The 72089-nt window shown below is 40.7% G+C and overlaps 1 protein-coding gene and 1 pseudogene across 1 annotated transcript; both read left to right on the top strand.

The window, feature by feature from the left end:
- The first annotated feature begins 34551 nt into the window (after window positions 1-34551).
- On the top strand, window positions 34552-35070 carry LOC112814797 (large ribosomal subunit protein P1 pseudogene; annotated as a pseudogene).
- Window positions 35071-44668: 9598 nt separating this feature from the next.
- MPHOSPH6 (M-phase phosphoprotein 6) lies at window positions 44669-66318 on the top strand. The gene is made up of 5 exons (XM_025860509.2): window positions 44669-44826; window positions 50123-50235; window positions 62265-62355; window positions 65104-65198; window positions 65619-66318. Exons 1-5 carry the CDS (start codon window positions 44776-44778, stop codon window positions 65752-65754), a joined length of 486 nt encoding a protein of 161 aa, XP_025716294.1. The 5' UTR covers window positions 44669-44775; the 3' UTR covers window positions 65755-66318.
- The last annotated feature ends 5771 nt before the right edge of the window (window positions 66319-72089 follow it).

The raw sequence follows: 72089 nt of genomic DNA, 5'->3' as shown, positions 1-72089 counted from the left end.
CTTCCCGGAGGGTCAGATCTGTTTTCATCTCCTTAATGCTGAGGTCCCTCCCTGCAGAACAAGGGGCCAGAATCAAAAGCCAGATTTGCAAGCTATGAATCTAGCATTAACCTCACCCCAAAGTTGGTCTTTGTGGGAAGCTCCTGGGGAGTAGCTGGGAGAGGTATGGGTGGCCTTGCTAATTAGGCCAGATCCTAGGTGCCTAGAGACTAGTGTAAGCCACTGTGGCTACATGTTAAAGTTAAGGAGCCAGCTCATAGAGTGACAAAGCCGCCCTGTCAGAATGCTGATAGGCAAGGACAGCAATAAACAGGGAGATGGTGACTGTGTCACAGCCGTGCTTCCTAAGCACCACCAGCCAGGGCCCACACTGAAGAGGGCAGGCATCTTGAGACATGAGCTTACTCTAGCTGCACTTGTAAGAGATTATGGAAAACACTGACACAGACAACAGTGAGTGTCTGAAAAGAATGCTTCATCACAAGCTAATGTCTGAGACCTGAATCTGATATAATATCAATTTGATAAAGTCAATTTGAATATTTTAAAGATCCAATTTTGCTTGGTATCTATATTAATTACAAAACGTATTGGCTCAATTCTGGATTGAAGGGACTTAGAATGAGTATCATTTTTAAATACACTGGTTAAGTTTCCAATATAAGGGAAAAAAACATATTTTTTGGTACAGGGACCTACAAATGAGTGTTAATTCTGGCTTTTGACCCATAATTCCTTTTCTATGTGAGACCTGTTGGCTCACCTAAGATAAGCACTTGAATAACTCTTTGGGTCATTTATTTTTGTCCCTTTTTATACTTGTAACAATCCTATGAAAGGCAGAGCAGATAATTATCAATTATTGTCACCTCATTCTATGGTTAAGAAATTCAGATTCAGAGAGCTCAAGAGACTTGCCTAAGATTCCACAGCCATGCAGTGGTGGAGTCAGGACCCCATTTGTGCTGCTCATGGGAAGGCTTTTGAGGAAGAAACACTTTATCAGGGAATTCAACTGCTGGCTGTCAGCAGCACAGACTGGCCTCCCCGCGTCCATTCTTCCACCGGGCAGTGCTTTCTGAGCCCTTCACTACGGACCAATGAGCCTGGGACTCTGCCTGCTTTCACAACTCACTCTCAGTTACTATGACTCATTCTCTTTACTTTCAGCTTCCAGAAAAGATCTTTCTTCCAACCTCAATGGTGCTGGTAACTTCAGTTTCCACTGAAAATAATGAGCTCTGGTGCTTTATGTACAGGGAACAAAACTTTAGATTTTAATTGAATATTCTCTGTGCTGAAATGTTAATATGCTCGTTTATTTGTGATGGGATTGTCTTGTCCTTCTCTCCAGCCCAACCCCTCTCCTTCTCAGGCATGGCACACATTATGCCAGAAGGGGATTCGGTAACATGACTCAGTGTGGAAGAAGAGATAGAAACTCTATTAACATCATGATGAAGAGTGGCCATGTCATGAGGAGATCAACACTGGCAATATAAACAGTCTAACTGTTGGGACCGAAAGCTGCCACCACCGCCACTACCGTCACCACACATTCTAGAGTGGAGCCGAATGGAACTGCATGGTTGGCGAGCTGCTGCAGAGGCCAGGGAGAAGAAATCAGTCCCCGGGAAGAGGAGAAAATGGGGGTGGAGAGGTTAGGAATGGGAGGGAGAAGAGGAGGAAGATACAAAAAGAACACTTTAGGACTGGGTATGTGAGGTACCCCCAAAAGCCAGGTTTGAAGAACCTAAGAGCCCTGAAAATCTGGGAGTTTATAGAAGCTAAAGACAAAAGGGGAGCCATTCCAAAACCTGCTTCTACCATGGCTTCCATTTGTTGACTTAAAGATAAAGGATCATTTTGACTATTCTGGACTCTCTGTGCTCAATTCCCAGGTATTAACTGTTTAATAATAGACTGAACCACCATCCTCTCCCACAAATGGAGTTATAGATCCAGTCATGTTACAAGTATTTACTGAGCATAAACCTTGAACCAGGCACTGTGACAGGAATGTGAAGATGAATAATAATGCATGAGCTCTCCTCAATAAACACAGTCCCAGGGACTCTTTGAAGATAATGACCGTGGACATTTAAATTTTTAAATGAATATATTACTATTCTCTCAGAAGATTTTCAATAAACACTCCAAGGTTTCATCAATTCAGTAGCTATTCATGGCTGCCACAAACAAACCATAAATTAGAAACATAAACATGAAACTTAGCGCAAAGCCTTTGAGAATCATGACCTCTGTTCTGAGCACCGAATAATAACTAATATTTAGATAGCATTTTTCACATACTTCATCTATTTCTTATGTTGTATTCATAATAGTATGAGTACCTATGAAGTAGATAGTACTACTACTCTCCCCATTTCACATAAAAAGCAGAAGGTCAGACAATTTAATAATCTTGAGCTCAATTTGTTTTCTTCTCTTCCCTGAACAACCAACACAACCTACTAGGGCAACATCCTCTTTGGAGACAGCAGGAGCAAACACTAACATATAATGAAATCTTTGTTTTGATCAGTTTAGACAGTCTTATAATGTTCTGGTTTGACATTCAGTTACTGAATTTTAGGCAATAGGCCATTCTAGCTACCAATTAAAATCTGTCCACACCGAATACTTTTCTGTTACTTTAAACCAGCAACAAAATCTCAAATAAAGCACTAGTAATACATAAGTAAACTTCGAGAATTAAATGTCACAGTTGAATTCAGGTATTTCTTGAGAGAAAAATAAACTGAGAACAGGGGATATGAGACTTTACTGAATGCGACATTTTCTTATAATGTCTTAATTTTTTTGTATTCAGGTAAAGATAATTCCAGTAAAACCGTTATTTTTTTTGAATGAAAAGTATTTTTTCTTTCTAAAAAACCTCATAATGATTCCTATTGACATAACTTACTAATTGTTTAAGAATGTTTCCTGTCAGAGCTACTTGGGATATATTCCTAGAACAACTCTGATTTAAAGCACTGTAGTAATTCACATGAGTTTTTCTTCTAAACCTGCTTTCTTTTTTTTTTTTAAGATTTTATTCATTCATTTGAGAGAGAGAATGAGAGAGAGAGAGAGCACGTGAGAGGGGGGAAGGTCAGAGGGAGAAGCAGACTCCCTGCCGAGCAGGGAGCCCGATGCGGGACTCGATCCTGGGACTCCAGGATCATGACCTGAGCCGAAGGCAGTTGCCTAACCAACTGAGCCACCCAGGCGCCCCTAAACCTGCTTTCTAAAAGCATAAAACGCTGAAAAAAAAATTCCATAACTGTGTATAAAAGAGATGACAGGAAAAAGGAAAAAATAGTGGATGTGAAAAGGGAGATAGAATAAAATGGGGAAGGGAAAAGAGAAGGCAGAAATAGTGAGGAAAAGAGAGAAAAGAAGAAAGGGGGAAAGGAGAAAAGAAGAAAAAAAAGGAGGCTCTCACTGTGGCTCTTACCTAATCCTGGCCTTTCCTATCCTCACTGAGGATACACACACACACAACCACACACATACAACACACACGGACAACCACACCCCCACATACACAACCACAAACACAACCACACACACAACAACAACCATATACACACAACCACACATACACATACCCACCACCAAACACACAACCACACACATATAACCACAACTACACACACACACACACACACACACACACCTTCTTTGACAGTTGTCTCAGCCCCACACATCTTACACAGGATGTATAAACAGGCAACATCTTGATGATCTGAGCTATTCCCTTCAAGAATACAAAATTATGGCCATAAATACATCAGTTATTTAAAAATTGTGTTAAAATTAAAATTTAAAAGATTCTTGGAAAGAAACCATTTTCAAAAATAATTCCATGAAAGTTTGAAACTCACATTGCTTTCTACATTCAGTAGTCTACTATATGTCTTTGTGGGTTTCTTCTTTAACAAATGTCCTTGCTGAGTGGATGGATGGATGATGCATGGTTAGACTGGAAATTCTAAATCATTAAACAACATAACTGCCATCGGAATTTGCTCCCTATGCTATCTCCAGCACACCTGCCCACTACCCCTCAATCCTGCCCAGCATCACCTTGGGAATGTAGCTTGGATGGCAAAATTTTATCTTTGAGGGACATTTTCATGGTTCTCAAGGAAAACAGCATAAAATATTTTGGATTGGGGCTCTAGCATACACATACAGGCACATGCATGTACACACATGAATGTGTGCATGCACACACTCAGGCATGCATGTGTACACACACCAATCCCAGGTATGTGGAAGCTATACCTATAATCCCTTGTTTACCAACGTATGAAGGGGAGTTTTGAGATTTGGATTATAGCTTCTTCCTCCTCAAGAGAACCATATTATATTCGGGAATGAGCTGTCAAACATCCTGATAACATTGTTTAAAATTCACAGTTGGGCGTATGTTTCAATTTAAGCTGAAAAATAGGAAGGCCCATTCTGGCCAGTGATATGCTGCTTATCTAGTGTTTTCTCCTCGGCTGTCAATGTTTCTGAAATGCCAGTGCTACAGGCAAAGCACTCTGATGAGGACATCAGCCTGCCTCTGAGCAAACGCCGCCAACTGCCAGCCTGCGTCTGGCAACTGAAGGCCGCTTAGCTCTAGCCCAGGGTTGGGGAGCCAATGAGGAAATCCGGACAGATATCAGAAACATGCTCCCAAAAAGCAGCCCAACCTATTTGGAAATGTGAGCCAGTTTTGAAAGATGCCTTTTGTAAAGGGACATGTTCAGGCACCCCATGATTTCTAAATGCCCATTTTTCATTATACGTAGAAAAGTATTACTTTATATTCTTAACAGTAAAAAAGGAACAAATTAGCAAAATTTTGTCATTTCTTTTCTCATTTGTATTTGTATTACATAATTAACATGGGGATATGTTCATCCTGTGGAAGATTCAAACATCCCAAAGCACATATTTTAGAACATGAGTGACCCCCATCCCATAGTCCTTGTTGGGTGCTCTTCCTATCATTTTTGCATGGATTTACTTAGATATGTGAACGCTTTCTTTACACGAAGGGGATCAGACCATACTACTTATGCTGCAGCTTGTTCTCTTCACCTTAGCAACATCACCCTAGAGACCATCCCATGTCTAAACACACAGCTCTACTTCTTTTTTAGGCTTAACTTTTTTAGAGTATTTTTAGGTTTACACCAAAATTTAGAGATAGGACACAGATTTCTCAAATACCCTCCACCCCCACACATGCATAGTCTCCCCCTTATCAACACCACTCACCAGACTGTTGCATCTTTCACCAAGGATGAACTTACACTGACTGCAGAATCACCCAAAGTCTACAGATTACCTTAGTTCATTTCATGCTACTTCAGGTTTTCAGGGATGACTATAAATTTAACTTTTCTCATATTTCTTATATTTCATGAGACTTTGGATAGGAGAAGAGATGCATGCATATGATCCTTCCCTACTACCCTGATCCAATCTCTTGGAATTTGTAAAACAAAGACACCAAATCACTCATAATCCCTCTACCTTTTACATAGTTTTTGTCTTTTTTCACTCTCTTCTGGTCTTTGTCCACATACATAGTTTCATATTGTTGTATTCAAAATGTACTTGAAATTTTGCATTCTTCTTTTCCACTTAATATGCCTTAGACATTTTTCTGTGTAATCTTTATAATTACCACTTTAATGGCTACATAATTATAGGTTAAGGTGATCTAGTTTCTTCCCTACTCCCCAATTTTCCACTATTATAGGCAAGTAGAAATAAACATTCTGAAACATATACTTTCTTTTCTTCTGATGGATTATTTCCTTAGGAAATACAGCCAGGAACGGAATCACAGGTGAAAAAAAAGGAGTAGTCTTAAGGTTCTAGTTCTATTGTGCCGTATCGAATTTCAAAAGGATTTTACCAATGTACTCTTTTCACTATATTTTATCAGCACTGGGCACCATCATTTTTGCCTCACTAATAAAAATATAAAAAATTACTTTGCTTTAATGATAGTTTAGTTTTCTTTTCTTTAAGGAATAAACAAATTGAATACTTTTTTTTGCTCTTCTATAAATTGTTTTATATCTCATAAATCAAATGAGGTATTAATTTATCCCTTATATTTGAATGAGGTTTTTTAAAGATTGATTGACTCATTCATTCATTTATTTGAGAGACCGAGAGCATGCATGCACCTGATTGGTGGGGAGGGTCAGAGCGAGAAGGAGAAAATCCCAGGCATGCTCCCCGCTGAGTGGGGAGCCCAACCTGAGGCTCGATCCATGATCCTGAGATCATGACCTGAACTGAAACCAAGAGTTGGATGCTCAACCAACTGAGCCACCCAGGCGCCCCTGAATGAGTTTTTTATATGGTGTGGGTATTCTTTAAGAGCTGTCTCATAGTAAATGCAAATATCGCTCTCAATCTGTTGGATTCCCTCCTTTAATGATAATTTTGGCTTTTTCATTACCTGAAAGGTTTATATTTTAATGGTGGTAAATTGCCAACCTTTTGTGACTTTTTTTTCTATTCAAAATTAAGAAAACTATTATCCATACAAATTCTTCTGGTAGATATTTTAACTTTTTAGATCACATGGGGTTGATCTGGGATGGGTCATTAGGTATGGAAAGATGCCCCCACGCCACCCAGACACTTTGGAAATATATCCTCAAATACAGAATTGAACTCAGGCAGAGCCACTCCTCAAAGGGAGAAGAAAATTCTGTGGTGTTGAGTACAGTAGCTACCAGCCATATGCGGCTACTGAGCTCTTGGAACATGGCTAGTCCGAACTGAGTAAAATATACGTCAGATTTTGAAGACTAGTTTTGAAAAAAAAAGGAATGTAAATTATCTCGTTAATCATTTTTATATTGATTACATATATGATGTCAAATAAAATATTAAAACAGCCTCATCAGATTTGTTTTTACTTTTTTAATGTGGCTACTAGAAAATTTAAGTTGTGTATGTGGCTTGCATACATGGCTTGCACTGAGTTTCTACTGGCCAGCACAGCTCTAACAGATGCTCTGTCACAGCTCTTGAGGATAAGAAGCAGAGCTGAGCCAGGACAATGGCAATTACCACAGCTCTCTTAAAGGAGAGAACACTTGCTTTACAGTTTAATGAGCCTGAGCAGAGAGAAAAGTTTCACCATCCACTCTGGCACCTTCTGTGTCACGACTACCCTGGTGCTCATCTTTGAGCAAGATCCTCAAATTGATTCATTGCTAAAAACTCCTTGGGGACCCAGAAGAAGAGGAAAGGTACAACACTAGGACCAGCCCAACTTTTAGAACCATACATTTCCAGCCACTATCCTTGACTAGTTTCTCAGAGCACAAACAGGCCTGGAATCTGCCTTCCTGCTCCCCCCACTTAAATTTTTCCCATTCTTCTCCCTCTAATTGCTCCACTCCTCACTGGCTGCCCCACATCAGAGTTCCTGCACACCTGGCATCTGTAACACAGTTTGGCTACTGTGCTTTTCGCTAATGATTTCAGGTGACACCAGAATCCAAATGGGGCATTTTGAAGCCTGTCATAACTCTAGGACTGGTTTTTCTGGTGATATTTTCAGAATATGTGGCTAATAGTGTCCATTCTATTCTTTGGCCTAAATTATCTAAAAATTTAAGGTAATAATAACTCCAATAATAACTCCAGTATTCTCCCAAAGTATTTTCACACTAATGATCTCATTTAAGCACAAAGCAGAATCCAGGTCTAACTTGCCAATTTTATGCCACTCTGTTCCACAATGTATAATAATCTAGGGACAAAGTGAGGGATACCAATCACTGCCCTTCTATAATGTACACACCACAAAGACTCTTGGCTCAATCACAGAACTGTCCAGAATGAAGCTCTCCCTTTATAGAAGAGAGCTGTCATTATACAATTGCATTTTATGCCATTACTAACTTTTCACCACTTTGCATGGGAATGCATATTTGTATGACAGTAAAAGTGATTAAATAACTAAGTGGACCTTGTAGTAAATGAGTTATTTCTTTGCTGCCATTATGTCTAATTCACCAAACATTATTCAGTCCAAAGGCTTTTTAGAATCATAAGTAGCCAAGATCATTTTTCACCTCATCATTCCATTACCCAAAATGAGAAAATACTTCTAAATGTGAAGACTACTCTTTCCCAAGATCCCTGGTGAACACTCCTATAGACAGTAGTGAAATCTATTAACTATATATTTTTTTCACAGCAGAAAGAAGATGCTAAAGGATGCCCACATAATTCTTCCAGCAACTTCCAAGAGTCAGATTCCTTCCACACTATAAGTGGGCCCTTGGAGATGGTGTTCCTGAGGTGGTGGCTGGCCGCCTCACCACCACTTAATTACGTGAAACATTAATGGGCTTTGGATTCACACCCAAAGTGTTCCAGAAGAAGTTGAGTCTAGATCTAGCATGAAATTTCCTAAGGAATATGAGTAGTTAGTAGATCTAGCTAGACTTAGCTTGATTCCACAGCTCTAATAACTTCTCCATGTGCTTTACTTCTTCCAAATCCATTTAATCAACTACAACCTGAAAGGTATTATTATCCCCATTTTTCAGATGGGGAAAATGAGTTTCAGTGACAACCAATGACTTGCACAAGATCACAGATGCAGTTAACAATAGAGGCAGACCCCATGTCCAGGTTTTCTGAATTTCAGTTGCTGGGGGAAGAGAGAAGTTCAGGGGACAGCTCAAGAGGACAAAATTTCAACATCTCTTTGGCCAGTGGCAATTTTGTGACTTTGGGTAAGTCATCTCACCAAAATGGGTTGGACCAGACAATCACTACAACTCCATATTACCTAAATATTCTAAAAATTCTAGGGATCTAAATTTAATTCCTGCTTTTACATCTGTTCACTCTGGTCCTTGTGCTTGACTCTTGACAGTTTCCAAAGTTAGGTAGGTTCTTTGGGTTTCTGCTCCATTTTCTCCTATGTCCAGTATGATCCCAATACCTCCATTTGCCCCAACATAGGCCAAAATGTCCATTTGCACTTAAGAGTTTCTGACTCTAGGTGGGAAAAGCAGAGGGGGCAGAGCCTTTCCTCTGCTTGGGGGTTCTTAGAACCCTGTGATTAAAAGGTAAAGCCAAATTCATCCTTCCTGAATTCAAAAATTGGATTTGAGGGGCACCTGGGTGGCTCAGTCGGTTGAGCAACTGCCTTCGGCTCAGGTCATGATCCTGGAGTCCCAGGATCAAGTTCCATATCAGGCTTCCTGACTCTGCTTCTCCCTCTGACCCTCTCCCCTCTCACACTCTCTCTCTCACTCACTCTGTCAAATAAATAAAATCTTTTTTTAAAAAATTGGATTTGAAATAGATTGAAAGTTGCTTCAATAATAATCATTATTATAGATTTAATAAATTATAGAGATTTCAGGAAATACTTGCAGAGTGGGAAGCTCTGTCCTCTTTTGGAAAATAAGCTCAGGAACATCACAGTCATGCATCAGATGATATAGGATGGTTACATGAGTACATTCACTTGTGTTGAAAAGTGAATGCTTGGGTCAAGATAGATGTCTGTCCTTGGTTGATTTGAACATGATAAATCTATTTTTTATAGAGTTAAAAATGTCTTTTTCTTCAGTTGTCTCCACAAAACTCTAACCAATAATTCATGAAATTGCTTGCCCCCCAAGAGAGATGCTATATCACCTTAGATACAAACTCATGAAAAATTTAGGTGGTAGATAAAAACCAATCGCAACATTATCCCTCCTCTCTCTCCTTCCTCTCTCTCTCTCTTTCCAAGCTGAAGAGAAATTTTAGTAGCAAGTCTTAAATGCAGTATAAAAAACAAATTGCTTCGTAGTACTTAATCTCCATCTGTTTGTTTTGTTGTCTTTTATTCCATAGCACTGGAGGAGCAAGCAAAAGCCCAAATGTGCTCAGGATTCAGAGTTGAGTTTAGACACCATTCTAGAGACTAGAATTAGCATGAAAAAAAAAATTTAATTGTATCCATAAAAAGGAATGTAACCCAGAACTTGAGGGAAAATTTGTTTTGAATAATCATTTGGTATGGTCCTATGCCTCTAAGCAAAATAGAATTCAATCTTCCTAAAAGAGATGAATATGTCTCATGTACCTAGGGATGGAAAACTGATCTTCCTATTGCTTAACAATGCAAAGTCTAGAAAGGCAATATGCTTATAGAAAGCAAAAAGGGCTTGCATTCCTAAAACACAGGTTCCAAGCTTGGCTACAACTTTTACTAACCTGCTATACTGACCTAGTAAAGTCACTTAACCTCTCTGAGCCTCATTTTCTTTATCTTCATTACAGAATTTTCATTACAGATTTTTTTACTGTAATCTTCATTACAGTTAAAAAAAAAAAAAGGCTTTTTAGGGGCACCTGGGTGGCTCAGTCTTTAAGCGTCTGTCTTTGGCTCAGGTCATGATCCCAGGGTCCTCTCTGCTCAGCGGGAAGCCTGCTTCTCCCTCTCCCACTCCCCCTGCTTGTGTTCCTTCTCTCACTCTGTCAAATAAACAAATAAAATCTTAAAAAAAAAAAAGTCCTAATGAGGGATGTCTGGGTAGTTCAGTTGGTTAAGCATCTGCCTTTGGCTCAGGTCATGATCCCAGGGTCCTGGGATGAAGTTCCCCATTGGGCTCTTTGCTCAGTGGAGAGCCTGCTTCTCTCTCTCCCTCCGTCTGCCACTCCCCCTGCTTGTGCATGTGTGTGCTCGCTCTCTCTCTCTCTCCAACAAATAAATAAATAAAATCTTTAAAAAAATAAAATAAAAGCCTTAGTGAATTAATAAAGGTAGGCACTGAACATCAGCAGCTGGTAAATCACATACACACACACACACACACACACACACACACACACACACACACAAAAAATATCCAGATTATGGATTTTCAAGGAAAAATAAACCTGATTCTAATGAAGCCTCAAAACTGACAAGAAAAACAGTAGACAGGGGACCATATTAAGCCATACCACAGGGATGCAATCAGTAAAATTCAGGCTGTGGGAAACATTATAAGATAGACAACCCAGTATCTTTGACAACAGTAACAGAAAAAAATAGCAAGTGAAAACAAAAAGACAGAAAAAGAGGAAGAAAATATACACCAAAAGAGACTTAAGGGACATACACAAATCTGATTTGGATTCTGACTCAAACAAACAATTTTGAGAAAACACTTGTGGAGCCTCTAGTTTCCACTCAGGGATAAAGAGCTGCATAGAACATAATTCTCACACTTACAACAGCAAATACCAAAAGAAAAAAAAGCCAGACAAACTACAGATTCATGATTTTTTTTCAAACCCATTGGAAAATGAGGTCTCAGGGCAACCAACTGGTCCAAAACACAAGAAGGGGCAGATACCTGTAAGGAGAGAAGAAATGTGGCCATTCATTTATCTGAGGTAAATGCCACTGGATGGACACCCTGTGAGAGAGTTCAGTGAGAATAGGTAATATAATATTAGCAAATCAAATCAAACATTATACAAAAAGAATAGTACCTTTACAACCAAGGAGGGTTTATCCCAGGAATACTGATCTGAAAATCAATCAACATAAATCACAATGGTAACAGAAAAAAATAAAGAAGGAAAAACATCATGCTTAATGGCAAAAAACTGAATGCTTTCCCATTGAGATGAAGCAAGGGATGTCCTCTCTCACCACTCCTATTCAACACCAACTGGATGCATCATACTGGGCACATTCCAGGCAACACAATAAAACAACAAAAGAAAATCAAAGGCTTACAAATTGGAGAAGAAGAAAGAAAATGGTCTCCATTCATATTATGACATGATTGTCTATGTAGAAAATCACAAAATATACACCAAAAAATACCTCCTAGAACTAGCATATGAGTTAAGCACCTTTGCAGGATACAGAGTCAATTCTGCATACTGGCAATGACAAATTAGAATTCAAGTTTTTTTTTTAAATACCATTTATAATAGCCCTCCAAAAATGAAATTTAATTTCATATATGTCATTCATGTTATATATAGAACAGAACATATGCAAGATCTGTATGGTGAAAACTACAAAACACTAAAGAAAAAAAAAAAACAAGGAAGATCCAAATAATCACATTCATAGATGGAAGACACAGTATTATTAAATTGCCAGTTCTTCCCAATATGATCTAAAGATTTAACAGAAAATCACTGGTATACAGTAACCCTCTATACTGCTTTTGAAATTCTTCTGTACGTCTAAAATTATCTCAAAATAAAAGCCTTTAAAATTTGTAATTAAGGAATTACTATTAATTTGCTTTTAGATGAGATGAAGGTATTGGGGTTATGTTTTAAAAATCCCCACCTCTTAGAGACACAGTTTTAAATTTTAAATAATTGGAAACTCTAAATGGCAGCCACCATAGAATTACATGTTTTAGACAAGAATCATGGATGCTAAAATTGGTGAGTGAAAGTATTTTGAGAAACAAGATATTTGTATTGTCTCAAATATCTCCCCACAAGATACTTATTAAATATAAAGAGAATGATAGTAACTTTACAGTGAAGTAACCTGGCAAACATTATCTTAAGAAAGTACCTCCTGATATGATGCACAGAGAAGGACATGGTACCATTACTAAATACTCCTGCCAAAAATGCATAACCTGAATCTTAATCACACAAGAGCATTACATAAACCCATACCGAGGGAGAATCTACAAAATGACTGGCCTATACTCTTTAAAAATGTGGAAATCATGAAATACAGAGACAGACTGAATTACTGCTCCAGATGAAAGGAGACAAATGATATGGGATCCAAATGCAACATCTGATCCTGGGTCAGATTCTGGATCTGAAAAAAATATTCTCTTTGCTGTGAAGGACATTAATAGGGCAAATGGCAACATTTAAATAAGCTCTTAGATTGGCTAATAGTGTTGTGTCATTTTTAATGTCTTGATTTTGATCACTGTATGATGGTTATTTTTTCAAGACTCACACAATGAAGTATTTGGGGAAAAGGGGGACACCATATCTTTAATTTACTCTCAAACAGTTCAAAAAGAAAATTATATATGTATACATAACATATAAACACACAGAGAGTGAAATATTAGAGAATACTTGTATTTATGTAGTTACATGTTTTATATATATATTTATGTAGAAAGAGAAAATGATCAAGCAAATGTGTTACAATGTTATCATTTAGGTAACTTATGTAAAGGGTAAGAATTTTTGCACTATTTTTGCAACTTTTCTAAAAGTCCCAAAATATTATCCCAAAATAAAAGGTTTTAAAAATTAACAAGAGGGGCGCCTGGGTGGCTCAGTTGGTTAAGCGACTGCCTTCGGCTCAGGTCATGGTCCTGGGGTCCCGGGATCGAGCTCGGCACCAGGCTCCCTGCTCGGCTGGAAGCCTTCTTCTCCCTCTCCCACTCCCCCTGCTTGTGTTCCCCCTCACGCTCTCTCTCTCTCTCTCTCTCTCTCTCTGTCAATTAAATAAATAAATAAAATCTTTAAAAAATAAATAAATAAAATAAATGAATAAATAAAAATTAACAAGAGATAATAATAACATCTTGAGTCCATGGCCTCCCCTATTTCCAACTAGCTTCTGTCTGAATCCTTATCCCAGAAGCAAACTGACTCTATGTCTCTCATCCATTAGACCATCTCAGCCACCTGGCTTAAAACAACACAAATAGACTCGGTGGCCACTGCACAGACCAGACTTCGCTAGCTCAGGCACCTCGCTCCACTTCCTCTGCATCCGTGTCTGAAAAACCCAATATGGCTAAGAGTGAGAAATTCAATAAATCAAAACTGAAGAAGACGGAAATGGAAGACAAAAATCCGCTGCCTTCAAAAGAAATGACTGAACAGGGGAAGCAAGCAGGTAATTGTAATGAGGCATGCACCACCACTATGCACTGTACATTCCACAAGCATTGCCTTATTTTACTTCTTTTAGCTGTTTAACTTTATAAGATGCAAAGAGGTTGGACCAAGTTTAAATGACGGCGCGGCCCCTTTTCACATCAAAGAACTACAAAGAGGGCGGCTCCCACCTATCCCATCTGCGGGTCTGGCTGGCAGGGAAGGAAAAGAAATTGCATTCTGGTGAAGGAAGAAGCGAGGTGGGACAACAGTGAAATCTAGAGTAAAAAAAAAAAAAGCTGGCCCAAGGTGCCCTGCAGGCTATAAAATGCAGGTTTAATCAGAGTGCCACTTTTTTGTTAAAATGATCTTAATTATTAGAATGCATGATTTTTTTCAAATGCAAATAAAACATTTTAAAAACCAAAAATTGAAAAAAAAAAAAAAACACAGACTTACTATCTTACAGATCTACAGGTCAGAAATCCAAAATGACTTTTTGTGGGCTACAATCAAGGTGCCAACAGAGCTGGAAACTTCTTTTTTGGAGGCTCTAGGGGAAAATCTGCTTCCTTCCCTTTTCCAGCTTCTAGAGGCTGCCCACATTCCTTGGTTCATAGCCCCTACCTCCATCTTCAAAACCAGCAGCATAGCATCTCCAGATCTTTCTCTGACTTCCTCTTCTGCCTTCCTCTATTTTAAAGAACCCTTATGCTTTAAAATGAGACCCACCAGGATAATCCAGAAAACCTCTGTATCTTAAAGTCAGCTGATTAACAACCTTAATTTCATCTGCAAACTAAATTCTTCCTTGCCATGTAATGAAATATATTCACAGGTTGTAGGAATGAGGACATGGACATCTTTGAGGGGCCATTAATGTGCCTATCACAGCTACCCCCTGCCTGGAATGCCTGGAAAGTGTGCTCTAAACCCTTCTAGCTAATCAGATCCCTAAATCATAATTCCTTCAGAAACATGTCCTTAGCTAGTTGGAAATGTTATGTGATTGCTCCAGATGTAATTTCCTTAACACTCCCATCCCCAATAAACTTAACAATTTTACTTACTCGTTTTTTGTTTGTTTGCTTGCTTGCTTGTTTATTGTACAGCCTTCTTTCTTTGGCTGTTATTATCATTGTCTGACTGAGTCTATAAATTGTAAGGCTGATGCAGACAAGTAAAATAAATGTCACTGATAAGAAAACACTTCCTAATGTCTAACTTAAATTGCCTTTGCAGAAATGTAATCATTTATTCCTGTCCTCACTTTAGAAGTAACAGAAAGCAACTAGTCAATACCCACCATAAAAACCTTTTAGATTTAGAGTCCTTCTAATGCCAAACAAAAAAACCAACATATGTCAACCAAGTGGCCAATCTAGGATAAAGGCCAGTCAAGTTGGTTTTTGAAGTGATGGAGTGATACAGTCAAGCCCTAAGATAAATAGCCATCCACAAACATGACCTATATGATACCTCCAGCTCTTCTTCCTTAGCCAACATACCCTTACTTGCTTATTTCCTGAAGTTCTCATAGTTTAGATTGCCATCCCTTAGCTCTGATTCCTTCCTGACTCCTTTATGTAAGTTGGAACTTGGACCTGAGCTTTTTTTCTTCTCCAAATGGCAAAATCTTATTCATCTTTCAAGACTCTTCTCACATGATCCCTTTCCCCACCAAGAATAATTAGCCGTTCTCTTCTCTGTGTTCCCGCTGGATGTGCCAGGGATCCGTGCCTCTGATATAACAGTTAACTTGGTGGAAATCGAAGTTCTCTCTACATCACCATCGGTTTTGAACTCCAGTCTGGTTACTGGACTGTGAATTTCAAGGAGGCAGCTATTATGTGTCACATTTATTGTTTATTCAATGAGTCAGTCCTCCAAGATTTCTTCCTACCTCTTTGCTTATTCCTTCTCCTATTTTCAGATCAATTCCCCTTTACCCAGGAGAATTCCAACTCAGTGTTGGAACCCTTCAACACTTGGTCCTTGGTCTCTTCTCCTCTCAGTAGGTATTCCTCTCCTAGTTAATTTTATCTATTCCCTCAGGTCCCTGCCATCCATTGTCTTCTGAAGGTCTTAAAGGAAACTCAAACACTTGTTCAGAACAAAACTCAGGAACTTTCTCCCTGAGAATGAGAACTTTTAGTCACCTCAGCACCCATTTTCCCCTTCCTACAGCAGCAACATCCAGATTTACTTCAAGGACTACACCCCTCCCACTCTTGGCCAATCTAGTCTCCATGATAATGACCCCATCCACAACCAGGGGTAAGCAGCAATTAACCTAAACCAGGGCACATATCCCATCCCCCTAAGCAGGGTATCTCTTGGCCTGTGGGCATATAATCCAGTGAGAGCAAATGAGTCACTATGATGCCTTAGCTGGGCCCCTGGAGATAAAAGCCCTCTTCCTATACCCAGTGGTCTGCGAATGTGGTCATTTTGCTTCCCTAAGCAGCCAAAGGTACCCAAGAGAAGTAGAGCTCAGAGACTGATCCTTATCACACTGTTTGGCCCCTAAACAAGTCATGCCTAAAGCCAGTTTAGCCTTTTTTTTTTTCTCATTTCTGTTAGTCGACTAATTCCCCTTTTGTTTAAGCCAGTTTATATTCATGAAGAACCTTAACTGAGACTCCTTCCCCTACACCCGAACTTCCAGAGTCCCCCAACTCAGTGAACAGCATCATCATCCATTCAGCTAAGCAAGTCCGACACCTAGGAGTCATTTCAAATATTTCCTTAACCCTCACTTGCCATAGCCAATCTGTCACCAAGTCCTGTCAATTAGAACCCTAAATATATTTCAAATCTACTTCTCTCCATCTTTATTGCTCCTGCTATGTTTGCCTAGACTACTACAGCCCATGAACTGTTCTATCCTCACCTACCCTTGCCTTCCTCCAATCCATTTTCCACACTGCAGTCAAAATGATCTCTTTGAAGTGCAAAAGTGCTAATTCACCACCCTATTTAAAACAATCATTTTCCATTGCTTTTAAGACAAAGACAAAATTCCAAGCTCCTTAACATGGTATCTCATATCTGGCTTCCCCACAAGCAGCAGAATACAAAAGCTTGCTCGTACTGTTTCATTTGGGAAGTGACCCCAAGGAATAGGAGTCTTGGATTAGGGAAAGTGAGTGAAGCGGGGAGGGAGGAAATGAATGAGCAAGTTGATCATCACTGTGAGCAACTGTATTAATCCAATAAGGACTTCTGAGGGACCGTGGGGAATGCATTTCAGAACCATCCGCCAGAGAAAAAGGGGAGAAGCATTCACCAGTCAACTTTCATCTACCAATAATTGGAAGTTGCCTATGGATACTAACTCCCTGGCACTTCTGAGCGGCTTGCATGTGACTGTCAGTGGTCTCCTATAAGCGCCCCAGGCCTGGGGACCAGAGAAGCCCCAAGCACACTTAGAATGAGGTCAGCACAAATTTGGTGGGAGCTGATGGCACTGTCCATTATAGCCTTGGCTGAAATCAGACTAAGGCCATGAGATAATATAGTACAGGTCTGATACCGTGTACGGTCTGGCCTCTACCTGCCTTTCCCACTTCCTCCTGACCTCTTATTTCATTCCAGTCATGCTAGTCTTGTGGCTCCTGGACTGCACATGTTCCCACCCACCACAGGGCCTTTGAACATGTTGTTTCCTCTGCCTGAAATGCTCTTTCCTTCCTATTTGTCTAGTTCCCTCTACTGTTCATCAGAACCCAACTCAAGCATCACTTTCCCTAATAAGCTTTCCCTGACTGTGAAAGCCACCATAATGGGCACTCTCAGCATCATGTGCTTCTCCTTTGAGGCACATATGAAAGTTGCAGTTGCCTACCTGTGTGATCATTTCACAGATTGTCTGACTCCACCTGGACTATTCGCAACATAAGGAAAACTACAGAATCCCCAGCATTAGCATGGTCTTTGCCACATATCAGGCAATCAATAAAACACACTTGAAAGGATAAACAAATTTATCTTTTTATTCCCACTAGTATCTGGAACAAATAAGTGCTCAAATATTTTTAACACAGTTAAATAATTAATGGGGCTAACACTTTAAGAAGTGTTACTTTCTGATGGAATTTATGTAACTTTCACCAAACTGCATTCTATCCCTTAAAACTGCTATAGTGAGACTCTTCTGTGGGAAGCCAGACATTGTTTTTTTAAGATAGACTTTTTTTTAAGTGTGTGATACCTGTAAAGAGCAACTGGATTCCCCCAGAAAGAACAGTTGAGAAAGAGAGGAAAGTGAAATCATCAATGTAGATAAGAAAGCTTCTTTGTGGACCAAGACAGGGATGCTATCTAAAACAAACAGGTATAGGTTATTGACCACAAGAAGAACAAAATTCATTGGTATGTGAAAACAAACTCCCCAGAATTACTCCGAGCTCTCCCTTTTAGCCAGCACCATCAATTATGATTATTAAGTGCCTGCCCGGCTGCTGTGCAGTGGAAGAGGCAGGGAGGTTTGGTAGCTAGGCAACGGCCTGGAAACTCAAAGGGTAGGAATTGTGATGCTGGCTCCTCCCTAAAAGTGACAAGTGGCCTTGGGTAAACTCCCCTGCCTTGTTTTCTTCATCTGAAAAACAGCATCACCAGTCTGTCTTTCTGCTTCGAGGGAAGAAAAACAGAGTGAGGAGAACACTGCAATTGAAGGAAAGTGAGCTTGGCCTGGGGAGTGAAGAACTCATCAGGGGACCAACTTTTCAACTGAAATCACCACTTTATGACTAACGGGTTGAGCCTGAATAATCCGTGCCTCAGTTTATCCATCTGGAATGATTTATAGATAATGGCCAAGTCCTGACTTAAGATACAAATTAAAATGTGGGTCTTCATTTCTGTAAGATCTCTCCCCCAAGGAGTCCTCAGACTTTCTCAGCTACCCCTAAACTAAGCACCTCAAAAGCAAATGTCATAGCTACATGATTCACTACACAAGCCCCAGCACCTAGCCCAGTGTCTGGTTCATAGTTAGTACTCAAGTGTTTACTGAATGGGCTCATTGGTTATTTAAATAATACCAGCCACCACAGGGGCCCCTGGCTGGCTCAGTCGTTAAGCGTCTGCCTTCGGCTCAGGTCATGATCCCAGGGTCCTGGGATCGAGCCCCGCATCGGGTTCCCTGCTGCACAGGAAGCCTGCTTCTCCCTCTCCCACTCCCCCTGCTTGTGTTCCCTCTCTCGCTGTGTCTCTCTCTGTCAAATGAATAAACAAAATCTTTAAAAAAATTTAAATAAATAAATAAATAAATAAATAAATAATACCAGCTCTTTAAATGGGGATAAGAGAGTTTATAACCTTAAGTGAAGCATTACTAGTCTTGAAGGAAAAAAAAAGTCCACTGAACAATTTTAAAGGAAATGGCCTAAAGATAAGTCCATGCCAGGTCATGAATAGCCATGAAAAAGATTACATTTTGACTAATTCTTTTTCATTATTTTTACTATTATTTAGAACAGTCCCAAATAATATAGTTATAGCCCAACAGCATTCGTCTCTCCAAATATAACTGTCATTCCTGTAGAGTAAGTTTTAAAAATGTTTATATATTATCAAAATTAAGTTTCAAAATGAGCTACAGTATCTGGAAAAAGAGGATAATAATATTTCACAGAAACTAATTGGAAACTTGTTTTGAAATAAAGTAGTTATTATTTCCATCATGGAGAGATGAAAGTATAGAGATTTCCTTTTATCTCTCCCAGCCTAGTATCTTACATTATTTATTCAAGCTAAAATTAAAACCTGGCCAAATCCTACTGAGGCATTGCATATCAGTTAGAGATTACTCTTCTGGAAATGAACTTTTGTTCACAAATTTCATTATGCAGTTACAAATGACTATTATTAAAATGTAACATATAAAACTAAATTGTCTTTTTTTTCCCCTTCGCTATGCACAAGGTCCACTTTCTTATGCAGCATTATTCTTTTCTTCTGGACTTGGTAGCATGCTGTCCCTCTGCCCATTGCCTCAACTTACAGAGCCTCTCACGATACCCATTCCACTCACCTGGAGCCCCCCCTCATGTCATTTTTTATTGCTCCATCCCTTACACCCCAAGGAACAGACACCAGGGGACATTCTCTCCTGATGACCTTGCTAAGGCCCATTTTCATTTCTTCTTCAGACTCAAACTTCAGGCAAAGTGATTACGTACAAAAAAAGGTACCTGGGGTGCGGTGTCAACCCATTTGCGGTTGCCTAATTTTTTCCTGCCCCCCCCCCCCAGGCCCTGTCACATCCTATTCATTCTGTTTGCAATGTTCTTCCTTGATTGCCTAACTCTGATTTGTCCTTCAGGTCTCAGCTTAGACGGAACTTTCTCCATAAAGATTTCCCTGACCTATCTCTCAGCTCCGAGGTCAAGTACAGCCTCTGTGTTGCCATGGCATCCTGCACCACGTAGCACTTGCAACTTTTTCTTTTTAATTGGCTCTCGCTCCCCCTGGGGGGTAAACCCCATGTGAGCAAGAGTAGGTCACATTGGCTCACCATTCATTCACCAGTGCCCAGTACTATGATAAGCATATAGCAACTGATCGATAAGTATTTCACGAATTTTGGATTTAGATTCTACTCTGGTATTTGGCCCCTAGGAAAACCAATCTTCCATCTGAATTCCAAAGAATCTTCACTATCTAAAAGCTTTCCTGGCATTAACTTTGTGGTTCATCAGAGTTCTCCTTGGTCCTTCACCTTGGGAACTCTAATTTCTCCTCTGCTCATTTCTTTCTACTCCTGGAAGGTTTTGCCTAGCATATCCAGGGTCTTCTTTTCTGGTCAATCTGTTTCAATCATGCTCATTAGTTTTTTGTTTGGGGTTTTTTGTTTTGTTTTGTTTTTTTGAGAGAGAGAGAGAGATAGCGAGAGAGAGCATGAGCAGGGGGGAGAGGGAGAAGCAGGCTCCCTGCTTGGCAGGGAGCCCGATGTAGGGCTCAATCCCAGGGTCCAGCGATCATGACCTCAGCCGAAGACAGATGCCCAACCAACGGAGCCACCCAGGTGCCCCATACTCATTAGTTTTTAAACCTGGTCCAACTTTTTCAGTTCTCAACATCCATATCCCATCTCCCGTACATCCAGGCCACATTTTACTTTCTTTCTACCTCTCGTTGACTCCTTAGCTCTCTCTAGCTCAGCAAGAATAAAATTTGGTATGTATTTGTTAAGGGAGGTGGGGGGACTACAGATGTAGCTAGGCACTGCATGGATTGTCGTACAAGACAACTATTTTAAGAAAATTCTAATCTAAGTTTCTGTGCATCTACATTACTTATGCTCTTGGTCTTGTTCAAACTTTCCATTTGTCCCAGGACAGTGACACTCTGCTACTTCCTTTCTAAATAATAGGAGGCCCACCCTAATCGTGAGAGTCATCTTCCAATCAATTCAACCTAGCTTCTCCCTCTGCCTCGCTGCTGCCCATAGCTGATTTTCTTCATCATAGGTTTCTAGATTTGTTTATTTGTTTGACCACGAAGAAAGACAGAAATAAGGGCAGATTTTCCCAGGAGGAAGTCAATCAGGTCATTTTTGTACAGTTTGCCTAAAGACTGTCTTGGTTCACATCTTGGTTACATGTAAAGAGAGGAGCTAATGAATACTGCTTATCTTCACTCTTCTTGTTTTCCTAGTTTGACGTATGAGAGAATCAATAATATCCCTCTCACCCCTTCTGAAGTTAAAAATCTATTGAGAAACAAGACACAGGAGATGAATAGAGATCAAAACATCAGTTTTATTATTACTGATAAAACTAACTAGAGAATTTGGCTTGAGGTCTGGGCACAAAAAGACTTGCTAACACTGTTTCTCAATTGGGCAGATTTATCCACCAATCACAGTCATTCCTACACTACTGTAGGACCTTCCCCACCCTGCTTCTGTAAGTTTCCAACACATATCAGTATCCTGTAGAAAGGAGAGCTCCACGATTTAAGTATGTTTAGTTCTTCTCCAGTCAGAGAAGGCCAAGAATGTAATGACTGTTATATGCCAAAGGAAATCCATTATGAAAACATAAAGGCAGGGGGACGAAGAATCCTTCTGTATAGCAACCAGATTCTATCAAAGATTCCAATGATCCTAATATGGCCCAAAGATCTGATAGGCTCAAGGTTCCCTTGGTGATTGCAAATTTGCCTTTCCATACTGCTGTGAAACAATATTTTATGATTCCCATGATTTATTATGGATTTTTTTGGCACCATCTGGGATGTTTTCCTTTATCGTTCAAACTAGGCTAGAAGGCTTGGAAATGGGTGCACAGGTTACTTGGAATCTCTTGGATTCTAAGAAAGTCCTTTTTTATTTCAAACCAGACTCAAGTGAGGGTCTTTATAAAAATGTGTCCATTCACTTTGCTACCACCATGAATACACTAAATGTATTTAATCATTCTTTGTTGATTCATGGTCTTTGAGAGTCTCACATTCTTGTTGTTTATACCAAGTCTCACTGTTTGACACTAGATACACAGAGATACAAGATATGAAAAATTGGATTGAATGTGCCCTAACCAAAGGACAAACTGTGGCTCACCAGGAAACTCTCTGATGAGGTCAGAATTTTTAAAATATAGTTGAAAGATGATAGGAATACATTAAAAATGATGATGGCGGTGGGGGCGATAAGTACATACTATATGCCAGACACTATTCTAAGCCCTTTGTGTTTATTAAATTGTTTACTCTCAGGGTGCTGGGGTGGCTCAGTTGGTTAAGTATCTGACTCTTGATTTCGGTTCAGGTCATGATCTCAGGGTAGTGAGATCGAGCCCCACTTCAGGCTCTGCACTCAGCACGGAGTCTGCTTGTCCCTCTCCTCCCCAACCCCTACCCCTGCTTACATGCGCTCTCTCTCTCTCAAATAAATAAATAAAATCTTTAAAAAAAAAAAAAAAAAGAAAAGAAATTTAAATTGTTTACTCTCAAATTCTACGAGGTAAGCATTATCTCCATTTTACAGAGAAGCAACTCATATGCAGACAGGTAAACTGACCTGCCCATGCTCTTACTGCTAGAGTAAGTGGAACAGCCAAGATTTGCCCCTGGTTGTATGGTTCCAGAGCCTTTGCTAATAACTGCATTCTAAAACAAGGTAAAATGTACATAGGAATATTGAACTGAAAGGACATAATAGGAACTGTTGGTGAAATATGCTTATGAGAAATATGGTTAAGCCTTTCATCCACAAACTCAGAAACACACTCACTCCTAATCAGCTACAATCAAAGTAAAAAAGATGAACCTAAAAAACATTACTTCACTGCTTGGGGCAGATGATACAACATTAACAAACAACAAAGAGAAAGTCATATATCACAACTTCTATTGTATTTCCATCTTCTGTATCAAAGAGAATGATCTTTAGACTCAGGAGAGCTGAATAAATGTAGTTTAAAAGAAACTGAAGTATGAGATAAGTAAGGTGATAGCAGGAGACCAACTCGCTGTTTTAAATGAGTTCGAGTCTCTAGGCCTAAACAAATTACATCCCAGAGTATGGAGAGACTTTGCAGATGTAATCTAAGAGTCCCTGTCAGTAATCTTTAAGGAATCAGGGAGAATAGAAAAGGTACTGAGGCAATGGAGCTAGAAAAATAGTATTCCAGTTTCTCAACATGGGGGGAAACATGTATCCCATGATCTACAGATGTGCAAGCTTGGTTTTGAAACATGGTAATACTCTAAAGTGATGAGACAGATGATTTGTGAGTCCTCAGAAAAGGACATGGTGATCACTAAGGACCAGGACAGATTCATTGGGGGAAACATAAAGACCCTACATGCCTCTTTTTCATAGGTCTAAGGACAGGTGAGAGTGGGGTGCCATGCCCACAGGTAGGGATGTGAGAGCAGCTTGGCTGACGTTCCTATCACCCTGTGCATCACCAGGGTTGATGCAAAGGATTGGGCTGGCTGATGGGTTCCCTTTGCTTTACACTCCATGAAGGCACACATTTATTCAGGGAGAAACATCAGAGGGAGAAAGACCTTCATATGGATAAGGAGATACAAATTCTGTGCCTCCCTGAACCCCAGTGTTTATAGTATCATTGTCCACAATAGCCAACTACAGAAAGCGTGCAGATGTCCATCAACAGATGAATGGATAAAGAAGGTGTGATATAGGGGCGCCTGGGTGGCTAAGACGGTTAAGCGTCTGCCTTCGGCTCAGGTCATGATCCCGGGGTCCTGGGACCGAGGCCCGCATTGGGCTCCCTGCTAGGCGGGGAGCCTGCTTCTCCCTCTGCCTCTGCCTCTCTCTCTCTCTGGCTCTCATCAGTAAATAAATCATTTAAAAAAAAAAAAAGGGTGATGTATATACAATGGAATACTTCTCAGCCATCAAAAAAATGAAATCTTGCCATTTCCAATGACGTGGATGGAACTAGAAAGTATTACGCTAAGCAAAATAAGTCAATCAGAGAAAGACAATTATATGATTTCACTCATATGTGGAATTTAAGAAACAAAATAGAGGAGCATAGGGGAAGGGAGGGAAAAATGAAACAAGATGAAATCAGAGAGGGAGACAAACCATAAGAGACTCTTAATCATAGGAAACAAACTGAGGGTTGCTGGAGGGGGCTGGGTGGGTGGGGTAACTGGCTGATGGGCATTAAGGAGGGCACATGATGGAATGAGCACTCGGGTGTTTTTTTAAGATTTTATTTATTTATTTGAGATAGCATGAGTGACAAATGCGGTGGGGAGAAGGGGCAGAGGGAGAGGGAGAAGCAGGCTCTCCATTCAGCAGGGAGACTGACAAATCACTGAACTCTACCTCTGAAACTAACAATACACTGTTAAATAACTGAATTTAAATTTAAAAAAAAGAACACAAAAAACAAATTCCGTGCCTCCCCAAAGACCCGAACAAGCTCATATCCATCTGTGGTTCGTATTAATTAGGGAAAGCATATTTAACAAGTCTCTTAATTTTCTTGGTACCTGATAGATAAGAGTATTTTTAAGGAAATAAATGCCTCGTTGACCATTCATAACAAAAATGCTTAAATTTATGAATCAATACCCTTCTGACTAGAACCTTTCCCTTCAGGCATAGCTCACTTCCTCCCTCCATCAGGACTCTCCCCAGTGGTGCTTCCTTAGAGAGGTTTTCTCCAACCTACCTGATATAAGATAGTATTTGCCCCCTATCATACCCTAAGTATCTTGTTTTATCTTCCTACATAGTTCTTGCCATTATCTGATATCATACTATATACTCTAGCTCTTATCACTATCTAATATTATATATACTATGATACATACGTGTGTGTGTGTGTCTGTCTCTGTATGTATGTCTTGCAAAGCCAACAAATTCTATGTGAATAATGTCCCTACATTGTGTGGTAGCCTTGTCCTTTTGAATGTCAGCTCCACGAGGGTGTGGTGAAGCTTGGCCTGGAAGAGGACTGACTTGAGGGAAAGGGGAGGCTGGATAAAGTAGCCCTCCACATAACTGAAGAACCAACACAACAAAATAAAAGGACATTTTCTGTTGCCCCTGATGAGTGAAGCTATAGGAAACAGGTTTGGCTACAGATGCAAAGCTTACTCATAATTCGATGCCTTCTGAGCTGTGAGCTCCCAGTCTACCGGGGGAAATCTTCATGCGGAGGCTACAAGACAACCTGGCCCAGATACTTTAGTATCTACCCAAAGGGGTGAGAAACTAGGTTGATCTGTGGATTGTTTTTTAGTCCAACCTCATTCTACATATAGTGACCTTATTTTCTGAACCCCAAACCAAGATCTGTGGTCCTATAAAAAGACTTCTGTGTTGCTTCTGGGTTTGAAAGACCATCTAACAGATACAGTGCATCAACCGGGACTATTTAGCCACCAAAATATTGAGTTTCCAGGAGATGTCAGTGATTGAAATAATGAGAAAATATTTGAAATTGGCACTTTCCTGAGAAAGGGAGGACATAAAATCACTCTAGGACAGGCATTTTTTTCTCTTTGAGTACTCCTGTTTTAACTAAATAGGCAGAAGCTCTTGGTTGGAATTCACTCATTTTTTTTTCTAGCACACTTTATTTTTTTAAAGATTCTCAATTTTCTTAAGTAATCTCTACATCCAGCACGGGGCTCAAACTCACAACCCTAAGATCAAGAGTTGTATGCTCTACCGACTAAGCCAGCAAGCCCCCCCCCCCCCGCCACCCCCCTTTTTTCTTGAACCATGGTGTCTTCCTCCAAAAGCTGAGTACCAAAATGTAACTACCTATTTTAGTTCATTCAGATTTAGAAACTCAGGAAGCCCTTGGAAAAGCTTCTGGGAGTACAGTAAAATTCTAGGCCCTCCTAGAGAAGCTATGCAACCCTTCCCTCACAATGTCACTTCTATCTTTGTACGGAAACTGCAGTCTATGCAGCTTATCAAGGTCCCAAATTATCCTAGTTCCTCCAGCCTACACCACAGTGCCTCCCCATCAACTCCCCATTTTAGGATTCTTGCAAGAGACTCCCTCCCTCCCCCCACTTTTGCTCCCCTTGGCCAAATCTGGACTCTCCTTTATCCACAGGAATCAGTCAGACTGATTGAGATATTGTAATTTCAGAGAGGGAGCATTGGGCTGGTATCAGCTGTTCCCTATTAGACACAATGTTCTTTTCAATAGACTACTTTGTTTCACACTGACAGTCATTTTTCACCCTGCGTGGCAGAATTTCAAAGCCAAGAATCCTGTATTACACAGTAAACAAACAAAATTAGACTCAAAATTGCCTTTTTTGATTTTGATATATTAATCAACTCTTCAGGAAAGCTTCTAAACATTTTCAATTACATAAAAAACAGGCTGGCAACATTTTCCAACTTCAAAAAAATCAGGCTTAGTTAAAGGTTTGTTTTCCATTCCACTGATACTCTGTATTACATATTTGCAACTGTTTCTGTTTTAGGACAGATTGATTAATAGCATCAGTTCTTAAAAAAATATCCCACCATGTCCACAGGGGGAAAAACGTATTTCCATCTGTGATCTTCATTAACCAAGGCAGATCCATCTATTTTGGTGTGTTTTCTTCTTGCTTCAGCTGCAGCCTTGGGTCCCTGAGTATCTCTGAAACTATGGGCCCCATTGTTGCCATTAAATGCTAATTGTGGGTCAGGGGGGTACTCTGGAGATACAAAGCAAGTAATGGATCAAATAAGCTAAGGGAAAAGAGAAATCTTGACACCCCAGAGACCCAGCCTCCCTCCTGTACTTAACATCTTACTTGACTAGACAGGAAAACTAACAATGAAACTAACAATGAAAAGATGCTGAAAAACAAAACAACAAGGAAGATATGGGCAAAGGGGATGTATACCAAAAAAAGCATATACTAGACAATTATGTGCTTAACAGATTTGACAATGACAGTAGCTAAAGTATTTAATTACATCTACTGTTACTTTCTTTAAGAAGTAGAAATCATAGGAAGAATGCTACTAACTAAAATGTTTACACATCCTTCCCTAAATGTATTCTTCAAGAGCTTAAATGGTAACTGTAGTTAATATTGTATTGCATATTTGAAACTGCTGAAAGAGTAAATTTTAAAAGTTCCCATAACCAAAAACAAAACAAAACCAAAAAACTGTAACTACAAATGGTGATGGATGTTAACTAGTCCTATTGTGGTGATCATTTTGCAATATATATAAATATCAAATCATTATGTTATATGCCTAAAACTAATGTTTGTCTGTAATACTGCTATAAAAAAAATCTTCATTAAAATAGGAAAGAAAAGAGTGTAAGACAACTCCTGCTGTTAACTGCTAAAGTTTTCTGTAACCCTTAAAGCACTATCTTATCTATTAGTTAAAACTGGCAAGTTATCAGGATTTAGTTAATCCCTGCAATTTGCAGTGGGTGTCACCTATAAGAATATAAAAGAATCGGAATACAGAAAATCTGTTCATGCAAAGGGCTTACAATATATGGTAGAAACTGGACAAAAAATGCTTGCAAAACATGTTAAGAATACCTGACACATGAAAACAAATGGGATAAGGGTATATATAATTAGATAAGGCTGTGTGTATTTACTACATGAGAATATCACCTTCCTTATTAAAATGAAACACCAGCTTTTAGCACTTAAAGGAGCTGCTCCTGAAGGACAGGAGGGCTGACCAACTGACCACAGCTCTGCCTTGTGATTTTTCACACACACACACACACACACACACACACACACACACACACACACAATTTTCTTGGTACTCCTTACTACAAATGAGACAGACTAATATTTTCAAAAAGACTTTATTATTTCACTTTTCACAAGATGCATCAAAGCAATCAAACTTATAGATTCTGGCACAATAGCTACATAACCCTCCTGGCCCCCACAAATATTCATTCTTATTCACCAAAGTTGCTAGTGATTCACACTAATCTGAGGCTGTAGGCCTCATGCATGCCATTAAAGACAGAATTTGTAGATATTGTCCTAGGATTCCCCAAAATTGGGGATGTCTCTCATCTCAATATAAACTGTACTTTAATTCTTTATATTGTGATAGGGAGGAAATTTCAGGATGCCAGAAGATAAAGACTCATAAAAGAATATTAAGCACTTCTTATCTCCTATCAAATGCAACGCCAAACAATATTTCATTATAACTCATCGTACTTCCAGCATTCTGCTTAAAGGTGAGAATTTTTATCATCCAAAGCTAGCATTGCTCAATTAGGGAGTGGAGTGTGGAAAGGAGTTTCACCCCCTACTGGTGAGTTTCTGTAGGAATGAATTAGAGGAAGGTTTCCCAGCAAGTAGACAGAATTCTGAAAAAGGTTTTACTTGTTTATGGGCAGAAATCAGAAACACATAGTAACATCGAGTTACATCTTTGTTCTGCCTTATATGGGACAAGAAAGAACAAGTTTCTTCCCAATCTCTCTAGAGACATACCTACTAAAAAGTGCTGGCAGGCAGGTATTCTAAATTAATAGGCTTTACAGGGGTATTTTTAAAGCTTTCTGTAGATATTTTTTATTTTCCTCCTCACTGTAAATGTACTGCAGTCTGTGTACCAGAAAAGGGAATAGGACTTTGTTCTTTGATTAAGAACAATGATCACAGTCTATTAGTTTATTTATTACCAAGAGAAGGAATCACTATATGGTGATGCCAAAGGCTCAGGCCCCACCTGGCGACTTTCCTAAGAGTCTCTCTGAACAGACCCATCTGTTCAGTTCATTCACAATTTGCTTTGTCTAGAATGAAATACCTGACTGCATAGTGTCACCCTTAACTGAGACCCCATCCTCTACTTTCATGGTTTGGTCCCCTACTGGGTCCAATGACAAATCTCCTCATGAAACCATGACATTCAAAGAAGAGTTACTCACAAAGTAAAGGGAGATACTATTATGTCAGTAACTGTACATGGTAAAGGCATTTCAAGGCATGGTAGCAAAAATGGAGCAACTTATTAAGGAGAGAAATTAATTGAGGAAGATTTTCTAAAGGTGGTAAGACTTCCCTATAGGCTTGATCATTATCCAAATGCATTCATTTTATAAGGTGCCTATAAACTGTAACCCTGGTGATTTACATGAATTAACATCCATGTCTAGTAATCACTCAGCAGAAAAATTAAATATATCTGAAATATATGTCAAATTAATTTTTTGTTTATCACAACACCAATCCCAATTCACATATGTTCAGTCTTCTAAAGTTCAGCTGCTATTACATGATTCTGTGCTCATGACTTTAAAAAAAGGAGGAAAGTTAATTTTTAAGACATCTAAATTAAGCATTTTTATTAGGAAAACAATATGTCAGCTCAAAGGAGATGGCTATGCTAAGGTAACGAAAGGTCTACAGCATTCCTTGCGCTGAGGGAGGTGATTCCCCATTCGTGTTGGCCTCCTTCAGTGTACTGTGTCCCAGGATGAGGGTAACCAAAGAACTTAAAAGAGGAAAAAGAAACTGCAACAAAAATGGAACGCTGTGAAATTAATAATTATATCATTTAATATTTATATGATTGTACCTAAAACACTAACTCAAGGTATAAAGAAATGTCACTGGTTAAGAGAAGTTGAAATACTTACATTTATCAAGAGAGTGGTCATTGGCAAGTGAAACCACACAAAGAGCCCCATGCCTGGTCCTACTGAGCAATTTTCAGACTTCAGCTCATTTTGGCAACTACAGGCAAAGAATACAAAGAGACCAGAATTATAATTAGATGACTTTACATTGCATCAATTAGCATGTTTCTATTGAAAAAAGAAAGCTGAGTAAAATTGGCTTAAATAATGTCCTTTATTATATTAGAAAATAAGATGCCCAGAGGTAGAGTAGCTTCAGGGTGAGTTCACCTGGTAATTCACAGACATCAAGAAGGACCCAGGTCCTTTCCATCTGTCTACTCTGCAAATATAAGCATGTTGGCTTCTCCCCTGAGGCTAGCACCTCCTCAAGGTGCTCAGATTGGCTTCTGCAATTCCAGGCAACACATAAAGATGACAAAAATCAGAGACAGAAGTGTTTCCTTATACACATAAATTTTACACGGAAGCACCTTCCTCCTCAAAAACTCTCAGTTTTCATTGGCCAAAATTATGTCACATACTCATGTCTAGATCAGTCACTGGAAGGGTAATAATTAGAATTAGAATGTTTGTTTGGACTACTCAAGATTCACTTCCCCTCAAGGCTAAGAGAAACCCCAACTTCCCTTAAAGCACATGGCCACCCAATATTTGAGAAAAATCAGGGTTCTACCAGCAAGAAACAAGGCTAGTGAGAATGACAGGGGAGCAGGAAGCCCAGAGTGTCTGCCACATATATCTAATAAGAATAGAAATAGAGCTCAACTCACTGCACACATCTTGATGCATAGAAGTGACACTAATGGTCTAACTGGTAGACAGTATCATGCATGTAAGATTAGCCATTGTTGCTATAACAGTATGTCTTCACAGAGAGCTGCAAAGACGTGAATCTCTCTTTAAAAGGCACTCAGTGATTATAATCAAAGAACAAATCATTGCTAAATCCATATCATCTACATGAACCCAGAATAGATATTTCCTCTTTTATTGAAAAATCAAGGGTTTCCTTTACTGGAAATTTCAGTTCCAATGAGTTTCCAGGAACAGTTTCACATTTCAGATATGCATTTGTAACACATTTGTATGGGTTAGTTGGGCTCAATTTATCTAACGAGCCACTAATGTGGCCAATTGTTTATGCAAATTAGGAATCACAGCTGTATTAAAAAGTAATTTATTATATAATGTGCTACCTGAATATACTCAGACATACATCATTTAATTTTTCATTTCATTCCAAATTCTTCATTTATTACATCTTCATCTCTCACGTGGAAAAAAAATGGTCAGGATGACATTTGTTGGGGCACCTGGGTGGCTCAGTCATTAGGCGTCTGCCTTCGGCTCAGGTCATGGTCCCAGGGTCCTGGGATCAAGCCCCTCATCGGGCTCCCTGCTCAGCGGGAAGCCTGCTTCTCCCAATCCCACTCCCCCTGCTTGTGTTCTCTCTCTCGCTAGATCTCTCTCTGTCAAATAAATACATAAAATCTTTAAAAAAAAAAAAGCTGACATTTGTTAAATATGTATTCTTTTCTGAAATATTTAATCAACTGAAATATTTAATGAGAAATAACACTATTACAGTATTTTACTATCTTTAAAGGATATCAGGAGAAACAATGTGGTGCAACTATAAAGCGATAAACTGAGAGGTAGGAGACATGAGTTCTAATTCTAATAGCATTTATTCAGTACTCATTATATACCAGACACTGCGCTAAGTGTTTAATTCATTTCATTTATTTAATCCTCATAATAGCCCTATAAACTATGCATTATGATCATCCTGTTTTCAGATGTGGAAACTGAGGCACAGAAGGGTGATATAAATTGCACAAGATCATACAACTCATAAGTGGCAGGAGCAGGATTCCAACCCAGACCCTGGGATGTCAGAGCTGAAGCACTGAACCGTAGTGCACTACAACCTCCCTAGTCCTGGAATTGCCACTAATTGCCTGACCTTGTCAGAGCCAGTTTCCTAATGAGTTAAACAGAAAGTTGGGTAGAAAATTTCCAAACCTAACACTTAAAATGTCAAGAAAGCCTTGACCTTACAGACATCCTCCTCTGCCAAATAATTTATATTAAAGTTATACTTATTATACACGACCAAACACCCATGTCTGGACACTCTACTAACAACTGCAAGATGATCCAGAGGAAAAAATAACTAAAAAGCCAACAATGGTATATAAGTCACAGGAAAAATACAACCCTTGGAGGAATAAGGTTGCCGTTTATTAGATTAAATTCATGAATTGCCCCAGACACTGGCGTGAGACCTACTTAGGAGGCAGGCTAGAGAGCAGGGTTTCCTACAATATGACTTCTAAATTAACTAAAGACCTCCCAAAGTATGCTACAATATTTTCGGACATTAGGCAGTAGAAAATTCTTCCCCCTTCAGAGCAAAAATTCTCACCTCTGTCTAAGCCTCCCTTTATTTTAAACGATCTCACCAAACATAATTATGAGTATTTATGAAATTTCTCAAATATCCTCTTTGGGGAATCTAGACACAGAGAGTATAGCCATACATTTGCAAAAGAATAAATATTAAATTTATATCTCTAAACAGTGTGAAATATCCAGTAAAGTGACCTATCATTCAGCTTGTCTGAAGGGCAAAATTTTAAATCTAAGTGATTAAAATCTGGAATCTTATTTATTTTATTTTTTATTATTATGTTATATTAATCACCATATATTACATCATTAGTTTTTGGTGTAGTGTTCCATGATTCATTGTGGAATCTTATTTTAATAATACAAGCAGGATTGGGCAGTATCTTCCCGTGGTCAGTGAAGTTCCTACTTGCTACACTTTTTCACTGTGTGTAAAGAGGGACATCAAGTGGTCTAAGTTCTGGAAGACTCTGTCTTGTCAGTGGCATTTTCTCAACCTAGTCTGTGGAGCTCCTATGATCCTTGATAGGATGGTAGAGCAAAGGCATGCAAAGGATAGAAAACTTCAAACTACTCATCTTCTTAAATAATCACTTGAATAATTTCAGCAGAATTTTGTAAGGATCAAATTTCTTGGGGTTAAAGACTTTTCTTTGGGGCACACAGTAATATCTCAATTATCTCCAATAGATAAAGGATAGATAAGGGTTATAATAATGCAAAACAAAAAGAACATATGTATCATAGTGTTTGTATGGGGAGGTATATTGTTTTATAGACAAATTAGCTTTCCTATTGCACTCTTTTTATGTTAAAGAATAAGTTTGTTATTCCTAAAAAAAAAAAAAATTACCACAAACAAGCCCAAAGCATTGTTGGTGCCAAGGTCAAGTTGTGCAAAATAAATTTGCTACTACAGTATGCAAGAACTAATCCATAACTTTTTAAAAAGGATAGTTACAGCTTGTTGACATCTATCATTTGGAATATATTGCAAATAAAAGTGCTGGGCACTTCGATTCTTACATACTTGTAATCTCTTTGTCCTATGTTTATGGAATAGATAAATTAAGAAGAGTTTTATGACATTTTTCCATCAAGAAAGAAAGGTTAGGCAGCTGGAGAATTGCACAGAAAGCCACTAATGACAAGAACCATCTGCCTATTATTGAAATGTTTCTTGAATCAGGAAAGCATGAAGTTCTTTTTGGATCCTTTCTCCCCTTAGTCCTTCAGGCCAGTCAGATTCTATGAATGGGGGGGTGGGGGGGAATGAGAGGAATTAGCCTTCTGTCTTGCCTGAGCCATTGAGTTTATAGTAAAATGGAGTAGTTGAGGCTGATATGGAAATTTAAAAACAAAAGAGTCAAACCAGTACAAACTGAAATAACAAAATTCATTCTGTAATAGTGAGAACTTCAAGGGAAGTGGAAGTTCACTGAAGTGATTAAAGAAAGAGTGGGCAAAGAGTCCCAGGACCTCAGTTCCAATCCTGTTCAGCCTCTTCCAAACTTCTGGCAGGTTATTTAACTGCTCTACACTGTGCTTCTTTACCTGAGAAATGGGAATACTCACCTCAAAGGGTTAATGGTGAGACCATAAGTAATACGCTTAGAAGCACCTGTCCAAAGTGCCTGGCACAGAGCCAGGCACACTGTACATGCTCACCACTACTCTTACTAAATAAACCAGGAGTAAGATTATTCAACTGAGAGACAATATCTGGACAGGACATCCTGACCTAAGAATGTCTCTCATTTCACATGTTGACAGAATTTATTTTTAAATTCTTCCTTTCATGAATTCTTTTTTGAAAATTTAGTTCCCAAAGTAACATGCATTTTTTTAAATAAAAACTACTACAGAATAGGTTAGAAGTGAAAGTCCTTTTCCCATCCCCAATACCAACCCTGATTAGTCTTACTTTTAAAAGTAACAGGGGCTCCTGGGTGGCTCAGTTGGTTGAGCGACTGCCTTCGGCTCGGGTCCATGATCCTGGAGTCCCGGGATCGAGTCCCATATCGGGCTCCCTGCTCAGCGGAGAGTCTGCTTCTCCCTCTGACCCTCTTCCCTCTCGTGCTCTCTATCTCTCATTCTCTCTCTCTCAAATGGATAAATAAAATCTTAAAAAAAAAAAAGTAACAACAGGCTTTCCTCAGTTGCCGCTAAGGTGCTCGGTCCTTCCGAGGAAGCTAAGGCCGCGTCCGGGTGAGGCCCTCACTTCATCCCCGACTAGCACCGCGCCCGGCAGCGTCCGCTTGGCACTCGCCCGCACTATGGCCTCGGTCTCGGAGCTCGCCTGCATCTACTCGGCCCTCATCCTGCACGACGACTCATCGTCGTGAGGTCACCGAGGATAAGATTAATGCCCTCCTTCACGCAGCGGGTGTGAATGTTGAACCCTTCTGGCCTGGCTTGTTTGCAAAGGCCCTGACCAACGTCAACATGGGGAGCCTCATCTGCGATGTAGGAGCTGCTGGACCGGCCCCAGCAGCTGGCGCTGCGCCAGCCGGAGGTCCTGCTCCTCCTACCGCTGCTGCCCCAGCTGAGAAGAAAGTGGAAGCAAAGAAGGGCGAATCTGAGGAGTCTGACGATGACATGGGCTTTGGTCTTTTTGACTAAACCTCTTCTATAGGCTGCTCAATAAAAAGCTGAACTCTTAAAAAAAAAAAAATAACAACAGCTCTTGGCTTGAGGTATGAGGTATGTTTCTAATCCTTTTACATGTTTAAACAAAAATATAGTTATTTATAATTTTTAAAAAAAATTAAGCCTGTGATAAAAATTATTCTATGACTTGCTCTTTCACTTGACAACATATCCTGGATATCTTTCAGGATAATGTTAATATGTTTAGATTTATACTGTTGATAAAAATTTAATATTAAATTTTAAGACAATAAATAAATGATGAAAATCAGAATAAAGTGTTCTTACATCATTGTTTAACTTGTAAGTGTGATGATGGCATTGTGATTATGTTGCGTTTTTTAAGTTCTTACCATTTAGAGATACCTACTGAAATTTTTACAGATAAAATATATGATGCCTAGAATTTGTTTCAAAATAATTGGAAGAGGGATGGAGAGAAGGAAATTTGGGGGACATAAAATAAGATTGGCCAAGAGTTGATAATAAAGCCGGTTGGTGAGTATATGAATGTTAGACTCCTATTCTCTGTACTTTTGAGTATTTTGAAGTTTTCCATAATAAAAAAATTTTAATTATTTTCTATCCTTAAAATTGATCTACTAAATGCCAAACAGCTATATTTTCAATTTACAGCAATTAATTTTTTAAAGATTTTATTCATTTATTCCAGAGAGAGAGACAGAGGGGGGGAGGAGCAAAGGGAGGGACAGGTAGACGCCACGCTGAGCTCAGAGCCCTACATGAGGCTCGATCTGAGGACCCTGAGATCATGACCCAAGCCGAAACCGAGTCAGTTGCTTAACTGACTGAGCCTCCCAGGTGCCCCAATTTCTTTTTTTTTTTAAGATTTATTCATTTATCTTAGGGAAAGAATGAGAGCGAGAGAGAGAGAGCACGGTGGGGAGGGGCAGAATCTTAAGCAGACTCCCCTCTGAGCTCAGAGCCCCAAGCCGGGCTTGATATCATACCCTGAAATCATGACCCCAGCCGAAATCTAGAGCCAGAGGCTTAACTGAGCCATCCAGGTGCCCCTATAGCAATTAATTTCTGATTAGATTAATCAACAAAATTAATCATTCCTAATGCCTATCCCCTAAGCAGCACAAAGGAAAGCAACTTAGCTTCCTTGTAGTTTGAATGTTACTATAAAAATCCAAATACAAAAACCAACCCAGAGAAGCAATGTTCACTGATGTTATGGGAGGTATTTATCAACAAGTGTAAATTACAAACTATTAAAATTACTGCTTTTTAGAGTTAAGAAGTGTTTTCCTTTTTCTGTTACATTGGAATTATTGCAGCTGGATGAAAAAAGGAAAACATTTCTCTAGTCCATGTAGAATCAAGAAATCAAGAAGATAAGGTGTGCTCTGTTCACCCAAACAGGACACATTCAATCTGTAATGCACTCACCAAAATTCTGCCCTGCTGAAGCCAAGAGAAAGCCTTTATTTTGCCAGAGGAGCAGAATAATGTTTTGAGTTTTTAGTTTCTGTTTTGCTCTACACAAACCTCAATAGTTCCAAGAAGGCAACCAAGCCCTTACTATCTAATAGGGCACAGAGCAGAAGTTGGCGTGTTTTCTACAGCTCTTCTGACTTTTGTCAAAGCCTACGCTGACTAAAGAGGTATATCTATGTGGCCTGGAGGCAGATGGGATAGCCAGAGTTCTAGGACAAAAAAAGAAAGAGTTAAAGTTTTCTCAGTATTGGAAAGAGGTCAGGATTCAGAAGGCCCAGTGAGACCCAGAATCTGGAAAGGAAAGGAAGGATCTGTGAGGTGCACCCAAAGAGGTTGACACTTGACCCCTACTCCTTTCAAAGATTCTTGAACACCACGTATGGACTATAAACTGTAGAGGAGCAGAATCTAAAATGACCAAGCTGGCTGAACAATGGCCATCTCCATATTATCCAGTGAGACCTAATGATCAGTGACCAGAGGAATTTTTACCTATGCTTCGGCAACATTTAAGACCCTGAAACTTTGCACAGTATTTGGTTCAGGAGAGCACTAATAAATATTTAGTTAACTCCTGCCAGCCCAGAAGTATGAGGAGATCTTAGCTTCAGGTTTAAGTGAACTTTAAAGATGTGCAATAATTTTTATAGATTTGGGTTTGGGTTTGTTAATTCATACAGTCTACTCCATTTAAAAAGCAACCATGCCAATAAAAGTACTAGAAAACCAACCTGCACTCATGCTGTAATTACCATCCTTCACATCTACACAGCTTTGTACATTTGGTAAGGTATTTTCACATATTGTCTCATTTGATCCTCTCAGAGTTAAGAGGGTTTGGTGACTCTTGAGCTGTTGAGAGTAGATGTGCAGGAGCAAAATGGCTTAATGGAAGAGAGGATTTTCTTCCAGACATGGTCACTGGTCACTAGATATTTTCTTAGCTTTGTTGTGTTCTCTTGCTCTCTGTCTCACACACATTCTTGTCAGACAGAAGAGGAAAATTTTATTCGACATTTCATTTAAAAACATCTGTGCAAAGTTGTCATTTGTAAGGTCAAATTCACAGAACCCAATGCCAAAGATGAATTCACTTCTTAAGGGGCTGCAATTTGGGCTGCCACCCAATGGTGGTAGGTCATGGTCAAACCTCATGAAATGGAGAAAAACAAAACAAAGAAACAACTGCAGGCATATCCAACAAAGGAAAGAGATTATAACAGTTTGTAATGCCTTACCATCAAAGACACTTTTCTTTCTTAAAACAATTCAAAAGATATAAAGTTTATTTAGAGAGAGTTGTTTTTGGGGGTTTTTGTTTTTTTTTTTCCTAGCGCAAATGGTTTGGTTCAAATTCCCAACAGCCTCCTTTTCAACTACTGGCTCTGACTTCTATAACCTGATCTCTCCTTTTTTGAGTAAAAAGAACTTGCCATGGGTAAAAAAAGACTATTTAGTGTCTACAGCTCTCTGCTTTAAGACCTTTCTTTTGTTCCTCCTTATAAGTAGTAAACACACAATTTCCCCTTGGGAAAAATAAACATACATCTGAGCTGTGGCTTCACTTCCACAATCATACATGTTCCCCTAATACTTTATTTCCACATTCTTTTTCTTTCTGAGGACTTACTCCATCCTTCAAAAAGGTCTTTCAGGTTTGGACATGGTGGCTTCCTTTGTATAAATTGGTCATATTTTTAAATTTTTTCCTTTTCGTAATCCCCATGGCAACTGGCTTCTTTGGAAACTTCCACAAAAGTCTGAACATAAATCTTTTAACTGAACAGAATATTTTGAATAAAATTAGTACAGGAAAATAACCTGGTTTCATTACCACATCCTTCGCCTTTCATATTTTTTTGTTTTGTAAAATGAAAAAAAATTTTAATGTCAATTCAGCTAGATAGAATTGGTTAGGCATTCTGGGGCTTACATGTTATTAAAAAGTGTGAATAATTTTAAAGATGCTGTCTCACCCATTTTAAAGAGTTTTCACTTATCCACTCAAAAAGTATCTATTAAGTATATAAACTGCTTGAAGCTATGAAAGATTCAGATAACTATAAAACTCAGAACTGTCCTCCTGCACCTGCCGTCATGTTAGGTAACAATAAAAGGTAGTGTATAACTAAACATTAAAACTGTAAAACAGCCCTATCATCATTTGAAATGAAAAAGGAAATGATCATTTTCAGTTGATGTAAGAGGAAAGCGAAATCTGAATTGGGTTCTGAGTGATGGGCAGGATTTGAAAAGTTGAAAGACAACATTATTCCAGGCATCGTTCCAGAAATAGAAGGCAGTACAAATATTTGCATGGGGGGCGCGTAAATGTGGAATGTTTGGAAGCACACTGTCTACATCGGTTTAGCTAGAGGACACTAAATTGAGGTACACAAGACAGGGAGGGCTAAGAAATAAGGCTAGATGACAGGTATAGGAAGCCTAGACCATCAGCCTGGATTGTATCTCATAATAGGATTAACTAGTTTAAAAAAATTAATCTAGGAGAAATGAGTAAGAGTAATCTAAAAGAATTTTTGAGATGACTTTTGTTTTTCCTTTCTCCATTTCCCTACTCCTCTTTCAGCCAGAGTGAGCTCAAGAATGACGTAATTCTATTGTACAATTTAAAGTGTCTTTCTTCTCAAAACAATTCAATAGCTTCACAGTGTCTTTGAAAATCCTACTGACTTAACATATGGCCTTTAGAGATCTGGCCCTAGCTTGCCCCTCCAGGCTTGTCACTTATACCATAGGCATCAAACCCCCTTCCACCTCACTGAAACACTCCTTCACTCCTCTCAGCCCTTTCCCTTTCTGATCTCAGCTTAGATGTCACTTCCCCAAGGAAGGCTCTCCAAGCTCCTCAAAGCCAGATTAGGTTCCCTGCCATAACTCATATCTCTAAGTCTTTAGGACCTATATCTTGTTTGTGGCGTATCCTCAGGGGAGGGGTAGTTCCCTTAGCACCTATCAAAGGGCCAGGAACAAAACAGATGCTCAAAAATATTTGTTAAAAGAATGAAAAAGACAGGGGGTATAAAAAATAGGAGCCTATCTATCACACAATCATAACGTAGTAAGACTTAGCCATTAAGTTCAAGGATAGGCTTGTGACAATGGAAAAGAAAGGATGAATAGGGGCACAATAAAAATGCTAAATGGAAAGTTCACAAACCTGAATCCTGACTGAGTAGATGCAATTCAGTATACACAATTAGGAGATTCATCTAACTCAGCAGTGTCCAAATCCTGACTGATCATCAAAATCACCCAGGAATAAGGATGATTTTTTGTTTCAATGTGTTTTAATTTTTGATAATTCTGTCATAACTATATCTAACCAATATTTAGGAACTATTCACCTGGATGACCTGTAAGGCAACTTTCAGCTCTAAGTTCTAATTAAACCAAAATATCCACAAACAAGTAATTGATAAGAGGACTTGGTAAGTAACTAAATCTAAGAGCAAAAAGGATGTTATTATACAAATTAGATTTTTTTAGCGGGTTGACCTAGTCACAATTTGCATATAAAAGGCAGCCAATAAACACTAGATTATCAAATGAACCAGGTGAGCAGTTAAGAGTAGATTTGATGTTGGATTTGAGTTTCTCCCAACTGAGACTCTACCAATAATTTGTTCTTCAGCGCTGTCAACAGAACTCTCTTCCTTCTTGCCTCAAATGGGTATTTCTATTTGACACTGCTATTTTGGCTATTACAAACATTATCTCTTCTTTGGGTTACAGCATCCAGTTTCTCTATAAAGAATTACCCTCAAAAAAATAAAAAGTAAAAAATAATTACCTTCCCCCATTTTGTAGTCCTACAAGAACTATAATCAGGTCTTGACTCTCTCTTAGACTTTGAAAGCCTGAGCATCCTGAGAGCAGAGAAATCAGTTGGTGTTTGTCATTGTTGCAGTGGCACTAAGTTAATTCCTGCTTCTGAGATCCTTGGGCTGCCCTGGTTTCTGACCATTTAACTTGGCCTTGTCCTCAGACCATTACTTCTAGAAACTATCCAGTATCCTTCTAATAAATCCCCATTTAATAAGCCATTATCGATGTTTGATAATTGCAAAAGAACAAAAACTAATAGAGTTAGAAATGTGATCCATGTAATTTTAAATTTTATCTCGGCGTCATTAAAAAAAAAGAAACAGATGAAATCAACTTTAATGCTATATTTTATTTAAAGCAATACATATGAACTATTATTTCAACATCAATATAAAAAAACACTGAGATATTTTGTTGTTCCAAGTCTTTGAAACATACCATGTATTTTACATGTATAGCTCACCTCAACTTGGACACTAAATTTTCAAAGGTTAAAGTGAAATGTAGTCCTTCCAAAACTAAAACGTGTATAATAAAATATTTTACACTACTCATTTTTAAATTTAACTAAAATTAGGGGTGCCTGGGTGGCCTAGTCATTAAGAATCTGCCTTCGGCTCAGGTCATGATCCCAGGGTCCTGGCATCTAGCCGTGCATCTGGCTCCCTGCCCAGCAGGAAGCCTGCTTCTCCCTCTCCCACTCCCCCTGCTTGTGTTCCCTCTGTCCCTGTCAAATAAATAAATAAAATTTTTTAAATAAAAATCTAACTAAAATTAAATATTCAGTTCCTCAGTCACAATGGCCACATTTCAAGTGCTCAGTAGCTATATATGACTAGGCTTACTATATTGGGCTGCAGTCTTAGATCTGCTACAAGAGTGAAGAGACTCAGGGGACCTTTTCTTGATGTATCTAGTAACTGGAAGAACTGGGAAGTTTTCACACTTCCAATCAATTCCATTATGAACGGATTCAGAATTGTGTCAAGACCTACAGAAGTATCTCTTCCCCCAAAATGACATTTCCTTGACTTTGTAACTAAAACAGGTCAACACATTATTGAATGTGAGAGTTATCTTCTGTATTCTATAATTCAGTAGCAAAGAGCGATCAAGGAGTTATCCTTCCAGTCAGGTGGTTTAATTCAAAGTTAAAATTACATTACTACATCTTTAGTCACTTCTCATTTATTACATTTTGATGGGTGGGAAGAGCCTTTGGTGATTAGTTTTAAGTATTTCCATTGTCAAATAAAAATGTAGAAATCTGAGCATCAGGCTGAAGAATTTGACCTTTATCCCTCAGACAATAAGTTATTATAAATTTTGGAGTTGGAGAGTGACATGATGAAGCCACTGTTTCATGAAAATGAATCAGACTCCAGTGTGCAAGTAGACTGGTAACAAGAGGTCCATAGGGAAGGTGTGGAGCTCCTAGCATCCTTAGCGGATGTACATATGCTCTTATTTCTGCCAGGAATTGTTTTCCTCTTAAGTGTCAAGACATGTGCTCATCCCTCAAGATCTAGTTCATAGGCAGTTTCCTGGATGCAGAGAGCAGACTGGGTCACTTCTTCACCTCTGCCCCCACAGAACTTCTTTCAAAATTCTAAACAGAAGTCAAATTCAGAGATAAAAAACAGAACGGTAGAGAATGGGGAATTAATGTTTAATGGGTACAGAATTTGTTTTGCAGGTTGAAATGTTGTTAGAAGGTGTAGCAGAGACAATAAAGTATATCCCCCAAATTGAGAAGGCACTTTGAGACCAGAAAACGAAGGAGGTCACTCCATACAGTTTACACAGTTTTATTCAGGGTAACTTACTGACAAGGGGGATTGGGCAGAGAACAATCAGCAGCAGCTGCATAGTTATTTTCTGAAAAATCCAGACCTTAATGTGTAAATTTTATAAAGGGAAGAGACATGCAGAAGGGCACTGTACTGAGATCAAAGGGTTCAAATGCACCTCAAAGGGCTTGCACACACCTGACAGCTAACCTTTAGTTATCTAATGGCACCACCATGTCAAGAAGGGGAGAAACTACATTATCTCTAACAAATTCATGAGAGGCCAAACAAGCCTCTCCTCATCCCAGCCTTTGTGGGCATTTCTAAGGTATGTATATTCATCTCCAAGGGGCCTGGAACATATAACCCCAAGAGAGATCACTAAGCAAACATGAACAAGATGGAGTTAGTACTGTCAGAACTCCTACAAATGTGTCCCATGTATGCATGGGAGTGATGGTAGCACAAAATTAAGACTGATTGGAAGGCTATTCCTGAGGCTAAATCGTCCCCTTTCAGATCTCAACTACAATGTCACACCTTTAAGAGTCCCTCCATTTTCCAGGCCAGAAAGGTTTAGATGCCTTTGCTATGCCCACACATGAACCCCATACTTTTCTTACAGGGTTCTTACTATTATAATTGTTATCTACCGCTAATTATGGGGTGTATTAGTTTGCTCTACCATAACAAAACAGTACAGACCGGGTGGCTTAAAACTTCATTTTCACAGTTCTGGAGGCTGTAAGTTCAAGATCAGGGTGTCAGCAGAACTGATTTCTTCTGAGGCCACTCTCCTTGTGTGCAGACTGCCATCTTCTATGTCCTCACATAGTGTTCCCTCTGGATGCGTGCAACCCTGGGGTCTCCTTGTGTCCAATTTCTTCCTCTTATAGAGACACCAGTCACACTGGATTAGGACCTTACCCTGAGGGCCTCGTTTTAACTTAATCACTTCTTTAAAAACCCTATCTCCAGGGCGCCTGGGTGGCTCAGTTGGTTGGGCGACTGCCTTCGGCTCAGGTCATGATCCTGGAGTTCCAGGATCGAGTCCGGCGTCGGGCTCCCTGCTCAGCGGGGAGTCTGCTTCTCCCTCTGACCCTCCCCCCGTCATGTGCTCTCTCTCTCTCAAATAAGTAAATAAAATCTTTAAAAAAAAATAAAAACCCTATCTCCAAATACAGTCAGAATCCAAGACAAAACTCTGATGAATTCTGTTGGGACACAATTCAACCCATAACATGATTACCTCTATTGTTTGCACTTGGAATATTAGGTCAACTCTTGCCTTGTTCTCATTTCAGGACCTTTCAGTTGCTATCCCTTCTTCAACTCTTTGCAGAATAGGTTTTTCTCAACTTTTAAGCCTTAGCACTATCACCTGACAAGGGCCATCATGGACCACCTTACCCAAAGCAACCCTACAAGTCACTGCATCACATCATCATTTTCTCTCTTCCGTGGCACTCACCATTAGGGTCAGCTGCAGGAAAGGGAGGTCGCGTGTCTTTATGCACGGCTGTAGCCCAGGGTCTCACACTTAGTTACGAGCGAGTTTCCATAACCACTTACCGTATCGTAATGACTTTATGGACGCCACTGAGAAAACCTGCCAGGGCACGGCCATGATTTGGGGGGTTTTTTAGGGTGGTATTTTTTTTTTTTTTCCTTCACCAAGTTTTCTGACTCTGGGCTCTCACACTTATTAGCCGGGCGAACGCGGGTAAGTGCCTTAACCTCCCTCCGTAGGCCTCAGGGTCACTAAGGACATGACAACACAGCGTCCCGAGCTGTAAGGAGGTGTAGGTAAGAACCACGCAGGCGAGGCGGCCAGCGCCAAGAACGCGGCGTGGGGCAGCTAGGCGCCGGCACGGCCCCAGGCCCGGTGCCCTCCTGCGAACGCTGTGCACGTCGTCTTCGGGTGGGCCGCGCAGCACCGAAGCCGCCGTCTCCCCAGCTCTCCGGGCCAGGGAGCCGCCCGTCCTCGTGCCTGTGGGTTCGTCTCGGGCTGTGTCACAGAACCTCGGAGTCAGAGACGCGCACACAGCCGCAAACGGTGACTCCAGCACGGTTTTCCGTCGCATTTCAGGAGCCCGGACTGCCCGGGTCTGCACCCGCCTCCCCCGCTCCGACTCCCGGGCCAGTGGAGCGGCCTTCGCATGCCTCGGTGTCCTCAACGTGGGGGAAACGCTTGCGCGGGCCGTGGTGCGGGGGCCGGGAGCGCCGCCGTCCGCGACGCAAACGCGTGTCTGACGCGGTCCAAGCGGGACAGCGCGGTGAGCGTCTCAAAGGTCTCCCCGGCACGACTGGGTCGGCGGCGCGCGGCGGCACTCGCCCCCGGCCGCTCCCAGGGACCGTAACTCGGGCCTCCTCCGAATGAGGCCTCTTTAGACTTCCCCTCCCCACGTCAAGTGGCTCTCACCCCTGCGTGTCCTTACCCCGAACTCCTCCGTAAGGCGAGGGCTCCCTAAGACAACGCGCGGAGATCCCCGGACGCACCAAGGCGCGAGAAACGGGGGCGGAGCCACGGGGCGGGACAACGTGGGTTGCGTGGGACGACGCCACGACGCACGCAGCAGTGCGCGTGCGCAGCGGGGGCTGGTGCTGGAGCGCGGCTCCGAGGCGGAGCCGATATGGCGGCCGAGCGCAAGACGAAATTGTCCAAGAACCTGCTGCGCATGAAGGTGCGGGGACGCCGGGGAGGCGGGCCGGGCAACAGGGGTACCTGGGCTTCCGCACCTGGCAGGGGTCGACGCGGCAGACGCGCGGGGGCACCAGGGAAGCCATGGAGGCCCTCCAGCTTGGGCATTCATTCATTCACTTAGCGCTTGCTCTGCCTCAGGCACTAGGAACAGGATTATAGATCCGGCGGAGGGATAGGAAAAAGACGCGTAAGCAAGCAGCATGCCATGGCACTGAGGGCGGTGCTGCTTGGAGCGCCGGAAGCCCCGGGAACTTACTTGGCTTCTGTGGGAAGTGGCCCTAAAGCAGAGATTGGAGGGTAGGTGGGAGGGTGGCCGCAAGGCAACGTAAACCCAGGGAAAAGCGAGTTCAGAAGTCTGAGACGCAAAAATCCGAGAAATCCCTTGGGATTTCCAAGAACTAAAGATAATTCAGTATGTCTGGAAGGCAAGTAGCAAAAAGTGGGCCTGGAAAAGTAGCCAGTGGCCACGTGAGGAATTTTGGGCCAGATTAAGATTTTTTTTTTCCTTTATCTTGTGGACATGGGGAAGCGATTGAGCACGGGTAACAGCATCTTAGCTGTCCTTCTTAATTTTCAAAGTTACTTTAACTGCCCTCTGGAGAATACATTGGTGAGAGAAAGACCTGACGTGGGACAAAATTGCGTTCAGAAAGACCAAGTTCGAAGTTCTGATGATCTGGTCGCAGTGGCGGTGGGAATAGAATTAGAACAGTTAAAATGAATATCATGGACTTTTAGCAAAATTGATTTTTGGGTTCTAAATCGAATCAATTTCACAAATAATTTCAAAGTGAAAAAAACAAGACAAGGGTAGATGAAAAGGAATACAGAAATTAAAAATGGGAAACAACCAGGCCTTAAAAACTTGAATAATAATAATAATAGCCAACATTTATAGTTTCTGGTAGGTGCCAGACAGCTGTTCTCAGTGCTTTGCATATATCAGCCCGTAAAATCCACCTAATAACTCTGAGGTAGGTAACAGTTACTACACCTCTCTTGGAGCTGAAGCACTGAAACAGACAAGTAAGTAACTTGCCCAAAGTTACACAGCTAACAAGTAGCGTAGACAGAACCAGACTCAGGCAATCTGGCACCAAAGCCCCTGTTCTTAACTGCTACTCTGTACTGCTTGTCACTGAACACTACAGCACAGTGTTTGATGTCATGTTTGGAGAGTCATTTCCAGAAAAAAGGAAGCAAGGCATAAATAATGTTCTGAAAGATTGGAGAGTAAATGTTGCATGTGCCGGATTTGGAGTTAAGCTGGGGTGTAACTAGGGATGAATAGGGTGAGTGAGGGTGTAGGGTAAATCATGTAACTTATGGTTTCTAAGGTACTTCTTTCATACATATTAGCAAAATTTGAATTTTTACCCAACAGAGTCTTCTTTTGCCTTATGGTTTATAATCAGAGAATTGGGTTGGATTGGCAAAGCAGGCACATCAAACGAAGATGTGCCTGAGTGATTAGGACTCAGACCAAAGATCTGACTAAAGAGGAAGGAAGAAGTTACCTTAAAAAAAAGTAGCAACCCCTACCCTAGTGCGGAGAAGACTCAACAGGACTTTGGAAGCAAAGGAGGGGGAGAAATATTACACAGATTTTCTGGTTGGGTTAGCAGCTTCAGTCATTGATGAGAAAGAACTTATTGGCAGGATAGCAGGAAATAATATATATACAGATAGAGGACTGTCCTGTGAGAATGAATGGAGCACTGCATTAGGTTGCTGTATCCAGTGTAACTGTAGCTGTTCAGAGAGTTGAGAGTTGAGAATTTAATACTAATACATTTGTTTTCAAGTGTACCTGAAATCCTCTGCCTTGGTCACCTGTTGGGAACTGGAGGGTGATCCTGATGGGAAGTAGAAAGTGAAGGATGTAGGTGGTATTTCTGTCAGTGTAATGGAATGACTGTAGAGAGGGTGCTTATTTGTGATTTTAGCTCTTTGGGGCTCTTAAGACAGGAGTCGGTAAACTTTTTCTGTAAAGGGACGGATAATAAACACTTTAGGCTTGTAGGCCAGTCACTGTTGCACGTACTCACCTCTGCCATTGTAGCTCAGAACCAAATGAGCATATCTTTGTTCCAATAAAACTTTATTTACAGCAATTGATGTCCAGCCTAAGGAGTGTAATTTGTGATACCTGCTGTAAGCCCTCACTTGTGAGTAAAGCCAAATCACTAAGTTTTAATAGAGAGTTCTTAGATGCTTGTAGAGTCAGGAGAATTGGATTGCTAAATCTGGAGTTGCTTGATTCATATTCACAGGGCGTGCTAGCCTTTCCATGTGTACAGAATACACACACGCGTGCGCACACACAGACATATATAGCTATTTTATATGCCATAAATAATACCTACTTGACTAAAAATAGGAGATAAAAAGGCAGTTGGGTAGGATTGGTGAGTTGTATCACCAAGAATATAAGTGATGAAATGAGGCGTCTGGGTTTAAAGAGAACCATCCAAGAAAGAGAGTCTGGGAGAATAAGACAAGTCTGGATTTACATTCAGAGAACCTTTGTGTTTTTTTAAAGATTTTTATTTATTTATTTGACAGAGAGAGAGAGAGTGAACACACAAGCAGGGGGAGCAGCAGAGGGAGAGGGAGAAGCAGGCTCTCCGCTGAGTACTAGTGCATCTAGTACTCAGGCTGCAGCGGATATACAAGAGTTCAATAAAGGTTTTCTGAGGGGCACCTGGGAGGCTCAGTCAGTTAAGCATCTACCTTCGGCTCAGGTCGGCCAGGGTCGGGCTCCCTGTTCAGCGGAGAGCCTGTATATCTGGATAATTCTTGTATATCTGCTGCAGCCTGAGTACTAGTAATAGAAGATGAACAAGAGACATAGTCTGCTGTTCAGAATCTGTCTTTTGGGAGACACAGAAGAAGCATAATGAACAATAAGCCGGTGCTTATAAGGCTCTTAGATGTAGGGAAAGATGTTCTTTTATGGGAACAGGTCTGTGAAGAGCTTGGCCAAACAACAGTCAGGAGGGCCCAAAGGACATGTCCTCTGGGCCTTTACAAGTGGGTATTTTGCCAGGTAGAAAATGGAAACATGTTGAGGAGCAGAGGCAGAAAGATTGGGAAGTACAGGATATGTATTCCAGAAACTGCCAGTTCTTTCCTGGGTGAGGATAGAGACACTGGTAAAAGGATGAAGACTACAGAACACTTTAGATAGAGTGTAAACATTTCCTTTACATTTATTTAAAATAATGTTGGATTCACAGGAAGTTGCAAAAAATGTACAGGGAGATCCTATGTACCCTCCACTCCCTGTCTTCTATTGCTAGAGTACGGTGCAAAGCCAGGAAATTGACAGTGGTACAATTCACAGAGCCACCATTTTATGTCACCATTTTACTCGTGTGTGTGTGTGTGTGTGTGTGTGTGTGTGTGATCTTTCCATACAGCTTATCATGTGCAGATTTATGTAACTACCACCACATTCAAGATACAGAACTGTTTCATCACCATGAGGAGCAGGGAGCACAATGCAGGACCAGATCCCAGGACCCTGGGATCATGACCTGAGGTGAAGGCAGACACTTAACCGACTGAGCCACCCAGGCGCCCAATTTTGTTATTTTAAAGATGTTCTATTAATGGAATTGTACAATATGTAAACTTGTGAGATTGGCTTTTTTTCACTCAGCATAATTCACTTGCATTCCATCTAAGTTGTTGGATAGCAATAGCTCTTTCCCTTTTTTATTGCTGAGTAGTATTCCATGCTATGGAAATATCATAGGACTTAACCATTCACCTGTTGAAGAGTATTTTGGTTGTCCTCAGTGTTTGGCTATTAACAAATAGAGCTGCTGTGAATATTCCTGTATGAGTTTTTGAGTGAACGTAAGTTTTCATTTCTCTGAGATAAATGCTCAAGAGGACAATTGCTAGGTTGTATGGTAAGTGTATGTTTAGTAGGATAAGAAACTGTCAAGCTGTTTTCCGCAGAGGTTGTACCATTTTATATTCCCACCAACAATGTATGAGTGATCCAGTCGTACCACATCCTCATCAGAACTGGATGTTATCACTGTATTTTATTTGTAAATGTTTTTCAAGTTTTGTCATTTCATTTAGTATTCATTGGTAAAGCCCTTATGCCTAAAAATGCTTGTTTTTGGAAGGGTTGGAATGGAGGGAAAAGTAATAAGAGCTTGGACAAAGGAAAGAAATAAGGATAAATGGAAACTAGTGGAATTCTAGAGCTAACTTCTGGAGGATCCTGGATGTTTTCTGAATTTATTTTTCCCTTATTAATACTCTATCATTTTGCTGTGTTCACTGGTCCCCTGAGGAAATATTGTTTATGGAGGGAAGAGACTAGCAGCTAGACTGCTGATTTCTCTACTGGCCTATTTTGAGTTGAGCTTTTGCCCTTTTTAGAATAAAGAGCAGCCACAGAGGTAATCAGCCTTTCAAACGACAAATATATGTGAAGAGCAGGCTTATAGATACAGCTTTGCTTTGGTCTGTGTTTATAGACCCTTTACTACGTATCATTCATCATGCTGAAACTGAGCAAGGAAACAATCTAGACAAAGTCCCTGCCCTCAAGGTCTTCAGAAGAGACAGGTGCTCAAGAAATTAAAGTGTGGTGAGACTGTTTCAGGATGTCATATGAAGCATCTAGGAGAGAAATGTCAGTTTGGCTTGCAGGTGTCAGAGATGATTTCATAGAGATGGAGTAGCTTTTCCTATATATCAGAAGGGCTAGGAGTTGCCCAGGTGGAGGAGCATGAGAAAAGACATTCCAGACCAAGATCAGCAGGTACAGAGACCAGTGGGCTCCGTGGGTCATCAAGAGATTCAGAAAGTATTGAGTCTCTCCTATTTCTACTCCTCTCACTTTCCGTCTCTACCTGCCTATCCTGATCTGTGTCTTTTGTCTTAGCCCTTCCCCACTGGCTACTATGTAAAACTGAAACATTTATGAGCTACTTACCGAATACAGTTTTTTTATTGTTTGTTTTTATTAAATTAGACAAACTAAAGTACGGTAAAGATCTTTCCAAAGTCTTCTGAAGGAAGTCCACATTACTTTTTTGTGTGCTCTAGTGGGCTCCCTGCTAGTCCGGTGTGACGTTCTCAAGGGCAGAGCTAAGCTGCTTTGGTCCCAGCACCTCCGCCCTCACCCCTGAGATAGTATTCCTGGAGAAATGAGGGAAAGCACATGGAGGAATAAAGTTATTTGAGTTTTTCTCAACTCTAAGTTGAGAAAACTAGTTGCTGACACTGATTTTGTTTTGTTTTGACAGTTCATGCAAAGGGGACTGGACTCGGAGACCAAGAAACAACTAGAAGAGGAGGAAAAGAAAATCATTAGTGAAGAGCACTGGTATTTGGATTTGCCAGAGCTTAAAGAAAAAGAGTAGGTTAATTAGAAATTATATTAATGATGCTTTGGGCCTTCAAAGGGAAATCCCTATAAATGGGACTCATCGTTTCAGTGACACAAAGCCTATAAAATAGTATCTCTTCAGTTTCTTGAATTAGCTTTGCAAATAGTTTTCTAAAATTATTAAATCTATATAAGTTCTACTTGGATTTATACATTTTTACTGGCCCTCATTTACAATGTTGTTCTTTTTCTGTGATGAATAAAGGAATCTAGCCCATTCATCTCTGGTAGTAACTGGGGAGCTTTTATGAGAATCTGCGGTGTGCTCCCTGTCACATTAAGTTTGAAGATTAAGTTGGAAGGTGTGTACTTTAGGCCTCTCCAGTTTTGTTTGAATAGTAAGAGTTCTTAAAGGCAAGTCAAGAGTTTAGGGTGTGTTTCTTTTCTTTTTTCTTTTAATTTTTACTGCTTTTAATACCAGTCATCTTAACAAACATTTATTGACTCCATAGCATGTGCCAGGAATGGAGCTAAGCATTTAAAATCTCTTAATTATTTAATCCTCGGAGCAGACTTAGGAGCTGGCTACTGTCATTCCATCCATTTTATAGCTGAAGAATCTGAAGCTTGAGAGAGTAACTTGCCCAGAGTCAGCCAGCTGGTCATGGCTAATGCTGGATACCATACTAGACTGTTTCTCTTCCACCTCTAGGCATTGTTAGTGCTTGAGAAATAATTTTGAATGAAGGAGTGATAGGTTCATATCATCCATTGATTTTTATCTAAATTCTTAAAACTATTTATCATTTCTCCTCGGTGCCTTTCTTATCTTAGTGAGCTCTGTGGTATGGTAGTTTTATTTCAGCTTTGTCAGATGATGGAAGATGCTGCTTATTCGGGCACATTTATGTTTTTCCTTTCTTTACCTAATAATTTTTTTTTTCGTTTGTGTTGTATTCCTTTGTTCATTTGGCTGACCTTCTCTGGATCTTTTCTGGAAGGCTAGATATCCTTCCCTAAAGATAGAAAGCATGCCCCACCAGGAGATATGGAAGGAAGGTACTTTGTTTTCTCTGCTTGCTTCTTTGTTTGCTTTTCTCTGCTGCTTCTCGGAGGAAGCAAGGTGGCCCTGAGGAAGGGGAAGACAAAGCCAGAGACAGTGTGGATTTGGGAGCAGGGTGGTGTAGGAAGGGACCATTACTGGTAAGGATCTATAATTTCATTTTATGCCTTGACTAAACTTGCACAGAGTATTCCAGATTTTTTTTTTACTTATTGTTATTGAGGGGCAAGATGGTTTCTATCTTGTTTTCAGTATTTTTTCCCCCAACATAGCATATTTGCAGAAAAATGACCTTTAGATTCCTTTCCTAGGAGGCAAATATCTCCATCCTTTTGGGCTACTATAACAAAATACCACCATAGCTTACAAAGAACAGAAATTTATTTCTCACAGTTCTGGAGGCTGGAAATCCAAAATCAAGGCACTACTGTGGTGGTGTTTTGGTGATGGCTGTCTCCCTGGTTCATAGCCAGCACCTTCTCACTGTGTCCTCACCTGGTGAAAGGGGCTAGGAGGTTCCTTTTCTTTTTGTCTTTTTTAAAAATTTATTTATTTATTTATTTATTTATTTGAGAGAGAGCAGGGCAGGTAGCTGGGTGTTAAGGCAGAGGGAGAGAGGGTCTCAAGCCGACTCTGTGCTAAGCGCAGAGCCAACTCAGGGCTCGATCTCCATGATGCCAAGATCACAACCTGAGCCGAAACTAAGAATCGGAGGCGTAACCAACTGTGTCACCCAGGCACCCCAGGTCTAGGGGATTCTGTGGAGTCTCCTTTGTAAGGTGCTAATCCCATTTATGAGGGCCCCACCCTCAGGACTTCAGCTACTTCCCAAAGGCCTCATCTCCTAATACCATCATCTCTCGGGGTTAAGATTTCAACATATGTATTTTGTGGGGGGTACAAGCAGTCAGACCCTAGCAGGAAATAATATACTTTTGCCACCATCCAGTGCCTATTTGTGTATAGATATGTACATTAGATTAAGTCGTTGGCAGGAAAAGATGACACTGTCAAATTGGCTAATTCGAGAGTATAACAGAGTAGGGCACAGGGAGGCCACCAGGGACGGTGCATACCCCATAGCTTGTGTGGTAGGAGTAATTTCCACTCCAGGACCAAAGGGTCAAGGGGAGGGAATGGTTACTGAATCTGAAGACATCTTACAAGAGCTGCTATCTTCATAAGGGAGCACAGCCAGCCTGAGGTAATCCCACAGGAAGGAAGCCTGGTTCCAGACTGCAAAGGACCCCTTCCAAGTATAACATTTAAATCAGCCTCCCAGGATACAGAATGGGGGGAGATAATGAGAAGTAGATCTGGAGAGAAAAATGGATGGTATTTCTTCAGGGTGTGTGTTTTTTAAACACCCCACATAGGGAGCCAGAGGAATGGATTAGTTAATTAAGTGCATGGGCTCTGGAATCAGGCAGATCTGTGTTTGATGCCCAGCTCTGCCACTTGCTTACTTGTGACCTTGGACAAGGTGTGTAACTCCTCTTTTGTCATCTATGTATTGGGTGTGATGGTAGCGTCTGTCGCATACATTTTGAGAAGTAAATGAGCTAAGGTATGTGACGCCTTTATCACAGCAGGTCAGGCACAAAGCACGATAAACACTGCTAGCACGTGTATTGCCTTATACTTGAATATTATGAAATTCGCCCATTCCTTCTTGCTCTTTTGTGTTTGTGAGTCTTTCCTTGATGTATCTGAATTATTCCAGAGGGTTACTGCTCTCTTTGAAATTGGAGGCTTCGCTGTATATATGCTCTGGAAGTCTAGAGGTTGCCGTCTGTGATGTCAGCAATATCGCCCCGTAATTCAGCAAGGAAAATTAGGGCTTTTAGTCCACAGCTTCCCTGAGGGGCCACCACTAGCCAGTGCCTGAGCTCTGAGGGGGATGAGGGACTGCTTTGCCTCAACTGGGAACACCTGCAGGGCCTTCTAAGCCTTCCCCCTCCGCCCAGAGCTCTTCGTAGGGGCTGAGGCCTTAGTGTAGCCACATTGCATGTCACCTCCTCCTGCCCAGTCCTGCCATCCTCATTTCCATAGAGGGGCATCTCCCAAACAGCCCTGGCCGATAATACTTATGCACACAATTCTGTCTCAAAGTCTGTTTCTGGGGAACCTGATAGAAGATGCTTGGTATAAGTTCCTAGAAGTAGAATTTACAGATCAAAGATTGTGCTGTGTTTTTGCCATATTTTTCTCCAAAGGATGTGCCCCAATACAGAGACTAGCCAGTTTAAGTGCTTTTTTGCCATAGAATGTTGCTTTGAAAGTATATTTGGCTACCATGTTCTTGTGCTTGTATATTGTGGCCTAATGAGTGTTGGGAACTGTGAGATCCGAGATTGTACCCTACTTGCAAATTAATAGGTTAGCTGGACACAGTTTCATGGATGCTGGTGGAAGGTACAAGACTCTTGGGTCAGACACAAGGACTTCATTACTCACAGCGCAGCAAACAATACGAGCATCTCTTTTGCATCATTTCCCCTGTGTCCCTCAAATCTCATGGGGGATGATGTGGCGAGGCCCATCTGTATGTGTTGCCCACAATAGGTTTGTATCACAGCTGAGAAGTCTTGAATTTAGGAAATCTGTATCTTTAATACGTGACTGCAAGCCAACTTGCCCTTAGCCCCCAAAGACATTATTATACTGGATATTAAGCAAGTCTGCACTTTGCTCAAAAGGAAGACAATAGCTCTGCCTTTCAAAATGGTTCACTATACACACATCCCTGAAAAGATGTTCCAGACCAAAAGGGCAGGTAGTGTCTCATTCACTGGAGAGACCCATAGTGAATTGTTTTCCTACAGTGAGTTTTTCCCCTGCTTTGCCATGCATGTTATTTGTGGCTTTAAGGCAAGTCTGGGGTTTTTTTTGTTTGTTTTTTGAGCAGTAGTTTCTCATCTGTAAAAATAGATGAAATAGATAATATCTTGGATGTGTTTTGGCTCTAAAATTATGGATCCTTATTAATAAAAATTAAGGATATTAAAATACAGAATGCTTACAGTTTTAGAATATTTAATTTTTTGCTAATTCTGTGTTTAATTAATGTTCCTAATTATTGAAACTGCTTGTAGATAAGGAAACACCTATGCTCCTTTTTATATTAAAGTTATTGTGTCAGTGGAAACCTCTGGGAAAGTCCTCTGACTGGAGCAGTGGTCCTGCTGTGCATCCATTCCTAGCCTCTGGATCTGTCTTTTGTCTTGAGTGCTTAAATGTGTAGTTATGGTGCTTTCCTGAGAGGGCGGTGGATCTGGGGAGAGGGATGAGGTTTTATCAGCTGCACTCGGTAATGACCAGGATTAGGCAGTTGAGAGGGAATTCCACACCTTATGGAAAAGGTTGAACAAAAGGTTCTGGAGAATGTGTGCCTGAATTTAGGCTCCCTCAGGGAGGGGGGTTCCTGAAGGAAGTGAGGTGCTGGCTGAACTAGAGGGCCAGGGAGAGAGGAACCCGGAGAACAGTGGTTCTCAAAGTTTTGGGCTCAAGGACCATTTACATTTTATAAAATTACTTAGAACCCCTGAAGAGCTTCTATTTGTGTGATATATTTCATGTCGATATTTAATGTGTAAAATTACAACAAAATTTTTTTAAATGCTCACTCTAAAGACAAACTCATGTTGTTAACATAAATAACACATTTTTCATGAAATATAACTGTTTCCCAGGGCGCCTGGGTGGCTTAGTTGGTTAAACATCTGCCTTCAGCTTAGGCCATGATCCCAGGGTCCTGGGATTGGGCCCCACATTGTGCTCCCTGCTCAGCGGGGAGCCTTCTCCCTCTCTGCTGCTCCCTCTGCTTGTGCTTGCTTTCTCCCTCTCTCTCTCTCTAATAAATCTTTAAAAAAAAAGAAAGAGAGAGAGAGAGAGAGAGGAAGGAAGGAAGGAAGGAGGAAGGAAGGAAGGAAGGAAGGAAGGAAGGAAGGAAGGAAGGAAGGAAGGAAGGAAGGAAGGAAGGAAGAAAAGAAAGAAAAGGAACAGTTTCCCAAGACCAAAAAATGTTAATGAGAAGAAAGGCATTATCTTACGTTTTTGAATCTTCTGATGTCCGGTATTGTCAGAGATGGGTTGATTCTCTGGGTCGATTCTCTTAAATTCTGCACTCAGCCTGTTGTAGTCTGTTGTTTTGGTTGAGGCCCATAAAGAAAATCCACCCTTACACAAGTGATGTAATTGAAAGGGGAGGAGTATTATAATAGCCTTTTCAGATAATTTTTTGACACTACTCCAAAACCCAGTAACTAGTAGTTTCTTTAACTGCAGTATGGAATCTCAAAGTGTCAATACAGTTTTCATAATCATTAGTCTACCTTGCATTTGGAATAGATCTTTTATCCATGCATGATTTCATAACATCATGCATTTCTCTTTTGGAAAATATTAGTTCAGTGAGTTGTATAGATTTTCTAAATGTTAACTTAATTCCTTATATAATACCAAAAACCATATTCATTAATATTACCATGGGTTCATCAGAAAAATCTTTTAAGTATTGAGAAGCTTCAAGCCCAAGATGACATGCACAAGCTATTCAGATTCTCAATTTTTGCTCAAAAGCTTGAATTTTGTAACTGGCAACAAGTACTGTCAGTTGTTCCTTTGAAGTGACAAGTTCATCTGATTCATTTTCAGAAAAGCGTCTGCCAAGTACCCAAGTCTGAATAAGCATAGCTGTAGTGTTCCATGATAAAAGTGGCTAGTTCAACTGAGAACTCGGTCACACAAGTGCATTTCCTCAAGATGGTCGTCATGCCTAACTGTGCAGAAGTACTTAGCATTTGCATGTGGAATATTTTTGAAAAGTGTAATCAAGGGGCAAGATTAATGAAAATTAATAAATTTTTTTACTGCTTCATTAAGAACATTCTTATCGGCTTCTTTCCCTTTTTTTAGACTTTGAAAACCAGCAGTCTACTAGCGTAGTATGGTATCCCTACTTTCATTCATGCCAAAATGAGCTCTTACTCACAATTGCTTTTGCACCTTCTGTGTAAGTGTCGACTGTGAAGAAGACATCTTTTTTTTTTTTAAAGATTTTATTTATTTATTTGACAGAGAGAGACACAGCGAGAGAGAGAACACAAGCAGGGGGAGTGGGAGAGGGAGAAGCAGGTTCCTGCTGAGCAGGGAGCCCGATACGCAGCTCTATCCCAGGACCCCTGGGATCATGACCTGAGCTGAAGGCAGATGCTTAACGGCTGAGCCACCCAGGCGCCCCAAAGAAGACAACATCTTAATGTCACCGTGAAAATACTTTTGACCTCCTACCAGTGCTCCCTTCTGTCACTCCTTCCCAGTCTGGAGGCCTCCTCGCTGTTTCTCAGGTGGGCCCCGTACACTCCCTTCTCAGGGTCTTTAACTGGTCCCACAGCTGTTCTTCCCCAGGCCTCATGTTGTGTTCCTCATTGCCTTCTGAACTTGGCTCAGAAGAAGCCCATCCAGACCACTTTTCATACAGCAGCCAAAGACAAGTTTAGATAAAAAGAATTTGAATGAATTGGATAGATCGTTTTCATTTTGTAGCCGAACTAACGTGACATCGCTCCTTGCTGAGTTAGGGATAAGGACTAAACCACGTGGAGTTGTCCCACAAAGGAAGCTTTTTGCAGCAAATAAAGAGATCACGGGGAATAACTTCCAAAGCCATGATTCTCCCAAGTGAGAGTGAGTGGGTTTCTTTTATTTAGGGTTAGGATGAATATTCAGAAAGGGGGGCTTTGTCATCACATGTAATGGCAGACAGGAGGTCGTGTAGGCATACGTAAAAAAAAACATGCCTAGGGCGCCTGGGTGGCTCAGTTGGTTAAGCGACTGCCTTCGGCTCAGGTCATGATCCTGGAGTCCCGGGATCAAGTCCCACATCGGGCTCCCTGCTCAGCGGGGAGTCTGCTTCTCCCTCTGACCCTCTTCCCTCTCGTGCTCGCTATCTCTCATTCTCTCTCTCTCAAATAAATAAATAAAATCTTAAAAAAAAAAAATGCCTATACATGTATCCTGTTATGTTAATGAAGCTTGTGCTCCTCTGAGGGTGGAGACTAACTTGACAGTGAAGCCAAGGTAACTCTCTACTGGGGAAAGGGCTCATGGGAGTGCTCCAAGAGCTAGTATAAACTGGATGGGGTGGGGTCTTGGGCTCCTGATGCAAGGCCTTGCGTGCTTTTGAAATAGCACAGGGAGTTTTACCAGTGGTTTATTGTCTCTGATTTGGTTAGGCTATTTCCTGGCCTGGTAGAGTGTTAGTTTTTGCTTTCTCTTTGTTCCTTTAAAATCTTTAACCACTGAGGTTTTTGTGTTTCTTTGTGATTCTGACACCTCCCAGGAAGTTGTGCTAGAAGTGTGCTTGAGCAAGTAGGGCAGAGATCCCAGAAAATAGCTGGGGGCCTAAAATGACTTCTCTGGTGTCATGCTATGTCTTGTCTTTCTTTTTGGGGGGACCCCTAACTCTTTCCGCTTACAATTTCTCCTCGGTAAAAGTGAAATTGCTGGGTCATAAGGTTGGCATATAGTTAACTTTATGAGAAACTTTCAGACTGGTTTCCACAGTAACTGCACCATTTTATTACACTTTCACTAAGTAGAATTCTTAGGGCGCCTGGGTGGCTCAGTTGGTTAAGCGACTGCCTTCGGCTCAGGTCATGATCCTGGAGTCCCGGGATCGAGTCCCACATCGGGCTCCCTGCTCAGCAGGGAGTCTGCTTCTCCCTCTGACCCTCTTCCCTCTCGTGCTCTCTATCTCTCATTCTCTCTCAAATAAATAAATAAAATCTTTAAAAAAAAAAACAAAAACAAAAAAACAAAACATCACTAAGTAGAATTCTGATTTTTCCCACGTCCTTCCAACGTTTTGTGTTACCTTTTTAATTTTACCTATTCTGTCGTTCTAGTAGTATCTCATTATGATTTTTAATTTGCATTTTCCTGGTGACTAATAACATTAAAAAACTCTTATGTGCTTATTGGCATTTCCATATCTCCCTTTGTGAAGTCCCTATTCAAATCTTTTGCACATTTTTAAAAATGAGATGGTTCTTTTTTTCTAGCATCTTATATTACATAATTATCCATCCCTCTATACATCCATCAATTCATTTTATTTTTAGTGTATTTCAGAGTAAGTTGCAAACATGCATATCATTAACTAGAATTCAATGTTTGTATAGGGTTTTGTTTCTTGATAAAACTTACATACTTCTATACAGGTAGGAGTTCTTTATATTCTGAACACAGGTCCTTTAACAGATACATGTATTGTGAATATGTTCTCCCAGTTTGTGGCCTGCCTATTTCTTTCTTTCTTTCTTTTTTTTTAATTTTATTTATTTGTCAGAGGGGGAGAGAGAGAGCACGAGCACAAGCAGGGGAAGCGGCAGGCAGAGGGAGAACTAGGCTCCGGGCTGAGCAAGGAGCCCGATGTGGGAGTCCATTCCAGGACCCCGGGATCATGACCTGAGCTGAAGGCAGACACTTCTTTTTTTTTTATTTTTTTTTATTTTTATTTTTTAAGATTTTATTTATTTATTTGACAGAGAGAGAGACACAGCGAGAGCAGGAACACAAGCAGGGGGAGTGGGAGAGGGAGAAGGAGGCTCCCCGTGGAGCAGGGAGCCTGATGCGGGACTCGATCCCAGGACCCTGGGATCATGACCTGGGCTGAAGGCAGACGCTTAACGACTGAGCCACCCAGGTGCCCTTTTTTTTTTTTTTAAATATTTTATTTATTTGAGGGTGCCTGGGTGGCTCAGTCGGTTAAGCGTCTGCCTTCAGCTCAAGTCATGATCCCAGGATCCTGTAATCTAGCCCTGTGTGGAGCCCTCCTTCCTGCTCCCTGCTCCCTACTCCCTGCTCAGAGGGGAGCCAGCTTTTCCCTCTTCTTCCCACTCAGGGTCTCTCTTGCTGTCTCTGTTGCTATCTCTGTTTCTCTGTCTCAAATAAATAAATAAAATCTAAAAAAAATAATCACTGGTGAAGCTATGTGGATCTGGAGTTTTCTCTGTGGAAAGATTCTTAATAATGCATTCAGTTTTTTTGATATAGGACTATTCTAATTTTTCACTTCAGATATTGTTTTTTATGTTGTAAAATTTCTATTGGTTGAGTTTTCATGGTTTCCATATTTTAAATCAGGTTCCCTATTTGTGTCTTCATTACATTCCTGTGTTTCTTTAAATCCTTGAACATATTTATAATAACTGTTTTTAGGGGCTCCTGGGTGGCTCAGTCAGTTAAGCGTCCAACTCTTGATTTCAACTCAGGTCATGATCTTAGGCTTGTGAAATCCAGCCCCATGCTGGGCATGGAGCCTACTTAAGTTTCTCTCTCTCTCTCTCTCTCTCTCCCTCTCCCCCTCACCCCCTTCCTCACTCCCCACCCCATCTAAAAAAAGTAACTGTTTTAAAGTTCTTTTCTATTAATGCCATCATCTTTTTTATTGATTTGTTTTTCCTCTGTTTATGGGTCACATTTTCCTGCTACCCTACATGTCTAGCAACTTTTTATTGTGTGTCTCACCTTATGTATTACATTGTTGAGTACCTGGATTTTGTTGTCTTCCTTAATGAAGTGTTGAATTTTCCCTTAGGCAGTTAATTTACATGCCAATCAGCTTGGTCCCTGTTTTTGTAGGAGTGGGTTTTACAGCCTTGACTTTTGCTAGATGCGCCCTACTCCTGAGGTGTGACCTTTCTGTTCAGTGTCACAGGATATTCAGCTTGGTTGGATAGACACAACTCAGACATTTCCCTCCATTGTGCAAGGTCTTGTATTTGTTCAACATACAGTTTTAGGGTAAATTTTCTTTCTCGGGGGGGCGCCTGGGTGGCTCAGATGGCTAAGCCTCTGCCTTCGGCTCAGGTCATGATCCCGGGGTCCTGGGATCAAGCCCCACGTCGGGCTCCTGGCTCAGTGGGGAGCCTGCTTCTCCCTCTCCCTCTGCCTTTGTCCCTGCTCATGCTCTCTCTCTCTCTGTGTGTCTCAAATGAATAAATAAAAAATTTTTTTAAAAATTTTCTTTCTCAGTTACGGTAAGCTGGAAAATGGTACCCCAAATAATATCCAGGTCCTTGTCGCTGGAACCTATGTTAGTTTATATGGCAAAATTGACTTTGCTGGTGTAATTAAGTTAAAGATCTTTAGGTGGAGAGATTATTCTGGATTGTCTGGGTGGACCCTAAATACAATCACATATATCTTTATAAAAGGGAGATAGAAGGGAAGGCAATGTGACCATGGAGGCCGAGGTTGGGGTAATGCAATCACATGCCAAGTACTCCTAGCTGTCAGCAGAAGCAAGGAATGAATTCTCTCCTATAGCCTCTGGAGGGAGCGCGTCTCTGCCAACACCTTGATTTTGGTCCAGTGAAACTGACTGTAGACTTCCAGAATTGAGAGCGCAAGTTTCTGTTGCTTTAACCCACCAGTTTTGTGGTAATTTCTTCCAGCAGCCCTAGGAAACTAATGCACCAGGGAATTGTTCTCTGGAAATTGTTTTTTTTCTCCTGACACTGTTGGACTTGTTCTGCACATGGACAGCCTAGAATTCAGCCAAACATTCCAGGGGACCGTGTATGCAGGTCCCAGAATCTCTTTAAGTATCCCCCTCTCTCTGGGATCTTGACCCCTATACTTCAGCCCCCTCTGCAGCCCCGAACTTCAGTTCCTTTGTCTCTTCAGTTCAGTGAGACTGGGCTCGGTTTGGGCTCCCACTCCCTGTTCCACAGTCTAAAAGTTGCCTTCAGTCGGAAGGTGGGCATCCATTACCTTCAGTCAGAAAGCTTACTTTGTTTTTTTTCTCTCAGAGCCCACAGCCCTGTGCTTTGACTTGTTCTTTGACTTGTTATTTAGTCCTATTTTATCGTTGGCATAGGTAGGAGGACTGGTTTAGTACCAGCTGCTTTCTTTCAGCCAGGCGTGAAATAACCTACTTCACGTTTTTCCACTGTATAATATAAATCTTTTATTTGTCATTTGGCACCACTCTAGAATGTGACCTCCGTGAGAGCAGAGACTCTTATTCGAGGCTACCCCTCCAGCTTCTAGAACACTGCCTGGCACACAGTTTGGTTTACTAAGTGTTGGCTGAGTGAGTGAGCGAGTGAGGGAGTGAATCTTGACACAAGAAGTAGTGTCTACTTTCTGCCAAAGAAGCCTTAAAGGCCAGGTATTTACCTTCCTAGTGTGCTTTATGGTTAATAGTTTTACGGTTTCAGGCTGTAGTCAGATATGTTCCCCTGGGACTGGGGTAATAAACTGGTGACTCAGAGGAGACTGCCTTTTAGAGACCGAAATGTCGCACCTGCATCCCCTTTTCAGGGCAACACTGGCCTCCCAGTGCCCTCAGCTGTGCAGAGCTTAGCCCCCTCAGGTGCAGCGTCATTTTTACTAGGGAGATTTTTTTCATGGTTTTGGTTTTGGATCATCGACTTAGCTACCCTTATTTCTGCCTATTTTCTATTCCTGCTCATCCAGCTTTCCCAGTGATTCTGTGAGATACCTGGTATCCTTTCAGTAAATTCCTTCTCTGCTTAAGTCAGTCATTGTTTACAGCTAAGAGCTCCAGCTAAAACACTCTTAAAGCTGCCTGGGACTCCAATTTCAGAGTATTTAATAAGTACTTAGTAAGAAGTTGGTGGGGTTGGGAGATGTAAATGTCAAGGAAACTGCTTCAGATTAGAAAAATCCAGGTTTATTATAAATAGTCTAGGTCTCTGCATTGTGTAGGCATTTACACAAATTAAATGTGTAATTTAGACAAGGCTGTGCCTGCAGCTGCAAGCTCTTGTCATCTAACGCCTTTGCTGGCCAAGGTAATCAGTTTTTATTTCTACCCCTACATTTAGAAGTCTTAGCTTACTTTTACTTGATTCTACTAAGAACCGTAAGTAAGATCAATTTTTCATTTGAAATTTTGACTTTTAGTTGCACTGCTTTGTTATAAGTAGACACGCTATAAATACAGGTTTATTTTCCCACTTAGGTGTTTCATAATAGAAGAGCAGAGTTTCTTGTTATGTGAAGATCTTCTTTATGGAAGAATGTCATTCAGAGGATTTAATCCTGAGGTTGAGGTATTAAATATAATTGCTTTAAAATAAAATTTTAAAATTTTCCTATTGAATTCTTTCTGCTAATAATTGGGTTTCGGTTTTTTCCCACCAGGTACCATTTCTTCTCATTATATACAAAATAACAAGTCTTGAAATACTGGTGGAGCTATTTAAAGAAATTGCAGCCCTTGCAGCCTGGTTTTATGGCAGAGTTAGTAGATGATTTAATATAGCAGCACGCACTCCCCGACAGCGCCCTGCGAGTGTTAGAGTTTCAGCTCAACTCTTTCACAGGAATGTCCAGATTTTGTTCATATGATGCTATTATGAAAACTTATTTTCTGGCACCTGTAAATGTATCTTTTCTAATGGAAAAATGTGACTTAAAAATTGAATAATTCCACTTTTCAGTAGGCAGGTTTTAATCCAAGGTTGTAAATAGATTTTTAAATGAACCTTTTGGAAAGTTTGTTTGAAAAGTAAATAATTCACCTTATGAGCTGTTGATTTGAATTTTCCTGGTTCAGGTTTGTAGAGAAGCACAGACCTTCGTTTAATATTTATTAGAATTCTGGCACATGTACTAAAAGTCATCCTATCAGGTACTCCACCAATGAAATGGAGGTTTATGATATAAAGTTTAGTTTTATAACTGTCAGTTGAAGCCAGGGTTTCTCAGCCCTGGCACAACTGACTTCTGGAGCCAGATAATTCTTTGTAGCTGGGGCTGTTCGTGTATTTTTAGATGTTCAGCAGCATCCCTGGCCTCTACCCACTAGATACCAGTAGTGTGCACATGAGCGTGCACGCACACACACACACACACACCCCAGTTGTGACAACCAAAAGTGTATCCAGACATTGCCAGAGGTCCCTTGGTGAGCAAAACTACCCCTGATTGAAAATCACTTCCCTGAGGATGCCTATAGAGAATCACAGTTAACCAAGTTAATCGCCAGAGTTTGTTTAAGATCATGGGTTTTCTTTTTTCCCCCCTTTTTTGAGGGTGTATGATAATTAAGATGTTCTATTTACACAAAGTCAACACTAAAAGTGTTTGTTTATAATAGGTATTTTCCTTGCCTTGGCCTGCTTAAAGCTTTAGATTTCCGAGGGAGAAGGCAGTGAGGTAAAGGGGGAGTCAGGGGAGCGAAGATGATGCGTGTGTGCTACCCAGAGACTAGGGCTAGGGGTAGGCAGGCACTCCAGGGTATGTCTCATACAGTGGGAAAAGGATCCTGATGTGGGAGGCTTTTAGAAGATGGCTTTCATGACTGCTACTCTGTAACACTGAATACTTTCTCCCTGGGGAAAGGTTTTGAACTGTTTGGCTTGCATATCTGAGCTGTCATGAGACATGAGAAGGGTTAGGTATATATACCTGGTTTTGAAAAGATACCAGGTTGAGAGTACTTACTTCATTATAAGCAGGATGTACTTAGAACACATTTTTACAAAAGCCTTCTTTTTTTAAAGATTTATTTATTTGAGAGAGAGTGGGGAGGGGGCAGATGGAGAGGGAGAGAAAGAATCTCGAGCAGGCTCCCCACTGAGCACAGAGCCCAACATGGGGCTCAATCCCAAGACCCTGAGATCATGACCTGAGCCAAAACCAAGAGTCAGATACTTAACTGACTGAGCCACCCAGGAGCCCCTCGAACATGTTTTTAGTATTCTATGTATCTTTAGTGACACCCAGCATGGCGTTTATTTATTCAGTAAATATTCTGTACCTGAGGTTCATCAGCCCTCTTGAGGCACTGGAAATGCAGTAGGAAACCGAGTTCTGTGCCCTCACAGAGCTTTTATTCCCAGAATTATTTTCTTTTCAGTCCTTTAAACGTTGGAAAAGCTAATTGAAACTGGTTTCTCTTCTGCTTTCCCTTCCTCATCCTGCCTTTGCTAAAAAAAGTATTGTACATTAAAAAGAATTTTTTTGTCCAGGGTAACGATCAAGAAAGGGTTAATACTGTGAGAAAAAGAAATGGAGGTGAGACTGTGGCACATGGACATCATGTAGAATGCTTTTTATTCACCCTTGTGATCTGGAATGAAGCCGGTCTTCCCCATAATGGCAGAGCCAATCTCCCAGTCCATCCATCCAGTAATTGGCTGCCCCCCCACCACCAAAAACTGCATTTAGTATCACTGTTTTTTTTTAATATATCAATCTGAAGAATGGGGTTTTTTTTTTTTTTTGAAGATTTTATTTATTTGACAGAGAGAGAGCCCAAGCAGGGGGAGGAGCAGGCAGAGGGAGGGGGAGAAGCAGGCTCCCTACTGAGCAGGGAACCTGATGTAGGACTCGAACCCAGGACGCTGGGATCATGACCTGAGCTGAAGGCAGACGCTTAACCAACTGAGCCACCCAGGTGCCCTGTTATCAACTCTTGAGTGTAGTTTTCTTCCATTTGGCTCAAAGATGGGAAGTTTGGAGGAAATCTAAAAGTTTGCTTTTTATTTCCCCCCCTCACTAGTGTGTTAGCAGTGTGCTTGATTTAGATGTCAGTAACCAATAAGATTTACAATCTAAAACACAATTTAAAATCATTAATAGGAAGTCCAATCTAGTAGGGGTTTGTCTTATTTTTTTCATTCACAGCTGACTTCTCTTGGCACATTGTGGAGGAAAGTATTACAGAGAACCCCCTCATAAATTTTGGTTATTCCTGTAGATTGTGACTTCTGTTCCTCTACCTTCAAATACATTTGATACCAGTTTCTTTAATAAGCCTGTTCCAGTCCTGAAAGCACTGTTACATTTTTCAGAAATTAATGCTCCAGATGAACGCTAAGAACAAAGTGGAAGAAGTTGAAGGTGAAGCAGTGGAGCTCGATGTGTCAGATGAAGAAATGGCCAGAAGGTAACAGTCACCTCAGAACCGCACTATAATCACTGGCTCTCACATGGGCGCTCCTCTTCCCCACAGTCTTCCATGGAGTGCCCCAGCGGGAAGATGACTTTCTGCTTTCTCTAAATTGGGCTGGGGCGCGGGGAGATTCATACCTGTCAGAGGCTGGCAGTTGAGGGCTTTTGTCCAGTGCTGCTTCTAATACATATTTTAAGATACACATCTCAATTTATTTAGGATAGTGCGAAAACAAAACAGTGAAAAATTTAATCATTCATGGAAAAGTTCTTAAATTTTGAATCAGTTTCTTTTAATCATCATTTTGATTTTTCTTATTCATTGCCTATTTGGTTTGATATTCTTGACAAGACTTGACTCCTACCTTGTTTTTTGTTTGTTTAATTAAACTTGTGCTGCATACCATCTTAACAGATATGAGACCTTGGTGGGGACAATTGGAAAAAAGTTTGCCAAAAAAAGAGACCGTGCCAATTATGAAGAAGATGAAAATGGACACACAAAACCAACAGTTAAAGTAAAGAAGATGTTTCTAAAGCCCCAGGATTAAAGTAAATGCTTTGAGACAGAGTTCAGGAAAGCCTCGAGAGAGTTAGCATATTGTGGAACTCATTCTGATGGCTTCTCTGTAGTTATTAATACTATAATGTTTATTTGTAAAGAAATGGATAATTTTGGAAAAACGCCATTTTTGAAACAGATGTGTGGTGGATGTTATACATCCTTTACTCAATGGTGTTCATCAGGAATGGATTTTTAGCCCTCAATCTTCAAATGTACAGAGGTATGTGGTTGCTTCCTAAAGATCTTTTTGACCTCAGATTTTTTTTTAATAGAGCTTTCCAGTCGCTGACCTTGAATTGACACACATAAATTAAACCAATGTTTAAGTTGCCCTTATGTTTATACTTTACTTTAAATTATTAATCATGCCAAGCCAATTTATCCATACATTTTGGAATCGAATGTCAAGAGGACTTAGCATATATAAATTCATTAAGAACAAACATGCCTCTCCAGCCTGAAGTACTTGCATGCTGCCAAGTCATTATTAGTTTATGGAATTATGAATTTTTGTTTAAAGCTTTTATTAATAAAAATTGTTCTGTAATAAGTTTTCGTATACTTTTTCTGTTCTCTTATACTTTCAAATAATAGTTTTAGTCTAATTCAATATTGGAACTTTTATCCAAATGCGAACTTTAAAAAACCAGTCATTAATTGAGAATATGGTAACATGTTCAGTTGAACCATAAGAAATTGGCTTTTATGGGTCAAAAACAATCATCGGTTTCTTATTTTAATCATTATGAAAGTTGTTAACCCATAAAGGTACCCTCTTTAGTTCTGTTTGGACAAAGAAATCATTTGCACAGAGAAGTCACCACTTTCCCAACCAGCAACTCGCAACCAGCAGCTCGCTTGTATATCCTGAGGTTTCTTTCTGTATTTTGCTGTTTTTCCTTGGAGCCCTGTGTTTTTACTGGCCCCAGGAAAGAAAATGTACTGTGTCTTAGGATACTCACTATAAAGTAGGAGTGCTCAGATGAGCTGGTGCAAAGTCACACTGTTTTCCCTAAGGCATATTTAATCTGAATGGTATCTCCTGCTAGTATCTATTCCGTCAGCTTTGTATGAATGGGAAAAAACTCTGCCTGCCCAGGAGTAGCAGGGGTAACCCTGTATTGTTGCAAAATTGCAGCAGGATCAAACAAGACAATTCAGGTAATAAAGAGGATAATCTGACAAATATTGGCAGACTGTGACTTATTGTGACTTCTCTCCCACTCACAGCAGGCTCTCACACCCACATCCCCCTGTCTGACCTCTGCCTTAATCATTGTCCCTGATGGTTCATCACTTCATCACGTATAATATCTGTGTCAAATGGATTCTGTCCTTAAATCTGACACCTCTCTGCTCCTGCCTCTGATTCTCATTCAACCTCATGGGGATGGCCACAAATCAGAAATGGAGAATAACATAGGAACAAGGCGGCAGTCCCACAGACCTGGATTTCACTGTATGCAGATTCTGGATTCAGTGGTATCAGATAACCTGAACTCCATCAAGAGCATGAAGCACAAACCCATACCTGACCATTGGAGATCCTTTCAGGCACTTAATCTAGAAGGGAGCTGATAACGGTTGGACCAAGATGTTACCCGAAAGAAAATAAAGCAAGGTGGAAGCAGATCTGGTGAATGTTTTCCGAGTGACTAACCACTGTGACAGCCCTGCGGAGGGGATTTGCTGTTAAATGTTAGCCACGTGCCAGCAACAGTTCTGACATTCATTTGTTTAACAAACACTGAGTTCGTACACTTGGCCAGGCACTGCACCGTGGGCAGGGCTTGTAAAGTATCATCTCTGCTTTACCCATGAAGAAAATGGGCTACACAGACCTTCAGTAACTCACTCAGTGCGACACAGCTTTTAAGTGCTAGATTTAGGATTCAAATGCAGATCTATTGACAAAGCCCGTGCTCTCTCTCTGATGTCACCCTGTAGGGGAAAGAAAAGAATAGAATTGGGAAACAGGCAGAAAATAGCCCGGCCCCAAAATAAGACCATACTTTTTTCTAAACAATCTTTCAGAATCCTACTGTACTACCTATACATAGTATTATTGTACTATGACATTTTAAATTATATCCTTTTTTTAAAATCTTGCTTTTTATAGAGGATATGAGTTAAATTCACATTAACCATCAATTTTCAACACAAAAGATTAATTTTGTAAATAGGGTATTCTCAATATTAGTGATCCAATATTAAGAATGTAATGTGAATATATGATAGCAAGAAAAAATTGAAAAAGCAGTTAGTGTTCACTTGAAGTATAACCATATATAATCACATACTCATTTAGATCATTCTATAAAATATTACCTAATTTGAAAGCAGGGATTATGCCTCACTCTTTGTCTGGTTCCAACCTCACATTCTTCATGCAGGGATTTATAAAAAATAGGTGTTTCATAAATAACAGTGAATCGAATGAAAATTTTCTCCTATTTACCCAACCTCACATAAACATTTTAAGTGACTCTTCTGAGAATCCACCTAACACATATTGTACTCCTCAAAGATTTTGCAATATAATTCTATCTGCGGGCATATATTCATAAACTCAAAATCTTCAAGCCTCAAGAGTAATGAAGTAGAAAACACTATTTTCCCCAGGCGATCTTAAATATAAAACCCTTAGTTTGTGATGAACCACTTGCTCCCTTCTTACTTAATCCAGGTACCAAATTGTACTCACTCCTGTCAAATGTAAGATGCAGAGCATCCAAGGCTGGTTCTTCCCAGAAATGAACTCTAGGACCCACCACATCTGGTAAGATCTGGCTGGGGAAATTGTCAGGCAGCACCTTAAAAGGGACAAATGGCTGCTTCTGGCTGCCTCTGGTAAATTACAAGATAGAAACGAGAGAAGGAACCGTTTAGTTACGTAGCACAGTTTAAAGAAATGTTGAGCCAGGCTGGTCTTGCCTAGCAAGCAAAAGGTTCTGAAAATAAGGAACTGTAGAGATGAAAGCTGGAGTGTTGTCAATAAAATTTGGTCTTGGGATAACTTTTTTTTTAAGATATTTATTTATTTGACAGACACAGTGAGAGAGGGAACACAAGCAGGAGGAGTGGGAGAGGGAGAAGCAGGCCTCCCGCAGAGCAGGGAGCCCGATGCGGGGCTCGATCCTAGGATCCTGGGATGGGACCCTGACCTGAGCCCAAGGCAGACGCTCAACGACTGAGCCACCCAGGCACCCCTCGGGATAAATTTTGAAGTAAGCCCTCAAAGTCAAGATGCAGCTGTAAATCCATTTTCTGATTTTGAGATGTCAGAAGATATCAGGAGGGTGTGTCTCCTAGACCCTCTTTGTTATAAGGGATTCCAAGAACCTTAAGGATGGTGGGGGTGCCTGGGTGGCTCAGTTGGTTAAGCGACTGCCTTCGGCTCAGGTCATGGTCCCAGGGCCCTGGGATCGAGCCCCGCATCGGGCTCCCTGCTTGGCAGGAAGCCTGCTTCTCCCTCTGCCACTCCCCCTGCCTGTGTTCCCTCTCTCTTTGTCAAATAAATAAAATCTTTTTAAAAAAAAAGAACCTTAAGGATGCTGTCACTATGTTTGGGGGTAGTTTGTCTTATAGCAATGAATAACTGAAATACCAACTTTAAAACATTCTTCACTCTTAGGTGCACAAGTGCGGCATCTCAGTGTTTATTTCCATTTCTCTGGCTGCTAGTGAGTTTGAGAAGCTTTTTTGGAATACCTGTGATTCCCTACCCTGTCCCCCCCCCCACCCCCGCCCTCGTAAATTGGATGACAAGATTTGAAAGGAAGAAAAAAGTTTCTCTGAATTAGCCAGGAGAAATCCGTCAAATGGGATAAATTGCAATGTAGATATTGCTGGGGAGAAAATTCAAAGGAAGAAAATAATGGCAGAATGTTAGGTTGCTGGCTGGCACATCCCTACTCAGGACTGTGATAACATTATAGCTGCCTTCAGAAGAATTGCTCAACAGATTATGGCTTGGATCCCCTTGATTCTGGAAAGTTGACATCTGGATTTTTAGAAATGACAGTCCAAATGGTCAAGTGAACAGTTCTGAAGTTGCTACTGTTGTCTCTACCAAAAGGGACAGGAGCACCTGAAGGCCTCCAGCAGGAATCGAGCAGGTCCCACTGGTCAGGAGCCTCAATGGAAAAAGAAAGGCTGGAATACTTATGCTCATGTTGAGGCAGAGACGGTTGGGTGATAGCAGAGGGCCTCAAAACACCCTCCAGCACTCATGAATTGACAGCAATTTTCAAATGAGAAATTAAGTATTTCCAAACTTTATACCTGAGAGCAGAAGAGCAAAACTAAGAAATGCCTGAAGTTTCCCTGAGCTTGCTTCTCATAGATGAAGAGATCACAAAAAACAAGGTCACTAAATAGGTATCAATGATTTCAAAGGTGAGAAGAAGTAATAATTAGGAAGCTAAGAAAAGCTTTCTTGTGAATATGAATTATGCACACCAGAAGCTTATTGGCATTAATAGTTAAAAGTGTTAGAATCAGGGGTGCCTGGCTGACTCAGCCAGTAGGGCATGCAACTCTTGATCTCGGGGTTGTGAGTTCGAGCGCTGTGTTGGGTGTGGTGATTACATGAAAATAAAAAATAAATAAATAAAAAAGAATTAGTATTGTCTTGTTCCAAAAACTCCAATTCATATTAAATCAACTCTGAGTATAAAAATGCTAATACAAACTCACCCTTCATTTCCTTGATGAAGGATAAATACTTCATTCTTAAGAAAAGAAGGGAGGAGGAAAAATGGAAAACTCCTTCTTTACTGAGCTTCCCCGAGAAGGGACCCAGGAAGAGATTAGCTAAACTAATCTCTTAGCTTCAAGCTGAAGATTCTAAAAGTAACTCCTTTAAAAGTTTGGGACCACCACATCTTCACCATATAGGTCTTTTGTTTTGACACTCTGTCAACCGCTAAGACAAATCCTTTTTAGTCAGCGCCGAGGTGATAGCAGGAACTCCGCCCCCCCGCCCCCCGCCCAGTTACCTGTAGTCAACAGCAGTCCAGAAGCAGATGATCCTCCTTCTGATGTATGGTCAGAAGGTCAGTAGGAGCCCAACGCTACGCCACAAGTGCCTCTCCTCACTCCATCACATCGTGTAGACATGACATGTCACGTCCTCACAAGGAGGGTAAGTACAGCACAAGGCCAGTGGGCAAAGGGAAGGGTCACTCTACCAGCAGGAGTAATTCTCATGGACTATCCCACAAGACTCTAAGGTTCCTGCTGCAGAATGGGGACACACAGGAGTGTGTATGGTATCCCAGGAACTCACTGGTACTCCTCTTGTCTCCATGTCCAGGGAAAACAATAAATGGGAATTGCACGCACCATTACCTCACGAGGGCATGGTAAGCAAAGGTTTGTGATTTTCAGAGAGAAGCTTTGGGTTACGTCCCGGGAAAAGCAACCTAGACCACCAGAAGCGCTGACAAGTGAGAGGACCCTAGTATGAGTGGTGGAAGAGGGAAGTCATGCAGCAAGGACTGTAATCCTCCGACCGTGAGTTTTTATTTTTTACACGGTGACGGGCCACCACCTTGAAGAAGCACTGACTGGACGGAGAGAACTAATGTGGAACACAAGCAGGTCTAGATGGTGTAAGGTGCACGCTCGAGCAAATACTCTTGGTGACTTGCCCATTTCCTTTACATCCCCACTTCATGGTGCCCCAGCCAACTGGATCCACTTCTCTATAGAACTTTCCCAAAGTTGTGGGAAATGCTCTCCCGGATTCTCCCTGGGCACAGCACACCGGAAGTGCCAGAGACTGCTTCTTCTGGGAGCAGCCTCAACCGATCAATGATCAGAGTTGGTATCAAAACACCCCATCACCACTCAGGAGGGACCATCTGGAGGAATGTGTTTAACACCATTTTGGAGCATTTTCCCAGCAATTGAGCTCCAGTTGCCCTCAGTGCTGACTTGTTTGATCAGGCAGCTAACTGGCTATTTTCCTTTCTCCTCACTCCCCTACAAGGGTTTCCTGCACCTCCAAAATAAACTGCTTGCACCCGCATCCTCATCCAAGGGTCTACTTCTGGGGAACACAAATTAAGACAGTACCTCTGAACCAGGCATGTAAATAAGTGTTAAAGGTAAGTATAGATACACAGACAGGCAGGCAGGCAGATGGATGACTGGTAGATAGCTGATAGATATGTCTATATGTTGTGATTGGTTGATACTTCTTTAAGTTTCTTTTATTTTTTTTAAGATTTTATTTATTTATTTGAGAGAGAGAGAGAGTATGAGAACAGGCTGAGGGGCAGAGGGAGAAGCAGACTCCCCACTGAGCAGGGAGCC

This window comes from Callorhinus ursinus, unplaced genomic scaffold, assembly GCF_003265705.2.
Source record: "Callorhinus ursinus isolate GAN/ISIS: 27379988/994484 unplaced genomic scaffold, GSC_fseal_2.0 scaffold46, whole genome shotgun sequence".
Taxonomy (NCBI): Eukaryota; Metazoa; Chordata; class Mammalia; order Carnivora; family Otariidae; genus Callorhinus; species Callorhinus ursinus.
The sequence above is the reverse complement of the archived record's forward strand: the minus strand, read 5'-3'. Positions and strand labels throughout refer to the sequence as shown.

Bases quoted from the DNA above. Each gene is read 5' to 3' on its own strand.
- MPHOSPH6 (XM_025860509.2), top strand. From the start codon at position 44,776: ATGGCGGCCGAGCGCAAGACGAAATTGTCCAAGAACCTGCTGCGCATG. The intron at 44,827-50,122 runs GTGCGGGGACGC...TTGTTTTGACAG, and splicing joins AGAACCTGCTGCGCATGAAG to TTCATGCAAAGGGGACTGGA. The intron at 65,199-65,618 runs GTAACAGTCACC...CCATCTTAACAG, and splicing joins GATGAAGAAATGGCCAGAAG to ATATGAGACCTTGGTGGGGA.